General features: G+C 34.5%; 6 protein-coding genes across 8 annotated transcripts; 5 read left to right on the forward strand and 1 right to left on the reverse strand.

Annotated features, from left to right (window-relative positions):
• Positions 1-5120: 5120 nt before the first annotated feature.
• LOC142613710 (ATP-dependent zinc metalloprotease FTSH 4, mitochondrial) lies at positions 5121-11668 on the forward strand. Of its 2 annotated transcripts, none has more exons than XM_075786179.1 (7): positions 5121-5353; positions 6360-6447; positions 6572-6853; positions 7059-7295; positions 7396-7520; positions 8389-8865; positions 10211-11668. In XM_075786179.1, the coding sequence occupies exons 1-7, from the start codon at positions 5327-5329 to the stop codon at positions 11138-11140; spliced, it is 2166 nt and encodes a 721-aa protein (XP_075642294.1). In that variant the 5' UTR covers positions 5121-5326; the 3' UTR covers positions 11141-11668. The 2 variants fall into 2 exon arrangements, with proteins under 2 accessions (XP_075642294.1, XP_075642301.1); XM_075786186.1 differs by having other exon boundaries at positions 6572-6835.
• Positions 11669-22746: 11078 nt separating this feature from the next.
• LOC142627834 (putative uncharacterized protein YDL057W) lies at positions 22747-34439 on the forward strand. 2 transcript variants are annotated; one of them, XM_075801732.1, is made up of 7 exons: positions 22747-23241; positions 23912-24030; positions 24813-24895; positions 32063-32184; positions 32788-32952; positions 33237-33330; positions 33761-34439. In XM_075801732.1, the coding sequence occupies exons 1-7, from the start codon at positions 23199-23201 to the stop codon at positions 34008-34010; spliced, it is 876 nt and encodes a 291-aa protein (XP_075657847.1). In that variant the 5' UTR covers positions 22747-23198; the 3' UTR covers positions 34011-34439. The 2 variants fall into 2 exon arrangements, with proteins under 2 accessions (XP_075657847.1, XP_075657852.1); XM_075801737.1 differs by lacking the exon at positions 23912-24030 and having other exon boundaries at positions 23111-23241.
• A 981-nt stretch (positions 34440-35420) lies between these two features.
• Positions 35421-39235, reverse strand: LOC142621747 (UDP-sulfoquinovose synthase, chloroplastic). Its single transcript, XM_075795099.1, has 3 exons — positions 39050-39235; positions 36808-37887; positions 35421-36022 (listed from the first exon to the last, which is right to left on the reverse strand). The coding sequence occupies exons 2-3, from the start codon at positions 37852-37854 to the stop codon at positions 35621-35623; spliced, it is 1449 nt and encodes a 482-aa protein (XP_075651214.1). The 5' UTR covers positions 37855-37887; positions 39050-39235; the 3' UTR covers positions 35421-35620.
• Positions 39236-50978: 11743 nt separating this feature from the next.
• Positions 50979-53150, forward strand: LOC142621529 (acyl-lipid (9-3)-desaturase-like). Its single transcript, XM_075794806.1, has one exon. The coding sequence runs from the start codon at positions 51311-51313 to the stop codon at positions 52652-52654; it is 1344 nt and encodes a 447-aa protein (XP_075650921.1). The 5' UTR covers positions 50979-51310; the 3' UTR covers positions 52655-53150.
• A 5504-nt stretch (positions 53151-58654) lies between these two features.
• Positions 58655-59425, forward strand: LOC142620056 (LOB domain-containing protein 25-like). The gene is made up of 2 exons (XM_075793496.1): positions 58655-59265; positions 59356-59425. The coding sequence occupies exons 1-2, from the start codon at positions 58655-58657 to the stop codon at positions 59423-59425; spliced, it is 681 nt and encodes a 226-aa protein (XP_075649611.1).
• Positions 59426-68859: 9434 nt separating this feature from the next.
• On the forward strand, positions 68860-70016 carry LOC142639131 (uncharacterized). Its single transcript, XM_075813244.1, has 2 exons — positions 68860-69282; positions 69445-70016. Exons 1-2 carry the CDS (start codon positions 68938-68940, stop codon positions 69964-69966), a joined length of 867 nt encoding a protein of 288 aa, XP_075669359.1. The 5' UTR covers positions 68860-68937; the 3' UTR covers positions 69967-70016.
• The last annotated feature ends 2073 nt before the right edge of the window (positions 70017-72089 follow it).

Here is a 72089-nt window from a genome sequence, read left to right on the forward strand (position 1 = left end):
AGGTTGCTATATCTGACTATAACACGACCAAACATTACATATCCAGTCCACAAGCTAAGTTAGTTCATGGCCAAGCCTAGAAAACCACATCTTGATGCAGCCTACAAAGTATTGCAGTACATTAAAGGGTGTCTTGGTCAAGGCATTCTCCTATCATCAAAATCAGACTTGCATTTAAAGGCTTACATAGATGCAAATTGGGCATCTTGTGTAGACACTAGAAGATCAACTACAGGGTTTTGTGTGTTCTTAAGAGATTCTTTGGTCTCATGGAAGTCTAAGAAACAGTCTATGGTTTCTAGATCCTAAGTTGAAGCTGAGTATAGAGCAATGGCTTTAACTATTTGTGAGATGACTTGGTTACTAGCTCTATTGAAAGATTTAGAAGTTCATCACCCACAACCAGGTATGCTTTTTTATGACAATCAAGTAGCAATTTATATTGGTGAGAATCCTGTCATTCATGAAAGGACAAAGCAAATTGAAGTGGACTGTCATTTGATTAGAGATAAGGTGTAAGAAAAGGTGATACGTTTGTTCTTTACTCCTACACATACACAACTAGTAGACCTGTTTACCAAAGCACTTAGTAGTCAACAGTTGAGATCCTTACTTTCCAAGATGGGTATATTGAACATACACAACACTGAATCTCATCTTGAGGGGGAGTATCAGACACTCAAGGATCAGAGAACAGGGAATAGGAAGAAAGGCAAGAAGGATAAAACGACACAAGGATAGTTGAAGCTCCAAGAGGATTAGATCAGTAGCTAAAACTACAAGTAGTTTAGGTGTTAATTTTATTCAGTGGTATCGCACGTGTTGTAACTAATCTTTGCACATGTAGTAACTGCTTCCCTTATAATTTGGTATAATCATTATGCTCTATTTTGGGGTTTTGGTTCCTAGCTTAGATATAATTGTATAAAGCTCTAATTCTATTCAGATTCATTCATTGTATCAATTGGAGAAAGTTATTCATCTTTTCTCTCTCAATTTCACTCTCTCTATGTTCATACTTCTTCTTCTTCCTTCATCTTTACTTTTTTACAAAAAATAATAATTCCATTGAAAATGGAAACTCAAAAAAAAAAAAAAAAAAAAAAAAAAAGGAGGAGGATATGTTTGTTAAATTCTTCTTCTTCATCTTTTTTAATAAAAAAAGTGGACAAGTTCTCTTCTATTTTTTCTTCTATTTTATTTTATTTTATTTTTAAAAAAATTTGGGTTGGTTAACAAATGCCAACTAAGTTCCTTTTCATGGTTGCTCTCATGGTACATCATTGCTAATAAAGTATTTTCATTTATTATTTTAAGGGTCATGCCTCGAATCCAACTATATGAACAAGGCATTTATAATTCACTTTATTTTCCATAAAAAAATTGAAAATAATTCACTTTATAAGGATTAATCATTGAAAGTCCATACCTATTCCCCAAAAATAACTCAATAGCTAATAATTTATCAGTGGTCATCATCAATAGTTAAAATCTCATGATAAAGTCATTTTACAATTGAAAAGAAAATCCACAATTTTTTTTTATTTTAAAAAGCAAGTTACTAGAATGTTTAACATTTAATGATTCAATCCTAAATTCTACTCACTCACCATCCCAACGAGATTACAATATGCTTGTTATTCCTCCTAAGGAGAAATTAAACAAGAAAAAGTGAGCTTAGCAGTCCAAAAAATAACAGTAACCTTAACTAGTTGGATCAAATATATTTAAAATTAAATAATAATAAAAAGAAATTTTTTATTTTTCTATTTAAACAACCTATTAAACCCATTCAAAAAATATGTTGGGTTAAGATAGCTTGACCCCAGTTAATTAATTCAATTACCCAAATAAAAAATTACGTTAAATTACATGTAAATTGTAGAAGCACCAACAAATCACTAATTAACTAATATGCAACGGAAAATAAATAACTCAGTAATTTGTTGACGAATGGAGAAAACCTCTCACAAAGCAAAACTCCCACTAGGTGAATTTAAGATTACCACTCACAAGAATCTACTAATCAACAATTAAATAATTACAAGTATAAGAAATCTTACCAACTACCTTGGCCTATCCCAAAATACTAACTTACAGTTGAACCTTCGTTCCAATACTCAATTAGACTTGATCTTATAGTCATCTTCTTTCCTTTGATGCACAAATCTCCAATCTATGAATAACCCTTTGTACGAATCCTAGTACGTGACTAATTTCAGCAACTTGAACGATATTGTTGACTGCAAAATTCTTTACTTTATCAACAATGAAGATCATGAAGCACTTGGTTACAAAACCTTATGGCGTACATACGTAGTTTCGTCTCACAGAGAAAATAAATCTCATGGTCTCTGTATCTGTATGTGACAGCTCTTAAAATGCCTTTTATATGTCTAGGGTTGTGAGAAATGAGACCCTAAATAAATACATAAATCTAGGTTGAAAAGAAACCCTAAACAAATACATAAACCTAGGCTAAAATTCAGATCTGGAAAATTGAAAATCGTAGTTCTCGATAGATCAAGCTGCTGTCAAGTTATCTATCGAGCTTCACATTAAATCTCGATAGCAAGTATTTGTTGAGCTATCTGTCGAGACTTAAAGAACAGCTTTTCTCCACTTATTTCTTGGACCAATCTTCATAACTTTTAATACAAACACTTGATATGCTTTGAACAACATATTTCTTAATGTATGAAACCCATCTTAGATCTACCTAATTACAAATAAAGTGTATTTTGTCAAATGATTAACCAATTACCTAAAATATGATCCTAACAAAATAGATTTCATAATGATAAATAAAAATTTATTTCATTCAAATATCCAAATACGAGTTATTTTTATGAGATTATAATGGTAAGATTAAGTTTATGTCTAATTTTGTTACTAATCCCTTCCAAAACTCACATTATTAATATTCTAAAGTCAATCTAACCCTAAAACCCAAAATTAATTAAATTAAGAAATTATTCACACTCAATTGACTTTAATAGTTTAATCTTAATTTCTACACATGAAAATTTCTCAAACTCCAAAACTCTAGAGTATCAAAATATGATATATATTAGAAGTGATTTCTTACCTAAAGGATGCCTTGAATATTAATCTTGGCTTCAAAGTTTCAAATTTAATTTTCTCCCGTTTGCAAAGTTTGTTTTTGTTGAATGTGCAACTTCTAAGGAGGATCATCTCAAGAATTAAATAATCTTATATTTTAAGGTTTTCAAAAGTTTAAAATTTATTCCTTGACTCCAATTGAACAACTAATGAAAATTTTAACCCAAATTAATTAACGTTTTTGTTGGGTATACATTAAGCTTTCAACAAGAGTATTAAGCCCCTAGCTTCCGAACTATTAGAAAACAATAAAAACTAGAAAGTGCTGTATATTAGTATGCCAATAGCTGTATAGCGTACAGTATATTATAGATACCCTTAACCTAGTAAGAATTGGCTAAACTTAGTTAGAACACAAGAAAATGCAGTAAGAAAAAGTTGTAAAACACCTATACCACCTAGTATTCTAATTAACATGCACATAACATAGATAGTTCAGTCTTGGGTAAGACAAGATAGTTGGTCTACTGGATTGGTCATATGTAACCTCGAACTTTGGACACGGTTAATTATATACTGGCACTGAGACATAGCCAGGGACCTTGGGTTGCGCTGGCAAGAGGCTTGAGAGACCAAAAACTGTAGCTTGGATATTTTGATGCCTTAAGTTGTCTTCTTCTTCTAAGCTTACAATAAAACAGAATATCACAACACATTGATCCCACTCATCCACACACAGATTTCGTCAAATATAGAAAGTTTTCTAAGAAGTAATTCATCTTGTATGGACTATTGCTAGATCCATATTTTATGTATAGTTTCTTATGATGAAATTATTTACTACTATGAAATGAGTCATTTCTCCTCTTACATGAGTGTAAATCTCACGAAAGGTCCCATATAAAGACTCATACTTGTTGTGAGAAGAGGGAATACTCTTCCCGTAAGAGTGAAAAATGTCTTATTTAGTAATTATCATATAAGCAAATTATTCCAACATTTTTCATACATAAAACACAAGACAATCTCAGGCTTATTTGGCATTTCATGTTTGGAGTGAGGTTTGGAATGCATGCAAATATAGCCTTTAGGTGTGTTCTATTCTTTCCAGGATGAGTTGGTGCGTTCTAATTTGGAATCACATTTCTTGACAAGATGGACCAGACTTAAACATCAGGCTTGGTCACAATTTTGTTTCAAACCTAAGTTGGTGCTTCAAAGCTCATCAAAAATATATAAAGGGTTATGACTTGTGAACTAAAAAATTGATGAGATAAGCAAAAGTTAATTTGGTTGAGCTTGTATCAATTAACTCAATTCATAAAATCTCTTGTTAAATAAGGGACTAAGGTTTGAGATTCCCACCTATACTAAAAAAAAAACTTTATTAATGTTTTGGCTTGATGATGAGCACAATCATTACGAAGATAGTGTTATAGATCCTTCTTATACCAAAAAAAAAAAAAAAAACTTTATTTATAACTTAACCTAATGATAAAACATAATTATTACAAAAACAATGTCGTAGCTAGGTTCAAATCATATCGTAGTTATAAAATAAAAAAGTTGCTAAATAGGGTCAAGTTCTAGCCCGATTGGCACCAACCCTTTCATTAAGAAAGAGAGGTTAATTGGGCCAGATAGAGTCAAATTTGTTTTCAAAGGCTTGAACCCTAGTTGGGCCGGACAATTTACCCAAATATATTTTTTAAAATTTTTAAGAAGTACATGCAAAATTCCGATTTCCTAGTACCCTTACCAAAAAAAGGAAGTAGGAAATAAACAAGCCTCAAGAAGCCCATAAACGCCCTAGCCCTAAACAAGTAAAAGGAGATCCATTAAAAGCATTTGACTCGATGATAATTTTTTTTTTTTGTCTTGTAAAATATATAAGCTTCATGGCCACGAAAGGGCATGATTGGTTGATGGAAATGGGTCCAAATCCAAGTCAAAACATAAACATATATGTTACAAATCCATATAGCCACCAGGGGCAATATTGACATTTCACAAATTCCCACAACCTTTGTCACAACACATGTTTCAATTTGGAACTCAGAACACAGCATCGCACGGTCGGTCTCCACTCTTCCCACATCGTTCGGTTAATCCTCATACCTCTCTCTCTCTCTCTCTCTCTCTCTCATCTCATTCTCATTTTCTTTCTAACCAAACAGAAAAAAATTACACACCTCAGAGAAACCTTTATAGAGAGAGAGAGAAAAAAAAAAATAGTAAGACCCTTTTGGTCTCTGAATAAGATATGGCTTGGAGGAGCCTCCTCACTCAGGTTGGTTGAATTATTTCACTCAAAATTTTTATTTTTTATTATTTTTTAAAATATTTGTAAGGCTTTTTGTTTTGGGTTGAATTTCTTTTTTCTTTTCTGGATTTTGGAAACCCTAATTTCAATAGTGGGTTGTTCATACTTGTCTAATATTTATATAATATTTAATGTTTCTGGATCTATTACTGTTTTTGTGATTGCACCAATGGAACATAAATCAAATACACTGGGAATCGATTCAGGAGGTCTGTTGTCTGTTTTGATAGCTTGGAATATGTAGAAAATTTGAATTTTTGAGTGTTATATATATTATAAAATATGATGAACGAAGAGAAGGAAGGCCTTTTTGTTCTGATATCACAACTGGGTTTTGTTCAAAATTTCCAAAGGTGAAGTCTTTTTTGGGGGTGGGCATCTTTTTGTTAAATTGCACTATTTTGAGTTTTTTTTTTTTTTTTTCTCAGCTACAGTGTTCTGGGTATGGTTTATTTGGCTTTACAGTTAATGGTTGTGTTCTGAATTACATTTATGAAGAGTTATGAGCTTGTTGCAGTAGTTTTTAATTGAATTCTTTTAAGTTTTGTTGCTAGTTTTGTGCTCGAGTAGATTTCTCAGTTCACTTTCAGCTTGCTTATTTTTTACAAAGCAATGGCACTGTGTGGTTAGCTTCTTACAAGTACTCTCTTGTCACATCTAGTATTGATATATATATATATATACACACACAGACACACACACACACACACACACGTATACATATATAAAGTATTGATGTAAAAGTGATGGGGCGAGAGGAGAACTTTGATATAATTCTGCACTATTAGCTAAATGAAGGTGACCTTTTTTCTTTTTTTCTCTTTTTCAAATCTCCATTTATGTGTTGGACATGGGTTGAAACGATTTCCATTCTCAATCCCTTGAAATTCCAAGTTCTCAACAGTAGTGCGTTACAAGTTACAACTCGTTGGTATCACTTGGTCTATTAAACTTAATGTTCTTTATGCTACAGGTTTCAAGGCATCAAGGGGAGTTTGGACAATTCAAAAATTTGTTTGTCAGGACTTATATACCTGTCAGTAAGCTTGGAGGTGGTGTAGGTATGTGTAATTTGGGATTAAGGCTTTGTTTGTCATTGTTGTTGTTATAATGTAATTTTTAATACAAGTCAAGTGTATTCTCTTTGGTTATGTTTCAAGTACTTGATGTTTACCTTTTGTGCAGGGAATAGACTTTTATGTACTCAAGAGAGGTTCCAATCGAGCTATGTTGGCAGTTTGGCTCGCAGAGTACGTGATGTAGATGAAGCTAGCGAAGTTGCTCATCTTAAAGAACTTTACCATCGAAATGATCCCGAAGCAGTAATAAGACTATTTGAAAGCCAACCATCACTACATTCTAACTCTACAGCTCTTTCAGAATATGTTAAAGCATTAGTCAAGGTTGACCGGCTGGATGAAAGCGAGTTACTCAAGACGTTGCAGAGAGGTAGGTATAGGAGCCGAGGTGTGCATTCCATTCACTCAAATATTAGATGCTTGAGTTTTGAAAGTTGTTCACTCTTTTAGAGGAATCTTTAAAATAGTTTGTAAATTGATTTTCTTCTGTATCGCCAATAAGCTGTTATTGGTTCTGTTTATTTAACACTCTCACTCTCTGTTTTAATCGTATCATTTTCAACTGATGATAAAATGTGTCTTCAAAATTGCAGGTATTGTAAACTCAGGAAGGGAAGAAGAAAGTATTGGTGGCCTTTCTGCTTTAAGGAACGTGGGAAAAGCTACTAAAGATGGTGCTCTTGGTACTGCAAGTGCTCCTATTCATATGGTAGCTTCAGAAGGAGGGCATTTCAAAGAGCAGTTGTGGCGTACGATTCGCACTATTGCACTTGCCTTTCTCCTGATATCTGGTGTAGGAGCACTCATTGAGGATAGAGGAATTAGTAAAGGTATTACTATGTATTGATACTTCAGGTGCTCCATTATTTTGTTTTAAATATGTTGAGAATATTATGGAAAGCTTTTCCTATGTTTGTTTCCACTTTTCAGGACTTGGTCTGCATGAAGAAGTGCAACCTAGCATGGAATCTAGCACAAAATTCAATGATGTAAAAGGTGTTGATGAGGCAAAGTCAGAGCTAGAAGAAATTGTTCACTATCTTCGAGATCCTAAGGTAAATGCATTTTTGAAATATGGATACATGTTTTATGTCTCTTCCCTTTGCACACCTGTTTTGTGACATAAATACTTAAAAATATGTGCATCTATATGTTTAAGACAGACTTCATGTAAGTATGGGTATGATATATGTGTTGGACCTGCAAATTGTTCATTATCTAACCATCAGGCTTTTCCAACTTAGGAAGAGATAAAAACTTTTTTTTTTTTTGTACTGAAGTCTTCCCAACTTTATTATTTGATTGCTTTTCTGTTTCATTTTTTGGTGTGATTGAAATACTATTGGTGTGTAATCAGTGTTAAATTTGCATTCAAGTCCATGTGATATAGTTATTGTTCCTTTGCATGCTTACTTGAATATGTCTTAAGGTTTCAAAACTAGTTAGGGCTTATTTGGAAATGGTCTTTGAGAAGTTAGGGAAAAAAAATCCTGAGTTCTCTGTTTGGGTAGGTGTTCTTTGTATTCAGATTTTTGAACTGTAACTCAAAATGGTTGTTTTTAGGAACACCGAAATTGTTTTTCCTATAAACATTTTCTGTTTTTAGTCAAGGGGGAAAAAAAACCATTGAAAACATCGTAAAACACAACCAAAATAGCTCTTAATTGCTTCCTTTTTCATCTCTTATTCCAATAAGGTGACTCTGTTGTTTTCTTGGAAATAAATGTACTGAATGACATGGAACCTGACTCTGTTCTTGTCCATGATTTTTATTCTTGATCCACAATGGTCAATGCATTAAATTTTCCCATGATTGATTATCTCGTTTCCTTTCTTTCCATCCCCAATGTACTTTTATATTTAATTATATAGAGGTTGATTTTAACTTTTCTTCTTCTTTTAATTGGCTTTCCCTTGTTGCAGCGCTTCACTCGTCTAGGTGGCAAGCTTCCAAAAGGTGTTTTGCTTGTTGGTCCACCTGGAACTGGCAAAACAATGTTAGCTAGAGCTATTGCTGGAGAAGCTGGGGTACCTTTCTTCTCATGCAGTGGCAGTGAGTTTGAAGAGATGTTTGTTGGTGTTGGAGCCCGGAGGGTGAGAGATCTTTTTGCTGCTGCAAAGAAGCGGTCACCTTGTATAATATTCATTGATGAAATAGACGCCATAGGAGGAAGCCGTAACCCAAAGGACCAACAGTACATGAAAATGACTTTGAATCAGTTGCTTGTTGAGCTAGATGGCTTCAAACAGAATGAAGGAATTATTGTTATAGCTGCTACCAATTTCCCCGAATCATTAGACAAGGCATTGGTGAGACCTGGACGGTTTGATCGCCATATTGTCGTTCCTAATCCAGATGTTGAAGGACGAAGGCAGATTATGGATTCCCACATGTCAAAGGTATTCTTTTTTTTTCTTTTTTTCTTTTTTTTCACTCTTGAAGAAACTTAAGTTCCAGTATCTGCAAGACTAAGATTGGGATGGTGGTGACTGACTGTCCTTTTTTCATAAAGCCTTTGTTGTGACTTTGTGCATGGAAAACCCTGACCAATGATCTCTTTGAGTGGCGGGAGTGGAGTGGGAGCAAAAGGAAATGAAGGAATGAGAACTTCTATCCTTAGAAGTCTAGAGCTTCAATTTACCCACATGTCAGCAGATAGGAGGAGTGAGGAAACATGTTTAGTAAATTTTCTTGTAATGATCAAATTGCCCTTTAATCCGTAAATGTGATTGTTAAGATAGATAAGTGGAAATACACATAAAGATAAGATTTGAAATGAGGAAATCTCCTTAAAGATGGGGGGAACCCTTATTGATGGAAAGATGAGGAAAAGTTGATTGAGATGGTTTGGTCTTGTTCAGAGGATAGCAAACGATGCTCCTCTTTAAAAGAGTGAGTTGATTCAAATTGGGGAAACCTTAAAAAGTAGACGAAGAGCCAAAGACCAAAAATAACAGAACTAGTAGTTAAAAACTACATGTCAATTAAGGAAGTAGCAAACACTATGACTTCAGATTGAATAGAATGAAGGAAAAGAAACTATATGTTTATGCTAATAGGTAACCCACTTATATCTAGGCAGTACCTTGGAAAAAAAAGTTAACCAATAAGAATCTTCTGAGCAGGTTTGTGATCATCATCTTCAGTCACTACAAGAAGATAGTTTCCATAATAATTATATTAACCCACAAAAAAAGAATAGTAAATTATCCTACTTATAGAAAACACACTATGTTATCATATATAGGTGGGGCTCATGTGATAGCCTCACAGTAATGGCATCCTTTGTGGGGTTCCCATAACAGTGGTTTGAACCCCACCTCCCCCTTCCCCTCTCTACCTATCAAAAACAAGCATCATATATGGGCAAAACTTAGGTACAATTTCTTAGGTGCAGTACATTAGATTTTCCAATTGAATCTAGACAAATGGTTGCATTATCTTTCCCAAGGATAATTAAATTCAAATAGTTAGTGTGTTTGAATTCAATTGAGGAACCTAATGTACTGCACCTATGGAATTGTACCTAAGTTCTATGCATCATATATTATCAGATCTATGATATAAAAGGGTATGCGTTCAATCTTTGTTGATGCCAATATAGAGGCATATATGTTTGCTGGTGTTACCTTAAACAAGTATTTAATTCAAAACCTAACCTTTTTTAGAAGAAATTATTAAAATAATAACAATAAAATAAAATTCTTAACACTAATTTTGCTGTACAATTTCCGTTTTTTACAGGTTTTGAAGGCAGATGATGTTGATTTGATGATTATTGCTAGAGGGACTCCTGGATTCTCTGGTGCTGATTTGGCCAACTTGATCAACATTGCTGCTTTAAAGGCTGCCATGGATGGTGCTAAAGCAGTGAGCATGGAGGATCTGGAGTATGCAAAGGACAAGATTATGATGGGAAGTGAACGCAAGTCTGCTGTTATATCTGATGAATCACGAAAGCTGACCGCTTTCCATGAGGGTGGCCATGCCCTTGTGGCTATCCATACTGATGGAGCTCTTCCAGTTCACAAGGCAACAATAGTTCCTCGTGGGATGTCTCTTGGCATGGTTGCTCAATTGCCTGACAAGGATGAGACAAGCATCTCTCGCAAGCAGATGCTTGCCCGGCTTGATGTTTGTATGGGGGGGCGAGTAGCAGAAGAACTCATCTTTGGAGAAAATGAAGTTACTTCAGGTGCATCTTCCGACCTTCAGCAAGCAACTTCTCTTGCAAGAGCAATGGTTACAAAGTATGGTATGAGCAAAGAAGTAGGGGTTGTCACTCACAATTATGATGACAATGGGAAGAGCATGAGCACAGAAACTAGGCTTCTTATTGAGAAAGAAGTGAAGTACTTCTTGGAAAGGGCTTATAACAATGCAAAAACCATTCTAACCACTCATAGTAAGGAGCTTCATGCACTTGCTAATGCTTTGCTTGAGCATGAGACTCTTTCAGGAAACCAAATTAAGGCTCTGCTTGCCCAAGTTGATTCTCCGCAGAAGCAACAGCAACCACAGAAAATAATTACAACTCAGAGTACCTCACAGTCCAATCCAGTGCCTCCTTCAACACCCAATCCTGCTGCATCTGCTGCTGCAGCAGCGGCTGCAGCAGCTGCTGCTGCAACTGCTGCAGCTAAGACTAAGGGCATTGCTCCTGTTGGATCATAGCAGTACACAGGTTGGTGAGACCCTTGCCAAGTGCCTTATTATCAGATTCAATGTGCATATAGTAATACTTACCAGCCTACTGTGTTTTGAGTACTGTGGACTGAATGCTGCCCCATGAGGTTTCATTCATGTATCACCATGAGTCGAATTGACTGAATACTATAGAGGAATTGAATGGCAGTGAGTGTAGCAGTTATAATTACATTGAAAGATATTTATTGTTTCTTTTTTCTTTTTGTTTTTAGTGTCATTGCTCATACAGTTGGCAATAATGTTCATCTTGAATCTAGCTTCCCTTGAGACTAATTTGTAGAGCACTTAAATAAAGTTGTTCCTATATTGCCTTCCCTTTTCTGGTCATATTTGTAGTCGTTACCGGATTTTGGGTTAGCACCGATGTAATTCTCAAGATGGCATTAAAATATTTTGTGGCCTGAGTTGGAACTTAAAGGTAGATTGTATTCAGAAGAGCTTATGTTGTCAATGGTCTATATCTGACATCAATTCCATCACAATTTATGGTGTTCACTGTCGTGTCCCCAGTTACTGGATACACTTTTATCTGTTGAATGCTTGTCCCATATTCTTATTGCAATGGTTTCTTTTGTTTTTTGTTTTTTTTTTTTGAGGAAATAAATCTCCTAGTAACCTGTTTTTTGAAAGTTTCCAAATTGAGCTGTACTCACGGACCTATGAGTTGGTACAGACCCAACTGAATTGGCCACGAAAGGGATGTTCTCTCTTAACAGAAGAACAGATGGTGAGGGAATGACTTATCCATTTAGACCCCATGAAGAACTCAGTGTAAAATCATGCACCAGAAAAAAATTGTATATTTGTTTGGAAAATCTGTTTCTCAATATAAGCAAATGAGAAGTATGAGAGCCGGGGAATGATTGAGGTAAATGATTGATAGTTTTTTTTATACGGATATTGCTATTACTATAAATTATTGCTTGGTTCAGCTTGACTGTCAAGCATCTGGTATACGTATTTTCTTGCTCATACGTGCGTTTTACACGATTGGGGCCTACAATTGAGAGGGTAGATGCATATGACCCCATGTCAACATGAGACTTTCTAGTTTGGTGCTAATGGGTCGGTTGGACTCGATTTGGTGGTCAAACCGCCACTCCACCCAATGCATTGCATGAAAAACTAACCCACTAGTTGATCGGCAAATTAGATTGTTTCACACCACTTTAGATTGGGCTTGAGCCCATTGTCTTCCTCTAATTCTCAACAACTACCTTGGAAAAAAATAAAAGAATTTAAAGATTTAATAGATTGTAATCCATTTGATCAATCTAATACATTCTTACTACCAAAATATGAACCAAAATTTTTGGTCCTTGGATATGAAGAGGATAGAAACTAGGTTTTATGTATCGTCTCCTATTTATATATTTAATTTTAAAAAATTTGAGCGTAACATTTATTGTTACTACACTCTTGTTAAGCCACAACATCCACTCATTTTCAATATTCTCTCTCTTATTTTTAATTCTTTTTTTCTTATTAATTTTCTCTACTTATTGTTATACTTTTTCTAACTTTTCCTCTTGCTTTTTACATTTTCATCTCCTCACTACTATTTACCTTAATATTACTTTACTTTAATCCATTAATCTTCCTCTATTTTTTGCTTTTCTTATTCCCCTTCTCTTACTATAAACAAGGCTACAACTAACTCATATCTTTTTCTTCTCCCACTTTCCCTCTTTTCATTTTTTTCCCAGATTAAAGACCCCAATCTACAATATATATGTGTGTGTGTGTGTGTGTGTGTGTGTGTGTGGACAAGTTAAAGGATGTTTTAAGAACATTGATTTAAGAATATATTAAAAAAAATTATGGGAAAATAATAAAAAGTAACTAACTTCTTCTTTTTTTTACAGATTTTTATATTGTCCATAAAAGTTGTATAAAAAATTATCTAAAACGGTTTATTAACAAATGCCCCAAAAGCAAATAATATAAGTAATAAAATAAGAGAACAATATGGAAATAAAGTGATAAACTGATGGATAACATTTTCAAATGGAAAAACCACTATGAGATAATGTAAATGGAGTCCATACAATGCCGAACGCTATTTCGATTTGATTAATTAGTAAGAAGAAATATTTTGATACCGGTTGATACCGAGATGTACTGTTTCATATTTACCGCTAATTTTATATATTTAAATATATATATATATATATTTATTTGTATATTCATTAGTCAAAATTTATAGCATTTATTAAAAATATTTAATTTTTTTTTGAGAAGAAGTTCATATCTCATTTAATATGCTAATTTCTAACTAAAATGTCAATTTATTGATAATAGTAGACAATTGATATTCATATACTTAAATGATACTCTAATAATAATAAATTAAAAAAAGAAAAGCAAACCTGAGGCTTTCTAAATAATAATAATAACAATAAAGAAGAAGAAGAAGAAGAAGAATTATTTGTAGGTAAAATTATTATTTGTAGCAAATTTCTGTTGAGTAGTGCTTTTGTTTTCTCATTTTTAGCCTCCATCTTTACTGCCACACTCACCATCATCGATATGATGCTACTACCATAGTGGTTATCAATAACATGGTAGTGGCAATAGCTAGAAACTATAATTACTATTTGTACTTAAAGTGAAGGCCTAGGGAATGAGTAATTCTTAGGTACTCTCGGAACATGGAGAATGGTGCTCCCTCCTCTCACATTCATGGTGGGGTCCGCTCATTAAATTCATGGTGGGGTCCACCATGAATGTGAGAGGAGGGAGCACAATTTCATTATACTCCGGGACTACCTAAGAATTTTCCCTAAGGAACAAAAATAAAAATGTCGCATTCATAAATATTAGCCAAACAACATTAACTTCAGCTTGAGAGATTGGTTGAGTACATAAATTATTTGTAGGTAAAATTAGAGTAGTTGTGTTACAGCCAAGGAATTATAACAAATAAGACTTTGCAAGTTGTGCGGACTGGGAAGAGGAGAGCTGAGATTGAAAAGAAAGTAGTTTAGAATTCAAGATGCTTTGCAAAAACATGAGAGGGATGAAGTAGATGCAGTAGGTTTCAATGAAATAATACCCGAAATATATAGACAGTCTTTGTAGTTAGTACAAAACGAAGGTACCACACTGAAAATATTGTGAAGAAGAAACCTCAATGAGCGGCAGATTTCAATTGTGAACAGCTTATTCAAAATTTTGTTGAAAGTGAATTAAAGTATATTTGTAATTTACAAAAAGTTAAAAAAAAAAATTGTCATACTAATAGTTTATAGAAATATTGGTAAGTAAAAAAGTAACGCAAGTTTAGTTGGATTTAACACCATAAGCATGTGGAGGAAAATCTTCTATTCACACCATTAAATCATTAATATGTCTTGCATGTTTATTTAGATTATAAGTTACAAAATGTTCCAATCGATGATATGTAAGAAAATAACATCGCTAAAGGTATCTATAAGGGACTTTGCAAAAGTGAGCAAATGTTTAGAAGGCTAAATATTCATCCTCACTTCACGAGGCTTTGATGAGTTCGATAGATTTGTTGAGTCAATTGGCATCAATGTTTAATCGAAAATGCTAGAGCTACAATTTTTTTTTTCCCAAATAGTTGATATTGTGAGTGATTATTAGTAAGTTAAAAAAAAGAAAAAAAAAAGATATAAGTAATGAGCTTAAATGGGAATCAATAAAAATTTGTCACATCAGCTTTGTGTAAAAATTTTGTGTTTATAGCATTACTCATGCTTAATATATGTTAATCATTTAACTTATTTAGAAAAATGATAGGTTAGCAAAAAAAATATATATTTAGAAAAATGCTAGTGGCTGGCCATAAAAACCAATAAAAATTTTGGTCACAACAATAACTTATAATAAAACATTTGTGAGGTTCAGCCTAAAATTTTCATTTATTTTACTTCATCTTTCTCTTCTATAAATAGATCACATTGTCACTTTAGAAATGCACCATTACTCACCCTTCTTCCTCAACTTCCTCTTTTCTCTCTTTCATTTTTTTTTTCTCTCCTTTCTTGTTCCCTTCCTCAACCCTCACCTTCTCCTCTAGTGAGGTCCTCAGCCAAAGCATTATTCTTTGTACTCCATGGCCTATTTTTCATGGCCAAGCCTCTCTCTCCAATCTTTGCTCAAAACACTCGAGGAGGATATAGAAAACGATGTTCTTGCCTTTGCGGTATTGGTGTTGTTGTTGCTTTCGTTCAGACACTAAAGAGATTTTTTTTTTCAACACCTTAATTTTTTTTTCAAAGCCAGTTTTTGTTAATTCTTACCCTTTTTTGTTATTTTTGAGATTGGCCAGTTTTTAGCCAATCACAATCACTTCGGTTTTAAATTTCCTCTCAACTTCCCTCACCATATTGTCTAGCTACTTGACAGCAACATATATGTTTTGACTTGATGCTAATACCCCTTTATTGTGAAAAAAAAAATTACCCAATACTTTTTTTTTATAGGATTTACCTAGTACTTAAATTCTTGAAAGTAAAATACCATACAAAAAAAAGGATAAAAATAAATTACTCCACAGTCAATCCACACTCTAAATAATAATTTTTATCTTAAATATTTATAATCCACTTAATAATATAAATTTTAAAAAAAAATGAAAAAAAAAATTACTCAGTACTTGATTTCTTAAAAGTAAAGTACCATATAAAAAGAAAAAGAAAGATAAAGATAAATTACTTCACAGTTCACACTTTAAATATTAACTACTATCTTAAATATTTATAATCCACTTAATAATATACAATTTACAAAAGAAAAAAAAAAGTGAAAAAAAAATTTACCCAGTATTTTATTTCTTGAAAATAAAGTATTATACAAAAAGAAAAAGAAAAAAAAAAAGATAAAGTTAAATCACTCCACAGTCCTGTTAGAATCATTGTGTAATTGTTGTAATTCATTGTAATTCAATTGTAACTCAGTATAGTTAGTAAGGGAGGGTTAGTTAGAACCATGGTTTAGTCAAGGGAGGTCAAAGGGAGTTAATTGGTAGTTAGAGGGAGTTAAGTGGTAGTTAGTTTGTTAAAGGCAACAGATCAGATATAAGAGTACGGGTGAGACATAAGGGTCATTCAAGCAATTGGTTAATAAATCTCTCATTCTTTTGTATCTTCTACACTCTCTCTCTCTCTCTCCTACCTACTCTTGGTAACTTCTCCCTTATTCTGGAGACCTAGCTGTTCTCTAATTCTGCTAATCCCTAATCCAAATCACTTTAAGTCCTTGCAAGTCCAAACTCTAAATACTAATAACTATCTTAAATATTTATTATCTACTTAATAATATAAAATTTACAAAATAAAAAAAATCTACCCAGTACTTTATTTCTTGAAAGTAAAGTACCATAAAAAATAAAAAAAATAAAGATAAATCACTCCATGGTTCACACTCTAAATACTAATTACTATCTTAAATATTTATAATCCACTTAATAATATAAAATTTACAAAACAAAAAAAAAGTGAAAAAAATCAATAATTTACTATATACTTAATTTCTTGAAAGTAAAGTACCATATGTGGGGGGCAAAAAGATCCTGATGAGAATGTGGGCCTTTTGGGCCGTGTTAAGGAAGGCCGACCTGCTACTGGGTTTAGAATTTGTTGGTACTATGGGTCGGCCCATACGCCGAGGGTCCGAGGATCCAGCCGAGGGTGAACTTATCCTCGGACGGACACCGAAGAATTCGGGGTTTCGCAATAAAGATTAGGGGATGACACGGTTAAGACCAATGGTTAAAAGGGGTAAACCCTAGAATGCCCCAGAAGCACTGGTGTTGAAGAAATGTCAAAGATAAAGGCTGCTACCTCCACATTAAAGACCCTGCACCTACCACCCTGGCCGCATTGATGGGGAAGTGACACCTGAACAGTGGAAGAGAAACTTCTGGTTACTATTCAAAGGCACTGGGAAAAGAAATATCTAGGTTAAAGGGGAGGTAAAGCAACACGTGTAAAAGGTATTCAAGAGAGTAGTATTTAAGGAGGAATCTAAAACAGAAAGGGGGATCTCCCTCTTTGTAACCTAAAAGAAAGAGAAAAAGAAAGAGAGAGAAATTATATAAGAACAGTTCTCGGCTTACGTCCGAGCAGATTGATTCATAGCATTCTTTGTTGTTTTTAAGTGTTTATAATCTTTAGCTTGCTATTTAATCCTCAAACACTTCTAACCTGGGTTTCAAGCCCACACTCTATAAATTACATTGTTTAAGGCTCGTTGGGCCTGAGCCCGTAACTGTTCTTGGGGCCAGGTGCAATTGTGCACTTACACCATACAAAAAGAAAAAGAAAACAAAAAGATAAGTTAAATCACTCCACGGTCCACACTTCAAAAACTAATTACTATCTTAAATATTTATAATCTACTTAATAATATAAAATTTGCAAACAAAAAAAAAAGTTAAAAAAAAGTTTACCCAGTAATTGATTTCTTGAAAGTAAAGTACCATACAAAAAGAAAAAATATTAAAAAAAATAAAGATAAAGACAAATCACTCTACAGTCCAAACTCTAAATACTAATTACTATCTTAAATATTTATAATCCACTTAATAATATAAAATTTACAAAATAAAAAAAGTTGAAAAAAAAATTGACCCAATACTTGATTCCTCAAAAGTAAAGTACTGTACAAAAAGAAAAAAAAAAGATAAATTATTCCACAATCCATACTCTAAATACTAATAACTATCTTAAATATTTATAATCCACTTAATAATATAATATTTACAAAATAAAAAAATGAAGAAAAAAAATTACCTAGTACTTAATTTCTTAAAAGCTAAAGTACCATACAAAAGGAAAAGAAAAAAAAAGATAAAGATAAATCATTTCACAGTCTATACTCTAAATACTAATAATTATCTTAAATATTTATAATCCACTTAATAATATAAAATCTATAAAAGAAAAAAAAATTCCCAATACTTTATTTATTGAAAGTAAAGTACCATATAAAAAGAAAAAAAAAAGAATAAAGAAAAATCACTCCACAGTCCACAGTTCACAATCCACACTCTAGACACTAATTACTATTTTAAATACTTATAATCCACTTAATAATCTAAAATTTACAAAAGAAAAAAAAATTGAAATTTATTTTTTACCCAATACTTGATTTCTTAAAAGTAAAGTACCATACAAAAAGAAAAGGGAAAAAAAATCACTCCACAGTTAACACTTTAAATACTAATTAATATCTTAAATATTTATAATCCACTTAATAATATAAAATTTACAAAATAAAAAAAAAAGTAAAAAAAAATACCCTGTATTTGATTTCTTCAAAGTAAAGTATCATACAAAAAGAAAAAGAAAGAAAAAATGATAAAAATAAATCTGTGGGGGGTAAAAAGACCTTGATAGGAATATGGGCCGTTGGGTCATGCTGAGGAAGGCCGACCTGCTCTTGGGTTTAGGACTTGTTAGTACTACGGGTCGGCCCATATGCCGAGGGTCCGAGGGTCTAGCCGAGGATGATTTTTCCCTTCGGACTGACATCGAAGAACCCGGGACTTCATGGTAAAGGTTAGTAAAGGACACGGATAAGACCAATGGTAAAAGGGGGTGAACCCTAGAACGCCCCAGAAGCACCAGTGTTGAAGAAATGTCAAAGATAAAGGCTGCTACCTCCACATTAAAGACCCTGCACCTACCACCCTGGCCGCATTTATGGGGAAGTGACACCTGAACAGTAGAAGAGAAACTTCTGGTTACTATTCAAAGGCACTGAAAAGGGAAATATCTAGGCTAAGGGGGAGGTGGGGCAACACGTGTACAAAGTGTTCAAAAGAAGAGTATTTAAGGAGGAACCTAGAAGAGAAAGGGGGACGGACTTTTTGTAATCTAAAAAAGAAGACAGACAAGGAGAAAGATATAATATAAGAACAGCTCTCGGCTTACGTCCGAGGAAGCAGATTTATAATATTCCTTATTGTTTCCAAGTGTTTGCAATCTTTAAGCTGTCATTTAATCCCCACACACTTCTAACCTGGGTTTGAAGCCCACCCTCTACAAATTCATATTGTTTAAGGCTCATTGGGCCTGGGCCCATAACTGTTCTTGGGGCCAGGTGCATTTGTGCACTTACAAAATCATTTCATAGTCTTGAAAGTAAAGTACTATACAAAAAGAAAGAAAAAAAGATAAACATAAATCACTCCGCAGTCTACACTCTAAATACTAATTATTATCTTAAATATTTATAATTCACTTAATAATATAAAATTTACAAAAGAAAAAAAAAAGTGAAAAAAATTGACCCGGTACTTGATTTCTTGAAATTAAAGTACCATACAAAAAGAAAAAAAAAAGATAAAGATAAATCACTTTACAGTCCACACTTTAAATATTAATTTCTATCTTAAATATTTATAATTCACTTAATAATATAAAATTTACAAAAGAAAAAAAATGTGAAAATAAAATTCCCTTCTCTTACTATAAAATTACAATTTTTTTTCCATTCTATTCATAATTTTTTCACACAAAAAATGTTATTTCTCTCTCTCTTTTTCTTTTTCATTTCCACACACAAAATGCTATTTCTCTTTTTCATTTCCACACACAAAATGCTATTTCTCTCTCTCTCTCTCTCTCATTTTTTTTTTCATTTTTGGTGGATTTGTTTTATATTTTTCTTACATCTCTACTTTAGGTTGATGAATTTTGATATTATTGGGAATTCTACTTTGGGTTGAAGTGATTAAGTTTTGTGTTTTTAAGTTGTTATCTTTTTTATTCTTTTTAATTTCATAGATATTATCATATTACATTATAAGATAGTGCACACAATATAATGTTATTTTAATACATAACACAACTTCGATAATTTGGTGTTTATTACTATATTTTTTATTTTTACTTTTTTCTTCTCATATTATTTTATATAAAATTCTTATTATTACTCTCACATTCTCTCTTAAAAAAGTGATTATTCTCTTTCTCTTGATTTTTCATTCTTTCTTGCAACTCTATCTTATAATGTTGAATCATTATGATTTTAAAAACTCTAATTTGGGTTCATACGTTTTAGTGTTGTATTTTTTAGTTTCTTATCTCAAGTAGTCTCTCTCTCTCTCTCTCTGCAATAAAATTTAGACAACAAATTATACATATTCAATATAAGTTTGATATGAGTTTTGATTATTATGATAATCTCTTTTAAGAGATTTCATAATATGAATAATTTATTTAAATAAAAATTATACATACATGCATATGTGTATATAATTATTTATTTTGCTTAAATATATAATCAACCTCATGCAATTCATTTAAAAGTAACTGCGTTAAAACAAATAAATAATTTCTTTAAAGATTACATTTGTATATTCATAGCCTTTATATTTGGAAAAACTTTCACTTAAATTTAGCCGTACCGAAGTGGTCTAAAATACTATATTAATATGACTCAACAAATGCATAGTAACAACAAGTGCTATGCTTAAAACTTTAGATATTACACATTTGAGGTTTATATTTATTTTTTTTTAATAAAATTGGTTTTAGATTAGGTTCTTTCAACTCAAACATGCCTTTTTCCATTATGTAAGTGCACAAAAATATATCAAAGTGAACCAAAATGAACTGAAGTGATCTAATTGGACCGAATTGGACCAAATGAAACAAAGTGGACCAATTGGACTTAATAGGATCAAATGGACCGAATAGGAACAAGGTAGACCGAATAAGAACGAATAGACCAAATAGGACCGAAGTAGATAAAATGGACTGAATAGGATTGAACTAGACAAACTGGAAAAAAGTAGACTAAACAGGACCAATGTAAACTGAATAGGACTAAAGTAGACATAATTGATTTAATAGAACCAAAGTGGAAAAAATGGACTGAATGACCTAAATAGGATAGAAGTGGATCAAAGTGGAAAGAATTGACGGAATAGGAACAAATAGAACCAAAGTAAATAGAATGGACCAAACAAGACTAAAGTGGATAAAATGGACTAAATAAGACTGAAGTGGACATTTTAGGACCAATGTAAACCGAATGGAGCCAATATGACTGAATGGACCAAATTGGATCGATATGGACTGAATAAGACCGAATAGGCCAAATTCGACTAAATAGAACTTTAGTGGACAAAATGGACTAAATAAGACCGAATAGGACCCAATGGACCAAAGAGGACAAAAGGGATCGAATAGAACCACTGTGGACCGAATAAGACTTTTGAATATTTATCATTTTTATTACATTTTTAGGGCTCATATTTCTGATTTCTAAAGTCCATTTTAGTATTTTATTTGTATTTTTTTTAACTAAACTAAAGAGTTTAGTCTAAATATAATAAAATTTCGTACTTTTCAACACAAATATGAAGGAAACTTTTTTTTTTTTGAGCTAAACTTGAAAAGAAAATCTACAAAAAGACCAAGTGGAACAAATTGGACCGAATTAGACCGAATGGGATTGAAGTAAATCTAATTAGTCCGAATGGAAATTGTTTAATTTTTAGAGAGAAAAAATTATCTTAAAAAAAATTAGAGAAAAAATTATACATTATATTACAATACAAAATAATTATTCATTTTCACACATTACGTGAGTTTGCGGCTAGTTTATATAAAACACACAGCCTTCTAACTAATTTTTCACTTTTCAATCATCCCTACCAAATAAAAATCTAGAAAATAACAATTGTTCTTTCCTTTATTTTACAATCCTTTCTTTTATCTCCCTCCTAAATTTCAATCCTTTACCAAATAGAATCTCTAAGGGCATGTCTGAATTGAGGGGGAAAGGAGGGTCACTTCCTTATATAGTCCTCTCCATTACATCTTAGCCTTCCATCTATACAATTTCTAGGAAACCCTTTGGATACTTGTTCCATCAAGACCCATTTGGAGGTGGTAAGAGAGGTTGTGAGCTATGAAAACACTGTTTAAGTGTCATTTCTTCATAAATGTGGCTAGTTTAGTTGGTGTAGTACATTAAATGTGGAGGTGACAATCATCTTCCTAGATATTTTTTTTTTCCATTACTTACACGGCTTTGTTACTTCCCTAGAGCTCTACTTTTTGGTATGGTTGACTACCTAAAGTATTTCCAAGGTACCTCTGCTCCTCGAGATCCTCGGTCCACGCGTCGGTTTCCCTTTTTTCCTTAGACTTCTTGTTTATGTGCATATAAATCTTTAATCATACTCAGGTCTTCAATCATTCTTAGATAGGACCCAAAGCCCAAAAATGTGCTCGGATCACCTGCTCCCAAAATAGTCTTTTTCATGATTTATTATATGATAAATTGTGATTAGCAAATGAAAAAATGACGGTAACAATGAATTTATGTTCTCACCGATCATAAAAAGCTATTATAAAAAATAAAAAAAATAAAAAATTGATAATAAAGAGCTATTATATTTGGACTACGCCATAAATTAAAACTTTCTTTAAAAAAAAATTTCTCACCGATCATGGCTTACCATCTTAACAATAATGAATATGAGTCTATCAATTCATTTGTGCTAAGCAGGTTTGGAAAACATGAGAAAGTATGTGATGCATACGATATATATATTATAGGGAGTGGCTCACCACCGGTTCATTTTGAAGAAATTTTAGCAAAACAAACAAACAAACAAATCCAGCGAATGACTGCATCGCCTCTTCAATCCCCTTAAATCACAGCCCTATTGGCCTCCTTAGTGCAAAAGCGTCGGTCTTGGGTTGATCTGGGTTTGGGATTTCAATATGGTGGGTTTTGGTTTGAGTTTTCAGTTTATGCTGTGCAATATTTTTCAGTTTGGCGAGAGACAGTGACGTGGAGAGGCAGAGATGACAAAATAAGAGAAGTTTTTTACTTTTTTTTGCTAACCGTTGGATAACATAGTTTACACGTGTCGATCATCTATTTTTTATTTAAAAATGGAGATGAACGAACATAGATGATTGCTCATCAAAAAAAAAAAAAAAAACATAGATGATTGCTGCTTCAGTGGCACATCAATCAATCAAACGTTGTAAGGACACTTGAATCCCTCTGCACAGAGAGAGGCCAACCCATGTCGACAACTCTGACTCAAGAAGAACGAGCCCAACACCCTGGTGAGCCATATTTCTCTCCCCAGAATTCTAAATATGATAAAAATTAGAAATTAAAAATTTTGATTTTGTCAATCACAATTGAGAAAGCATTTGAAGAATTTCCTAAATTCAAGGTCTTTTAGATGACCAAAGGGCTTGCATGTATGTTATCTTACATGGGCATTCAGGGAAATTTTTTTTTTTTTTTTATTAAAAATTCATTTCATGATGGACAATGTTTGATTTCATGGGTTGGAGAATTTGGCATTGCAATTACTTGGGTCATGACTGATTACATGTAAATTACTGATCAAGTTTGGTTCTTTACACAGATTTTGGTGATGGGTCCTTGTTATTGTGGGTAGTGGGCAATAGCTCTAGCTTTTTCAAATTCTACTGTGAGCCCATTTGGGGTGAATAAGATTAAGATTTTTATTTGTATATATTAGTTTGTGCCCCTATAAATAATTCGTCAGGGAAAAAGGTGTATCAGGTTGACATGTTTGCTGTTTTGATATAATTGTTCTTATGTAAGTTATGTTTGCTGAAACAAGAATGTGCAATAATAATGTGATTGATTGACACTTAATTTGGCATGCAAGTTGCTTTTTTTTTTAGGTGTCTGCATTTTATTCTAATAATTCTACTTGGTAATTAAAACTTGCTCTTGTTTTTTTTTATCTCCATACAGTGACTCATCAGCAGAGAGTTATAATAGAAAACTTCCATGGTGAAAAACTTGTGGGAATATTGCATGATACAGGTTCAAAGGAGCTTGTTATAGTGTGCCATGGATTTCAGTCCTGGAAGGTTGTTAACTGTGACATACTAAACTTGAGAGCCTTTCATTTTCAATATATTACCAATGGTGATGCTTTGTTTGTTCTCGTAATATTTCATTTTGTTCATTATGAGAAATATAGCCCTTTGTTCTACTTTTGATTAGTGATGATGAAAGTGGCTCTATCTTCTCTTTTGGGAGTTTACTGGCAAAACTGCATAGCTATAGAACTTTTCACTTTGAAACATTTTGCCTAATATATATTGGTATTTGATATGATGTAATTTTGTTTAATCAACTTTATACATGAAAAACTCAGAAGATACATCAACAAACTCCCAGAACTTTCAAAAGCCCTTTCTTGGGCTTATGAAATGTGCTTCAACTCTTTTTTTTTTCCCCTTTCAGTGATAGAGTTGTTGGTAGAGTTATTCTTTTAAATTTCTTTACCTGCCAAGTCTCACATGCCTTATACTTTCTTTTCAACTGACACCAACATGGCCATAGCTGTGAGATCCTTTCTAATGATTTCATTACAATTCATCTCATCTTATACTTAAATGAATGTAGTTTGTAAAATTCAATATTATGAGTGTCCTTTGAAAAGAAAAAAGGAAAGTCCTTCAATAAAACAAGTTTTCAATTGTGGAACTCAATTCAATTATTAATGATGCAATATAAAATTCTGTTGTTATAAATACATTTTAAAAATATATGCTGTCTTACATAATTTTCATATTATTGTATATATAATATCTGTCAAAAACTTGGGTGCATTTATCTGAGACATTAGTTGATTGTTGATTTCTAGGAACGCATTCCAATGGTAAACCTTGCTGCTGCTCTAGAAAAAGAAGGAATCAGTGCCTTTCGCTTTGACTTTGCTGGCAATGGGTAAGCTGCCTGCAGTAAACAGATAATAAAAAGCTGTTGAGTGAAATGTTTACAATAAAAGAACATAAAATATATGTTTGTGGGTTCTTCTTTGTATTTTTATATACCACTATTTACTTGGAAGTTTAGGGATGAACATTTGAAACTATATATTGGCCTGACTTGGGCAACTGGCATTCTCTCTACCTAAGAATTTGTTGTTGTTTTCCGAAATTATTTGGTCTAAATCTACAGTGTGCAATAACCATTGAGTATGTTGAACTAATCTTTTTCTATGCTCTCAATTTTTTGAGTTAGCCCAAGTAAATAATCTTTTTGTGTCTGCATATTTTGCCTTCAAAATGTTTTTTTTTTTTTTTGTGGTAATTACTTTATTGAAATTGTTAAATTAAATAATTTAGGCTTGTAGTAGCTTAGTTTTTGAAGTGCTCTTTTCCCCTCGTTCACATTTTTGTTAATTTTTCTTCATGTGGGGCCTGTCTCCTAAAATGTTGGTGTAGTTGTAAATGCTGTAAGGAAGAAAGGCCTCTGCTGGCCACATACAATTTTATTGGCCCCTTTTAGATGCCCTCAATTGACAGATCTGAAGTGAAGGTGAAAACACCCTGCAAGGCTTTAACTTTAGACCGATTATATTTGTTTTTTTTTCTTTGATAATTTGATAGTTGAGGGTGGGGGAACTTGAACCTTTTTTTTTTTGATAAGTAACGAAAATTTTATTAAAAAATGAAGAACAGCCAACCCGAGTACATTGGGAATGTACTATGGGGGCATAAATCAATAACCAAGATTACAACGATCAAGTAAAACAGGAAGGGAAGAACAAGAAAAATGACAAAAAACCACACTCCAATCGAGGAGAGTGTGTAGGAATAAAGACTTAATCTCTAATATAGAGCGTTCACAGCCCTCGAAGCATCTCTCATTCCTTTCGCGCCAAATACACCACAACAAGCAATGAGGCACAATTCTCCACAACTCTATATTTCTATGTCTTCCAAACTTACCCTGCCAAGACTCAAACAACTCAATAACCTTCTGAGGCATAACCCAATGAATTCCAAATAGGCAAAACACCAACGACCACAACTCACAAGCAATGGGGCAGTGAAGAAGAAGATGATCCACCGACTCCCCACAATTCTTACACATATAGCACCAATCCAGGACTATCACTCGTCGTTTGCGAAGATTATCTGTTGTTAAAATCTTACCTAAAGAAGCAGACCATGAAAAGAAAGCTACCCTTGGAGGAACCTTCGATTTCCAAACCAACTTCCAAGGGAATGGTAAGGTGATAGGAGGGTAGAAAGAACGATAGAAATCTCTAACCTCAAAACCTCTACTCCTTGCTGGCTTCCAACACAACCGATCCGGACCCAAACCCCGTACCGTCGAAGAGTAGACCATATCCATAAACCGATCAAAGGATTCTTGTTCCCAATCCTGTGGAGGACGACGAAATTTAGCATCCCAATGAATCCTCCCACCAGACCAACACATAACCTCCGCTACTGAAGAATCCTTTGTCCTACTAATACTATAGAGCTCCGGAAAAGCCTCTTGGAAAGTACGATCACCACACCATACATGCTTCCAAAACTTCACTCGAGTACCATCACCCACATCATACATAAGGAGTTTAGAAAAACATGTCCAACCACTCCTAATATGTCTCCACAAACTAACACCATAAGCAACGGTCACCTTTTTCGTGCACCAACCACCCCGATCATTCCCATATTTCAACCGCAATAACCCTCCTCCATAGAGCATCGGTCTCCGTACCATACCTCCATAACCATTTTCCTAGTAAGGCGGCATTAAAACTCCTCAATCTTCTAATACCTAACCCTCCAACCTTTGACGGCTTACAAACTGAGCCCAATTGACCAAGTGTAATTTAGAGTCACCATTAAGACCACTCCACAAAAAATCTCGCCGTAACTTCTCCATACGATTCGCCACCTTCCCGGGAAGAGGCGAGAGAAAGGAAGTAAGTAGGTAAGGAGGAAAGAGTACTTTTAATAAGAGTTACCTTACCCCCTTAGATAGATACAACCTCTTCCACCACCTTAATCTCCTTTCCATCTTCTCCAAAATAGGATTCCAAATAGACGACTCCTTAAATTTAGCTCCTAACGGAAGCCCCAAATATCTCAAAGGAAGAGAGGATAGCCTACAACCCGGCATCCCCACCGGCACATCCATATTGTAGACCTCCCCCATAGGAACCAACTCGGATTTCCCCAAATTAATCCTTAAGCACGAGACCTCCTCAAATCTAGCTAGGATCGCTCTCAAACAAGCTATATGCGAAGAATCGGCATCACAAAAAATAAGAGTGTCATCGGCAAACAAAAGATGAGACACCCTCACCGAGTTTACCGAATTTGAATTACCTACGAGAGAACCGACCGAAGTAACGACCACATCCAACAAACGACTCAACCCCTCCATAACAATGTCAAATAGCAACGGAGACAAGGGGTCCCCTTGTCGAATCCCCCTAGAACTACCAAAAAAATCAGAAGGACTACCATTGATCAGGATGGAGAATTTAACAGTAGATATGCAACACATTATCCACTTTCTCCATTTCTCTGAAAACCCACAACGCTGAAGCATATACATTAAAAAACCCCAGCTTACATGGTCATAAGCCTTCTCCACATCCAACTTACACAACACTCCCGGAACACCTGACTTCAATCTACTATCAATACATTCTGAAGCAATCAAGAAAGAGTCCAATATCTGTCTACCTTTCACAAATGCATTCTGAGAATTCGAAATAAGCCCATGTGCCACTCTTCTGAGACGATTAGCCAACACTTTAGAAATGATCTTATAGATCCCACCCACTAAACTAATAGGCCGAAAATCCTTGATCTCCACAGCATCCACCTTTTTGGGAATAAGAGCAAGGAAAGAAGCATTAAGGCTCTTCTCAAACACAGCCTGAGTATGAAAGTTTTGGAACACTGCCATAATTTCAGCCTTCAACAAAGACCAGCAAGACTGAAAGAACGCCATAGAAAAGCCATCCGGGCCAGGAGCCTTATCACCCTTAAAATCACTAATCACCCCAAACACCTCTTCCTCGTCAAAAGGCCTATCTATCCACACTGCATCATCCTCTGAGATACAAGAGAACTCCACATCATCTAGTAAAGGTCTATGAGCCTCAGTTTCAGCATATAGCTGCCTATAAAAATGAGATATACAACCAGCTATAGCTTCCGGATCTGAAGACAATTCACCATCTACCATAAGCCTATCAATGGAATTAACTCTTCTGTGAGAATTAGCTATACGATGAAAGAATTTGGTATTCCTGTCTCATTCTCTAATACAAAGGACTCTAGACTTCTGCCTCCAACAGATTTCCTCCATCAAAGTAACTTTTTCTAATTCACCTCGAATTCTCTCCAACTCCAGCCTTTCCTCCACAACTAAAGTTCGACTATCCTCAACCATCTCTAAATCACGAAGCTCTTGCCACAATTTTCTCACCCGATCTTCAACATTTCCAAAAACCTCCACATTCCATTTCTTCAAATCATTTTTCAAAAGCTTCAATTTATAGGCCAACACAAAACTCGGAGCTCCTGGGACATTATAAGATGCCCACCAGGATCGCACCCTCTCCACGAAACCCTCATCTTTCGACCACATATTCTCAAATCTAAATGGCCTCCTACCGCTCCGAAAGGAACCACCCTCAAGAACAATCGGGAAGTGATCGAGATAACAAACCCCTAGGCAAGCGTTGTTGAGAAACGGACGGAAACTTATCATCCCAATCTACGTAAAACAAAAACATCCCGGCCCTAGCCTTCGAAGCAACTTCACGAGTATTAGACCAAGTGAAAGATCCCCCTTGAAGCGGAATATCAATGAGACCTAGCTCAGAAATAAAGTTGGAGAACTCCTGCATGGCATTAGTAAAAGAGGTTGAACCAGATCGCTCAGAAGGAAACCTAATCACGTTAAAGTCACCACCCACACACCATGGAACATTCCACCAACTATTCAAGCCAAATAATTCTTCCCATAAGAATCTTCTATCTCTCACAGAATTAGGACCATAGATACTAGTAAACGCCCAAACAAACTGATCTGACATACTAGTAAATCTACAAGAAACTGAAAATCGCCCCACAGCCTCCTCCTCTTTATTCACAACCCGTGTATCCCACATCAGTAACACCCCTCCAGAAGCTCCGCAAGAGCCTAGATAAGACCAATCGACATGTTGGCCCCTCCATAAACTGTGAATCACATCTCTAGTTATCAACTCCATATTAGTTTCTTGAATACAAATAATATCTGGCTTCCATCTCCTTACCAAATTACGAATCCGAAGCCTTTTATCCCTATCATTCAGCCCTCTAACATTCCAAGAAATAATCTTCAAATTCATTGATGAACCACCACAGCCCTCTCCTTACTTATATTCCTCGGTTTCGTTGAATCAACCTCAACATTCGAAGATGTCAATAAATTTTTCAACTCCTCCTCGACCTTTACGCACGACTTACCGTGCTTCATAAGATCATCTACGTTGCCTTAAGCTTATTATTCTTTTTCTTGGCCTCTATAGCCGGCGGCAATCCGTAATCGCTCCTCGAAACCTTCCAACGAGGTGCCCACTTGATTTTCTAAAAGCCTTAATCCGATTTGTTACCCATATTGATAAATTATTACCATCACCCGACTCCAAACACCCAACCCCCGCTCGAACTACACTCCAAATCCAAAGGAACTTCGTGGCCAAAGGTACCACCTCTAACGGCTTGCCACTACACTCCCAAGACATCAACCTCTCATCAAAATCCCCGTCTCCTCCTCTGCCTCCTTAACAACGAGACCTGAACTCAACTAACCCATCACGAGTCCTGCGCCCAACTAATTAGGCGACCGTCAATGATGATAACGAGTGTCATCGTACAATTACGGCCTCTACATCGATGGCGAGCAATCCGACACACTTTCTGGAGATCGATATAGAGCTAACGGAATCACTACTTGTCGACCATCTCGCAATTGTAGCATCCATTCTTTGGAATTACCCCATGATTTATCCAAGTCACTGACCAATTCCCTAATAGTGGGAGGATGTTTAAATACCATCTTACCATCAGAGGCCTCGTGCTCCGTCGCCCTTACCTCCGGACCCAACAACTCATCATCCTCCTCCATCGTCTTCGTCGGAGATGACGACATCTCCACCACCTCTTCAACCAAAACCCCTGAAGACATCACCTTCATCACTTTGCGCCGGCTCAACCGAAGTACATATCGGAGCTGCGGTTGACGAACCCACCTCGCAAACATCACCGCACCACTTCCGACGTCAATATCGGCCGTAGGAGGTGGGTAAGGCAGCTCGAACTCACCGGATCGCAAGACCCACTCCCGCCGAAACTTCCGGTGCCGATATGGGAGGAGTCGAGCCTATGGAATCCACCGGAGCCTTCGTCGTCCTCCTTGGTGGTAGAGAACCGAGCACGAGCTGGCCGAGACGATCGCACCCTTCGAGAATGTGCTCGGACCCGACGTGCTTGACTCTAACTTATCATCCTCGGCAATGGGCTGTAAGACTGGTACTGGGTATAAGTTGTCTGGAACGAGCCCCTGCCTCAAAAACAAAAGGGCTAGTCAACAAAGTGGGCTCAGGCAACACTTAAGCTGCATGGGCTTCAAAAGGCCCATTGTCCATTCCCTCCTTCACAACCAGGGCAGAAATTTCCTCACGTGCCACCCACTTAACAAGCTTGCTTATCTCCCCCATAACGTTGCCAAGACACCCGCCTCTTACCAAATTCATCTACGCCACGACCAAACCTTTCCTTAACCACCATAACTCCTAAATTGACGCTCCCCTGCCCGAGAATCAACGGCTTTCAAATTCAAATTAGTGAATGCGGAATATATTACGTTCCGGATTTTCTCCTTAAGCCTAGCCGGCACCATTAATACTACGGTGGCTCCCCACCACACCACCCACGGCAAACGGTAAAGCATAATCAGCCGGAGCTTCAAGAGCCACCACACGAATCCCCACTTCGTCTCTCGGAGGCTGCGTTGTATTCTCCACAACCGAAACTTCTCGTTTCTCTAATGAAGGGCTGGTGCAAAGGCTTCCTTACTTGCACGGCGCTTTTACCGTTTCGACAAATGACCGGGAAGGATGAATCACTGAACCCAACTTAGCCTTATACGGTATGGCTTTTGAACCCAACGCATAATGAGAAGGTTCCAACATTCTCCGCAATTCAATTCCAAAGGCCCTCCAACCTTGTTGTGCCCTGCCCGCCGGAATAATGATCGATCTTCTCATCCCGCCAACTTTTAACTCTGTTACTAAAATAAAAAGCCCAAACGGGTTAGAACCCCGTTGCACTGTGTATGCAGAATCTCCATCCCTGAGCGTGAAGAAATGTTTGGGGTTGACCCCAAGCACCATTTGTTCCAAGCTCTGCATTAACCAACTTGCTGCAATCCTACCCATAAACACTGAGTGCATGAAATACTTCCCTCGTTCAAAAATCTTAAGGGAGAAAAAGTTCCCCCCTTCCTCAACCACCAATTGAAACAACTTCGATTCAATAAAAAAACTGCGAGATCCACCCATATCAATCCAAAACAGAAAAAAAACAAAGAAACGGAAAAAGAATTTCTGACTAATTTGGGGTAGCCGGGCCTCACCTAAACTAAAACAAGATCATCCTGATGACAATATGATCAATTCACATCTCCATTCCCAAGCTCAACTTGAGGTTCACGAGAGAGAGAATGTCTCAAAATGTACATGTATAACATCCACCATGCCTAGCAAAGTGTCCATAAAACCATAAGTGCAAGAAAAAAATATTATATATATGGAGTCATTATTAAGATGTAATTAGAATATTTGATGAATACGAGTTTGTAAGTTCTCTCCCAGAGGTATTGATGATCTATTAGCTATGAAGACTCATGTATATGCTTATTTGAAATTATATGGAATCATACATAAATCTTTATAGAAAGGATCTAATTCATTATTGTACTAGAAAATTTAATGTAGAAGCAATTCCTCCCTGCCTTTACTCTAAATGTTGAAATATTGGAAGATATGAACAATTCAATGCTGATTAGATGATGCTGTATCTTTTCCAGGGAAAGTGAAGGTTCTTTCCGTTATGGTAACTATCGTAGAGAAGCTGATGATTTACGTGCAGTAATCCAACACTTCCGTGTGGAGAAACGTGTAATAACTGCAATTACTGGGCACAGTAAAGGTCTTTTAATAGTTCCTGCTTTTTATAAAATCAAACTTATAACTGCTGAATGAAGAGTGCAATTTTGTAAATTATATCCGAAGATTGGTGAAATTTTGAAAGAAATGCATTGTAGTAGAGTGTAGCTCTTATCTTTCTCCAACCTAATCTTTTTACATATTTAGGTGATACCAGGATACTTGTAGATTTTTTCCCTAGGTGAAACCAGTACTGTTTTGTCATTGCTAATGTTTCAGCCTTTTTTTTTTTTCTTTTTGTCTACCTATGAATATTTCCTTAAATTAAATATTGAAATAAACTTGGTTACTACCATATTTTACTATTGAAACTCTTAAATTTGGAGCTCAGATTTCTTCTTGAGTAATGACCATGCCCTCCAAAGAAGTCCCTTGTCATTCAATATTGATTTAAGGGCAATACGCTTTAAAGAGTGAGTCTAGAGAACAACTTTTTCTGAACAGCAAAGGAAAAATAATAACTTTTTGTTGCGTTTCTCTTATTTTTCATTGGTTTTTGATAGTTGTGCAAATCTATTCAAATAATCAAATTATTCATCTATTAGTTCCTTCACTATATGCTTGAAAGGGTCCTTAATTCTTATAGGGGGAAATGTGGTGCTCTTGTATGCTTCAAAGTTTAATGATGTTCCTATAGTTGTCAATATGTCTGGCCGTTTCAATCTGGAGAGAGGCATTGAAGGCCGCCTGGGTAAAGATTTTTTACAAAGAATCAAGGAAACTGGATTCATTGATGTTTGGAATAAAAGAGGTAAGCAATCAAATGTTATTAGTCTAATTATTTTATTGTTGACATTATTTGTTTTGTCATTTGGTGGTGTTTTCAGTTCTACTTTATCTTCATTTTCTCTAACATAGAGTGGAAGTTTTTATTATTACCTTGGATTTCAAAATTGAGTGCTGATCAATAACTTATAAACACATATTCTTTGTAATTAAAATGGCTGATGTCTTCGGCAGTTCTTTGGAATTTACTAAGTGCCCATAATATATTTGATTTAGATTGACCAGTACCTCACTTTTTTTTGTTCACAGGGAAGTTTGAGTATCGTGTTACTGAAGAAAGTTTGATGGACCGACTAAGTACTGATACTCATGCAGCCTGCCTTCTGATTCATCCAGACTGCAGGTCAGTAATTCCTATTTCTTTAATTACAGCATCTGCAATGTTTGTGATGTTGCATAATCATCTCCATCAGGTTCCACCATATATGTCAGACACAATGTTTTCATATTGTAATTTATAATCTATATGTGCCTTCTTTGTTTCAATTTGTACTGGTCTGTTTATTGGTAAAGCAACCATCTTTTACTTCAGGCTACAAAGCATAAATCCTAGCTAGAAAAAAAGGATGTTCTTTCAAGATGCTTCAGGAATGTCAGTCCTTGACTCAGGCCCACTAAAATATGTTACTTTTTTCATCTGTTAAAATTACTCTGGTATTCTACTGATGGAATAACCTTCTGACATTTGAGTGCAAAACTAGTTCTAGATTTTCTTCTTCCACCACCTTTAGTGGAAAATGCTGCTTCATTTCTGATGATGCTGTTATTTACAGGGTGTTGACAGTTCATGGATCCATGGACAGAATTGTACCAGTTGAAGATGCTATGGAGTTTGCCAAGTTCATACCTAATCATAAACTACACATTTTAGAAGGAGCTGATCATGAATACACTTCATGTCAAGATGAGTTGGCTTCAGTAGTGGTCGATTTTGTTAGGACACATTCTCATCAGGATAGAGATACGTCTGAGCAGTTATCTTCATGCACAAGAGTGGATGGATCCATACAATCTCGATTGTGATAGATTTTTCATCACTATAATCAGACTCAATAACGACAGAAAAATAGCAGAAATTGGTTGGAATACATTGTGCCAGTGCCCTGATGTTGAATAAGTTGACTTATTCTACTTATGTCCTAATTCCTGACCTAAAGTTCATCACTAGAGATGGAAGTTGTCAATCCACAGAGACAAAGCTTAAGGCTTTCCTGCTTGGGCATCATGCAATTTTATCCATTTGGGAGTTGAAGGATTTGGAATTCAAATTGTATTATAAGCATGATCCTTGTGCTACGGTTTAGAGCCCAATGTAACAACTTCTATAGTTATAGATTAGTGGGTACATTTGCATTATTCCGTATATTTTAATCTCACTGAACTTACCAGAAAATTTCCCTTTTGTCAAAGAAAACTTTTCTGCTCTACATTTGCACATACTGCTTTGCTTTCCATGATTGTGTATCATCTGAAAAGTCATAATTTGCAACATTTTCGTAAAGCAAATTTATTGGAGTGTACAATTTTAAAGAGCTGAAAGAAAAAGGGTAAGAACCACAAGTTTGTAGTTCAAAGTTCAATTGGCTCCTCTTGATGTTTCCAACGAAAATGTTCAAGATTCAAATCTCTCCTCCCTTATTGTTGTAATTATTGAATTATCTCCTTCCTTATTGTTGTAATTATTGAATTATGAGAGAGAGAGAGAGAGAGAGAGAGAGAGAGAGAGAAGAGGGGCATCATATATGGTCAACATGCTTTTATATGTTTTTCCCAAAATTTCAACATGACACAGACTAGATCCAAGTAAATAACCGTCGGGAAAATATGAAACAAATTCACACTGTTTTAAAAACCGGACCGGACCGGCCGGTCCGACCGGTTCAACCGGAAAAACCGGTGCAGTCCGGTCCGGTTATGTCTCAAAACCGGTCAATAACCGGTTAAAACCCGGAAAACCGGTCAAAACCGAAAATTTTGAAAAAAAACGGTTTTATTTACGGTTCGGTTTTTAAAACCATGCAAATTCACTGAACTTCATATTAAGACTCTTCACATGCGGATTAATCTCGATGGAATTAATAATTATCTCATGTATTGAATATATACATGGATCCTTCCTCTCACAATGAGTGGACCTCATACACCCATCCAACCGTGAGAGGGATAATGTGGGGATAATGCGTAAATATAATGCATGAGGCACCTCCAATTAAGCACTTTTGAGATGTTGAGTAACACATTTTTTCTTGTCAAAAGCAGCTGTTTAAGTTGCTATCATTGGATTAAATGAGTGAGGCAATAAATTTAACTTTGAAGTCTATGCTTATCTGTTGAAGATATCCACTTTATTGTATTGTAAAATATGAGCACACAGTATTGGATTCTAAATTTAATCAAACACTTCCAAACAAATACAAAAAAAACTCAGAAATATGGAAGTATGATATCTAGTTATACTGTGATTAGCCATTTTTTAGATTGCAACTAAGCAATCATAGATTAATGTTCGAAGTTCATAAAGGTGCAACAAAACCTACCAAAAGAGAAAGAAAACAAAGAGGCAGATACAAGATTGTCATGTCCAAATTTATCAATGGAACAGATCATGTCTATAGCTATAAATTAGATCTAAATTATGCTATAATGGTCCTTGGCTTGACCCCAATTTTTCTCCAAGAAACACTCGGCATTATCTGTTTTGTGTCAACACGATCCTTATGCTTGATAGTATAGTTGAGTAATGAATCCAGAAGAGAGTCAGAAAGAAGGTGTGGTTCAAGTCCCAACTCAACAAGTTTAGTGTGCTTGGCATTGTAGTAATGTTCCTCTGCCTCTACTCTTGGGTTTGGCACATGAATGGTCTGAACATTAAGCCCAAGCTTCTCTCCCGCGTTTGTAACAAGTGTGGCAAGTTCATTGACAGAAAATTGCTCAGTGAATTGATTGAAAACCCGAAACTCACCAGGCTGTGCAGGTTTTGCAATCGCAAGCTCAACACACTGAACAGTGTCTCTTATGTCAAGATATCCCCTGGTCTGAAAACATTAACAAATAAATTAACATAAAACAGGTAAAACACATTAACAAACTTGTGCATAATGAACGACAAGAAAATTGCCAGTGGATGGTTTGTTCTTATTGACTTAAGCATGTTTTGCTTTTACCGCATCAAAATAAACAGGGAAACATTAACCTTTTCCAGTTCCTATTACCCAATTTCTATAGAAAAGCTTTCCATAAAAGTGCATGTGTAGAAATGATCAATCACGACAATTTTACATTAACCTTCTTCCAAAGAAATTCCTAATTTTTTTAATTGCTAAGTTACACAAGCACCAAGTGAGTCTTGAAGAACAACCTTAGGTCCCTAGCCTCATCCCATTAATATGGAAGGAAGAAATGTCATTTGAGCTTTTGCTCATTGGCAAAGAAATCCAATTATTTGATGAAAGAACTTAAATGGGACAATTCGAAACATTGCAAAAGAGGCATCGAGTAAAACTGCAGGGCCAGGGCTGCAAATAAAAATGTAAGAGAGTTTTCTTATAGCATCAAATACACAAGGAACTGAAAATTGTCCTACAACCATAAGAAGTCATTTCTCCTCATAACTGCTTCCAAGCATTCACTTTTATATTAGAGCAATGCAGCAATGGGTTTCTATATATATATTATTAGTAAGTTATGCACCCAGTGGGTCTTGAACCCATGACCTCACCCTCTATCCCATTATTATGGGAGGAGGAAGTGCAAGTTGAGTTATAGCTCATTGGCAGCAACGCAGCAATGTTACGGTGATTATTGAGTAGATGGTTCTTACCTGGCCCCCTTTGCCATACACAGTAAGCGGATGACCAACAGCAGCCTGAACACAGAACCGATTCAATGCAGTTCCAAACACTCCATCGTAATCAAATCTGTTACAAAGCTCTTCATGCATCTCAGTCTCATCTGTCCTCATCCCATAAACCACTCCTTGATTCAGATCAGTGGCTCTAATCCCCCAAGCCTTGCAAGTGAAGGCTATGTTATTTGAATCATGAACCTTGCTCAGATGATAGAATGAGCTGGCTTGTTTGGGATAAGGCAGGGTATCTGTTCTTCCATTATGAGTAATTGTAATGTAACCCTCCTCAATATCGATATTTGGAGTCCCATATTCTCCCATGGTTCCAAGCTTCACTAGATGGCACTGTTCTCTAAACTCTTTTATAGCAAATAGCACATTGAGTGTTCCGATCACATTGTTGTTCTGTGTAAAAACAGCTCTTGACCGATCAATCATAGAGTAAGGAGCAGATCGCTGCTCCCCAAAATGGACAACAGCATCAGGCTCAAACGACTGGAAGGTTTCTGATAAGAACTCAAAGTCACAAATGTCGCCAATGTAGAGTTCAATGCTTTTTCCAGTGAGAGATTTCCAACAGCGGAGGCGGTTTTGGATTGAGGAGATTGGAGTCAGGGAGTCAATGCCAAGCTGGTGGTCAAAAAGACGACGTATAAGACTGTCAACAATGGCAACCTCGTACCCTCTGTTGGATAGGTGGAGGGCAGTGGCCCAACCACAGTAGCCATCTCCACCAATGACCATGACCCGCTGTGGCTTGGATGGTTCATTGGAGGTCTGAAGGGTGCCAAAACTGGGTTGAGGTGGGGCTTCCTTACTTATAGGAAGCGTGGTTGCACGGACAGTATAATTTCTTAGTGGCTTCTGCCCTTGTGAGACAAGGCTTCTAAATGGATATTTGGAAGCTTGCAAGGTAAAAGAGGTAGGAAATGCCTCTAAGCCTTGGTTCAATGGCTTAGAGTAACATTTGCAGCCAGAGGACAATTTTATCGAGCATGAAGTTGAAAGTAAATGTGCCATCTCAATTGCTTCCTTCCACCAATATACACAAACCTGCAAAGGAAAAATGCAAACGATCAAGTAGTGTAGTTCCAATTGGAAAAAAAAATGCATATAACATTAGTAGAAGTAGTAAAAATGACATATTAATTAAGGAGGCGACAATGGTGGAAAAAATACATGTAGCCAACCCTAATTAGTCTATTGAGGATCCATAGTTGATCCCAAAGTTTTGGAACTAAAGTTTATTTTTTGTTGTTGTTGTCAAGTAATACAGTTTCGATTTCTTGGAAACTTCAGAAGAAAAAGGAGTTCAGATCACACCAAGTTCTGGTACATGGCAGAAACTTGAGAGAGAGAGATTATTATAAGTTTATAGCAAAAGATGGTTATATATGTCAACATTTGTCCAATACGTTTTACCAAGCAGACAAGAACAGAAAGGTAAAGCAATGCTTCCAAGTGCTGAAACAAACCACGTAAGGTGATAATCATAAAACTATACCAACCCAAACAGGAAGAAGGGGAAAAATACACTTGTGGATGTTACGATGCCAATGAGAAAAGAACAGAAGGATTATATCTCCCAACAACACCATTTAACATCAAAGGCATTCCCAATCACTGTTCATCTCACGTGCATGCCAGTCCAACCAAATGTGCATTCAAGCATCTTAATTTTAGCTCCAACAAACATGAAAGTTTTCCTTTATATCCCCAACTCAAAAGTTCAAGAGGGACTCAAAATTCATCAAACACACCTAACATATGTTACTTTCAAGTTTCACTGCAAGTGCACACAAATGCTGACACATTCACCTATGTACCCACTTGTATTACAGCCCAACAATCTGAATACAAACATGCATACACCTGCACCTCCTAAAAATCCACGATTTCCTCAGATTGAAAATGTAGCCATAACAGATAAAATTTGTAAATGTCAGAAGTCTTAATCAATAACAAACCAAAGAATCACACAAAATAACCAAACTTTACTTGAGTTATGGCTCGTAGCAATAATGGGTTTCGCATATTACTCCATTTGGAACAGCATAACAAGCAAGTAAACACATAAATTTTAAAATACCCAATTCATTTCTAAACGCTTTGAAGCTCATTTCGCTCTTTCCCAGAAAAAAGAAAAAGAAAAAAAGACATAAAACTATTGAAGAACAATAAAATAAGCAGGAAGTAGTTGAAAGAAAATTAGTACCTTAATGGGATTGCTGGGAGCTCAGTAGAGTTTGTTGATAAAAATGGCGGAGTGGGTCTGTCTGAGTGAGTATGAGATCGAATAAAAAAGGTTTTTTTGTATGTGAGGTTTTGGGTTATCAAGTGTGCGACTGTATAGGAAGAATAGGAGGCATATTCGTTTTATCTGTAAAAGAGAATCTCTTTAAGAGATAATATACTCCTAATAATTATGGTAATAGTCAATTTGCAAAGACTATAAACAATGTAAATACGTGTCTAGATATGTGTCCGAATCATAGAGTGTTTAATTAGTGCAAAAATGCACTAGACAGACTATAAATTGGATCCAAACAATGCATTTGAAATTAGACAAATCGAACCTCCAAGCTCCAAGTCTTGATGGACACACCAAAGAAGGAAAAAACAAAAAGAAATCATAGTGTTATCGGTGTGCTACATCCTCCCCTCACATGAGAACAAAATTTACTTATGAGTCTCTTATATAACACTCTATCTTTATGTGAGATTGATATAATTGAAAACTTTTTGCTATAAGTATTGTAGATAAAAGTAAAAGTTAACTGAAGAAATATAATTGGACTCATGAATAGTACAAAAAGTGTAGTGAAACCTATAAATAGTAGCAAAAATAAGTTGAATAGTAAAATAAATTGGCAAAATTAAGTCATGTCAAATGCACACACAGTATATCATAATTATGGTAAAAAATAAAATAAAAAATTCTTGAGGTTTTCTATTTTTTAGTCTACAACATTTTTATTAAAGAAAAAGAGTTGGCTGAGTTAATTTGATGAAAAAAACTAGGATGTAAAATTTGCAAAGTAGAAATGTAATACTCAAAGATCTAAGCAACTGTAAATTTGTTAATGAGACACCAACGAAGAAAAAAAAAATTATTTGATAATTTTGTATGAATTTAATTATCTTCCAAATTGATTTAGAGAATAATTCATCAATTTCACCATATGGTCATTCAGAAGACTGTCCACATGTTTTTACATGAATAAAATGTTAATTGGGTCACATGATTATAGTGCAGGAGAAAGATCATCTAAAACATCATGATAGTGAGTTTTAAAAAATCCCTCCAAATTGATTTGCAGCTGATTTAGAGGAAAACCATTTTAAGTTTCATATTATTATAAAAACTCTTTATAGCATTCTCTCAACTGGTATTTTTCTCCCATCTCAAGTCACATTGAGCTCATTGCAAATGATAGTTTTTTTTTTTTTTTGGTTGGAAATTTTAATACTAGGGGTGAGGAGATTTGACCCTAAATATTTCCATTAAAATTATCAAGTGATGTTAAGCAACTGAACTACAAGTTTTTTGGTGTAAATGCTAGAAATTAGGAACTTACAATGAACTCTTGTGTGTGGTAGTTTAGGTAGCTTCTAAGAGCATCCATATTGATGATGCTAAAGTTGCTAAGAAGTTATTTTAGCACCTCATATATGAAAAAACCCTCCTACATCAATGTTGTTTATAGCTAAATTTTTTTGACTCATTGCTATAGTAAACTGTTACTTATAACAGTTACTGTAACTAGTTGTCAAACATTAAAACTTCAAAATCTTCGGATGAGAGAGAGACATATAGGAAGAGAGAGAGAGAGCCATGCGTAGAAAATGAATAAAGAATTAATAAAAAAATAATATTTAAATGAATTGGTAAAAAATGGACAAAGTTTAGGTACAAAATTAGTTGAAGCCTTAGGTTACAATTTTACTCAATATCTTTTTATTGGAGTTGAATTTTGACAAATTCACCATTAGATTACATTTTCTTCTTATATCCTCCATGCTTGCAAAATTTTTAGAAAATTAAAGATTAATAGCTATGTCATCAATAAATTGTTTAAATTACATGTTTTGTGGTTTAAAATTATGCATAAAATATAATCTTATAGATCATATAGTAAATAATACCCAATTGACACAAAAGTTGACATGTGTTTTAAGAGCCTAAAGAACATACAATCCAACAGTTAGATTTTTGAAATATGTAAAATTTTTAATGATATTAAGTAAAGTTGTAGTTTTAAGCTATAATCAATTTTGTAACTAAACTTTTTCCATAGAAAATATAGAACATTTGATGTTAAATATATTGTAAAGTGGGTATTAAAATAGATAAAGTAGCTTAGTTTTTTTTTTTTTTTGGTTTGGGAGAAAGCTAAGCAGTATAACTTATAAGCTAATTTAGGTAGTTTCTTACTTTCTTTAGGACAAAGTTTAGCCATTAAATTGGTTGTAACCTTAGGCTACAATCTTACTCAATATTTTTTTATTGGGGGAGAATTTTGACAAATCTACTATTGGATGAAATTTTCTTCTTCTATTTTCCATACTTGCAAAATTTCTAAGAAATTAAAAATCAATAGTTATATCATCAATAAATTTTTTAAATTGCAAATTTTTGTAATTTAAAATTATGCATAGAAAATAAACGTATAGATCATATAGTAAATAATGTCTTATTAACATAGAATTTGATATGTGTATTAAGAGCGTAAAGAACATGAAATTCAATGGTTAAAATTTTAAAATATGTAGTAATGTTTATTTTATTGAGTAAGGTTGTAACCTTATACTACAACTAATTTTGTAACTAAATTTTGTTCGTAGAAAATATAGAACATTTGATGTTGAATGTATTGCAAAGTGGGTATTAAAATAGATAAAGAAGCTTAGTTTTTTTTTTGGTTTGGGAGAAAGCTAAGCAGTATAACTTATAAGCTAATTTAGGTAGTTTCTTATTTTCTTTATGACAAAGTTTAGGTATAAAATTGACTGTAGCCTTAAGTTACAATCTTACTCAATATCTTTTTATTGGAGGAGAATTTTGACAAATCCACTATTGTAGCCTACGTAGAAAATATAGAACATTTAATGTTGAATGTATTGTAAAGTAGGTTTTAAAATAAGTAAAGTAACATAGTTTTTTTTTTTTGGTTTGGGAGAAAGCTAAGCAGTATAACTTATAAGCTAATTTAGGTAGTTTCTTACTTTCTTTAAGACAAAATTTAGCTATAAAATTAGTTGTAGCCTTAAGTTACAATCTTACTCAATATCTTTTTATTGGAGGATAATTTTGACAAATCCACCATTGTAGCCTATGTAGAAAATATAAAACATTTAATGTTAAATGTATTGTAAAGTAGGTATTAAAATAGATAAAGTAGCTTAGTTTTTTTTTTTTTTGGGTTTGAGAGAAAGCTAAGTAGTATAACTTATAAGCTAATTTAGGTAGTTTCTTACTTTCTTTAGGACAAGTTTAGCTATAAAATTGGTTGTAGCCTTAAGTTACAATCTTACTCAATATCTTCTTATTGGAGGAGAATTTTGATAAATTCACCATTGGATGACATCTTCTTCTTCTATTCCCCATACTTGCAAAAAATTTTAGAAAATTAAAAATCAATAGCTATATCATCAATAAGTTTTGTAAATTGCAAGTTTTTATAGTTTAAAATTATGCATAAAAAAATAAATGTATAGAATCCACCATTAGATGACATCTTCTTCTTCTATTCCCCATACTTGCAAAAAATTTAGAAAATTAAAAATCAATAGCTATATCATCAATAAATTTTTTAAATTGTAAGTTTTTGTAGTTTAAAATTATGCATAAAAAATAAACGTATAGATCATATAGTAAATAATATCTAATTGACACAAAATTTAACATGTGTATTAAGAGCGTAAAGAACATGAAATTCCATTGTTAGATTTTCAAAATATATAGTAGTGCTTATTTTATTGAGTAAAATTATAGCCTTAGGATACAACCAATTTTATAGTTAAATTTTGTTCATTTCTTTATAGGGCATTACTTTATTTATTTATTTAAAGTAGAACCCTTTTTTTTTAGTGAGAGAAGGTGTATTTTACTTAGGTTTTTATTTGAATAAAATAAACCAATAAAAATAACTAATTACACAAATATATATTCTGAATCACAAATTAACTTTGTTGAACTAGTTTGGGGTTATCGTTACTTGAAAAATAGAAACCCTATTTTGGGGTTATCCTAGGACTCTAGCATGAACCTCAATAGGTTCAAAGATCTCGGCCCATAACTTAAGTCAAACTTGTGTGACTTTTTGAATGATTAAAAAAGGAAAAAAATTTAAGTTTTAATTGGAAGTGCTATGACCATGATTTTTTCTATAATTTTTGCAACAACTTGCTCACTTAATAAGTCATGAGTAATGAAGTTAAAGTGATGGAATCACAACTTTACCATTCACGACTTGTCGTGTAAGCAAGTTGGAGCAAAAATTGTAAAAAAAGTTACGACATAGCATTACTTAGATCCTGTTTGGTTTAGGCCTGTTTTGAGTGATATCACTGGAAACTCATAACTCAGTGATGAAAAAACATGAGACCCACCTAATATTTTTTGTTTGGCTTGATTTCCTAATCTTGTTTTCATCACTCAAACTCAAAAATTTTGAGTGAGAGTGATGAAAACCGAAAACACCAAATTGGTGTTTTCAAAAACTAAGATACAAAACTCAGTGGCACAATAGTAAATTTTTAGACTTTGTGGGGCCCATTTCTTATGTGTTGTCATGTCCGTTCAGTGGTTGTTTTACATTACCGTTGCAAGCACCACCACAACAAACCCAGCGCCGCCAACAACCATAGTGAAATTGAAACTCAGTCACTGCCAAAACACCAAAATCAACCCACGAAACCAATCGCCGATTCACACCACCGAAACACAAAACCAGCCCCAACCGATTTAACCTAGCCCCAACCGATTTAACCTAGCCCCAACCAATTCAACCCACCATCACCAATCCGAACATAGCAACCACTGAAACAACCCACCACTTTAAACCCAATAACCATCGATTCAAACCAACCAAAAACAGTTAAGAAAGCAACAGAGAAGAGAGAAAAAAAAATCAAATACAGATTGAAAATAGGAGAGATAGAGAAACCACCACGAGCAACCACCGTCACCATCATGAGCAACCACCACGAGCCACTGTGAGATCAATTCAAGCTCAGCCCAAATAAGTTCATCTCTGTGTCTAATTTCGTGATTTGGGTCTCCGATCTAAGGATTTTGAGTTTGGGTTTGCTATGCTTTCTTTTAGATTTTTTTGTGCGGCATTAGAGAGAGAGCAAGACTAGATCGTCACCATCAGAGAGAGAGCAAGACTAGTTTGGGTTTGCTATGTTGTGCTTCTGTGTTGATGTGGGAGGTGAGGAAAGAATAGAAAAAAAAAAGGGGGGTTTCTGATGGGATGAAATGATGGAGAGGAAAAAAAGAAAAAAAGAAAAGAACCTGGACGCGCGGGTAGGAAATGGCTTCACCACTGTGTATAGTCAGTGGGCGGGGTACACAACTTTAGAAAAAAGTTGACTTAAAAAGATGAGTTATGTGATTGCATTTTTAAACCAAACAAGAGTTTTGGGATTTTTCAATAAAGGTGGGATTTGAGAACTAAGTGATGAGTTTTGAGTTTTAGTTATGAGTTTTGGAAACTGAGTTAAGAAAATTAAGGGCTTGTTTGGTTTAGGCTTGTTTTGAGTGATATCACTCATAACTCATAACTCAGTGAGGAAAAAAAGTGGGACCCACACCAGTTTGGTTGTTTGGCTTGATTTCCTAATCTTGTTTTCTATCACTCAAACTCAAAAATTTTGAGTAAGAGTGATGAAAACTGAAAACACTAAATTGGTGTTTTCAAAAACTGAGATACAAAACTCAGTGGCACAATGGTAAATTTTTAGACTTTGTGGGGCCTATTTCTTTTGTGTTGTCATGTCCGTTCAAAGGCTGTTTTACATTACCGTTGCAATCACCACCACAACAAACCCAGTGCCACCAACAACCACCGTGAAATTGAAACTCAGCCACCGCCAAAACACCAAAATCAACCCACAAAACCAACTGCCGATCCACACCACCGAAACACAAAACCAGCCCCAACCGATTCAACCCACCCCAGAGCTTCTGTGTTGCAAGCACCACCACAACAAACCCAACACCACCACAATAAACCCAGCGTTGCCACAGCACCACCACAACAAACCCAGCGCTACCACGTCACCACCACAACAAACCCAGTGCCGATCCACACCATTGAAACACTAACCGATCTCCATCATAACCCAACCCCAACCGATTCAAGCAATGTCGTGACCCATAACCCGATCCACACCACCGAAACACCAACCAATCTCCACCATAACCTAGCCCCATCCGATTCAAGCCACACCGTGACCCATAACCCGATCCACACCACCAAAACACCAACCGATCTCCACCGTAACCCAGCCCCAAAAACCTAATCTCAAACTCGATCTCCACCGTAACCCAGCCCTAAAAACCCGATCAACCCACCATCACCAATCCAAACCCACCACTGAAACAACCCACCACTTTAAACCCAATTACCACCGGTTCAAACCAACCAAAAATAGTTGAGAAAGGAACAGAGGAGAGAAAAAAACAGAGAAGAGTGGAAAAAAAAAAAATCAAATATAGAGGGAAGAGGGGAGAGACAGAGAAAGAGAAATAGATCAAAAAAATTTGATAGGAAAGAGGGAGAGTTAGAGAAATGTAGGTGAGAGGATGGGAGAAGTAAGGGAGGAAGATATTTTTTTGTTAAAGGCGGGTAGTAACAGTAGTATCGCTGGGTTATGTCCAGTGGCGGAGCTAGAAGGGGGCGAGGGGGGGCACCTGCCCCCTTTAACTCCACATCAAATTTCCTTGTATATGCAATTGTAATCTTAAGAGACTGACAATCTGACATAGGAAAAAGAAAGGAAAAAATGACTCTTGGTTGAAACTTAGTGATTCCAACACAAGAAAAAGAAAGTAAAAAAAAAAAAAAAAGGTTTTCTCAAACATCAAATCATATCCCCCTTTCACCTATTTTACCGTTCTTGTAAGCTTTTGTCTTGTCCCACGTTTGACACCTATTTCACAATTTTTTTCTTTTTTAATTTCTATCATTATTTTTACTATTAATAAGTATTTTATTGTTAAATGATGTTAGAGATATTGCAAATTTTACTATTTATATTTTACAAATTGGCGTGTCACCAATCACAAAAAATAATCACAAACATCTATTCATTATATTGTTTAAATAACACTAATCACATTTTTACCACATCAGTTTATAAACTTTTTGTTATAGATTTTGTAGTAACTATGAATTTGTTATTTTTGTTTATTTTTTTTAATGATATGAAATATATTTATTTTCTTATAATTTATTTATTTATTTTGTTATTATTATCGATCAATATTTTTTAGATTTATTTCACTTTAAATGTTGTCTTTTAATTTTGCCCCCTCTGAACCAAAATCTTGGTTTCGCCACTGGTTATGTCAGTGTGTGGGTCCCATAGTTTTGAAGTTGAAAACTGGTATGAGTGAAGGTGCCAAACGGTGTGTTTGAAAAATTGAGGTATTTTAAGTAATGAGTAATGAGTGATGAGAATTGCGAATTGAGTGATGAAAATTAAGTGATAAAAATTGAGTGATGATAAATTTTAAATCAAACGGGTCCTAAGTGATGGGAAAACCAAACAGACCCTTAGTTTCAATATATCACGGTGTCTTGAGCTACACATGAAAATTGTAGATACAAGCACGCATTTATCATTATTCTAAACTTGTCATATAAGCAAGTTGGGCAGAAATTATGAAAAAAGTTGCGACTTTGCATTACTTTGTTTCAATATATCACGGAGGCTTGAGCTTTAACACGTGAAACTGTAGATACGAGTACGCAACTGAAGCTTGTCAGACTGAAATGTTCTTAACTACTGTTCGAATAAGCTATATATATATATATATATATATATATATATATATATATTAAAATTTGGGTTTGCTTTGAAGTCATCGTATTGAATTTAAAAATAGAAGAGGTAGATTATGTTGATCACTAAGAGCACTTGCAGCAGTGGAGCTAAATAGCTATATAGCTATTTTAGCTCCACCAAAACACCAAAAAGAAGACAAAGAAATGAGCTAAATCTATATTTTTTTAAATTATTTATACACATCTATGCATGTGCACTATTCATGAGAGCTAAAAAAAATTTAATTTTTTATTTTGTGTTCACATTACCTTTTTATTGTGCTTTTATCAGTGAGATGTATTATTTTATCGCTATAGATATATTATTTTATCGCGATGTTTATATTATTTTATTCGCTGTTGAAAGTTTAAAATAGATCCACTCACAAAGACGTACAGAGAAAATGTATAAAAGAACTTTTGAATGAAATTGCTAAATTTTTAGCTCCACTGCTGTGAATGCTCTAATGATGCAGAGATAGCCCTCTAACGTGGGAACAAACCTAGACAATAAAATGCGCCATGATGATTGATGCTACCCTCTTTTCATTTGACCACCCCAACAACTTAACATGTGCAGGCTGCACCTGCACTGCACGAGAATGGATAAAACCAAAGTGATCTCTGACTATAAATGGTAATAAGCAGGAGCAGCTAGTGGGAAGCTTGATATTTTTGGTTATAGCATATCCATCGAGCATATTCTTCAAATTCTTTCTTCTTTTGGCGTTTTAATGTGTACAAACTCAAGTGGGTCTTGCAAATAATTATTATATTGAGAGTAGCTAGCGTTTCAAAATTCAATATACTATAGTTTGCATCAACATATGATTCTCCTCCACAAGGATACAAATGTACTGGAAAGGATAATGGAGCGTGCGTTTGGATTGGGCGTTTTGCCCAATCTTTGCGTTCTGCGTTTTGTTTGGGGTTCTATGAATACTGTTCATGAACTTACAAAAGTCATCCAAACACAAATCTCAATATAAATTTAAGTCCCACATCATTATTCGTATATTTAAAAATTATTTTACTATAGTGTTTTCAATAATAAATTTTCAATTTTTAGCAAATAAGCGGTATCCCTTTTTGCCTCCCTCACCTAACATTCCAATGCTCCTTAATTTGCTAACTACCAGTATTCATTCAATAACCCACCACTCTGTCTCTCTTCCTCAGATATTGGTTTTTTATTTTGTAAACAATACGAAAGTATTTTGAATTTATAACTTCCATTTTAGATCATCTTTATTATCATACCGAGATATTAATTGATTTTTGATGCGGATAAGATTCAAATTCAGATAACAGTTATTAACAAGATAGTTTGATAAACAAGTAATCCAAAGATAAATGTTATTCAGCTAAAGGATGTAGCCATTATTAGAGTGTCATTCTTTAGAGGAGTGATAAAATCATTAATTATAATCCCTTAAGCCCATTTGATAGATTCTGTTCACCTAGAGGGTGTAGCCATTTATTTATTCATGAAATTCTTTTCTTTTTTCTTTTTCCTTGTCCATTCCTATATCTAATGAAAAAACATATCAATTTTTTTAAATGAATGCTCTTGTGATGGTTTCTTTTTTAAACAACGTTAAAGTTGACACTGATTTGAGTTCTTGTGATTATAGGTATCTCTTAAGATAAGACCATCCCTTTCATAGAAGCTAAGCATGTTTACAGGGAAGAGAATAGATTTGCCAATAATTTGACAGCTTTGGAGAGAGATCAAGCTGAGGATTTACTTTTGTTTTCTTCTTCCCCATCTGCAATTTCGTGTTTTGTTGCTTTTCTAACTTTGTGGATGTTAGGTCCCCCACGGGTACTCGTTACTTTTTAGTTTCTTTCTTACCTCAATAATAGATGAAAAAAAAAACAATCAAAAAGACATCCCAATTATTATGTAACTTTATTTTTAAATTTCAAATTAACCTATGCGGCTATGCCTATTGATCCACTTGCCAAACATTCTTTTCCATCTCATGTGAAAATATCACATCCTTCTTTTCAAGTACATTACAACCTATTCAGCAAAAAAAAGAAAGTACATTACAACCTAAAATTGCTACAAACATAACTCCTGCCCATTAATTCATTTGCCAACTTGACAAGCATGCTAATTAAAGGTCCAAGCTACAATTTTGGTCTTTTAACTATTCATTAGTTTCAAGTTTGCTCCTCCTCAAATTTTTTTTCTTCAATTTTGCTCATAAACCATTGGTTGCATCATCACAATGTTATCTGTGCGCACCAAATACAGTTAGTGTGCCTAAGAGTTATTTGAGCTCATAATCTATTTGTATGGTGGGCTTTTGGATTTCCTTTTATGGGTAATGTTGTGCTCGGCTTGCCCACTCCTGTAACTGACCTCTTACTCTGATACTTTCCTTTCTTTTCCTAAGTGATGACTCTTTGGTTCTGCCACTTTTTTTCCATAATTGTCAACCCTTTCAACTGAGTTCCCCTTGCCTATTTATAGCGAAAATTAGTGGGGTGATCATCATCATTCCCCTGTTGGGTGGAATGAAAGGTCCAATACCTTCTCCCCTAGGTGGAGGTTTAATGGTGAGTGGGGAAGGTGGCAGTGACATTGGAACTGGCACCACCGCTGGATTTGATGCTCGGCAGGGGCATTCCCTAAGCAATGGAAGGGAGGTCCAATACCGTTTCGCCTAAGTGGATGTTTGGTGACGGGAGGGAGAAAATGATAGTGGCGTTGGGACCAGCCCCGCCCGTAAGTTATGTGCTCGGCAGGAGCATGCCACAGGCTACTCCGAGCACTCTGAGCTCAAAACCGCTCAAACGACATGTGCGTTACCATGTGTGATCAGTGCAGGGCTTTTATACGTGTTAGTCTTCATGGGCCTCAGAGTGATTGGGCTTGACGGGGGGTGAGGCCCGTACATTATCCTTAGTATTCTACCACGATTGTGCCAATAACAATTACTAATGTGACATTCAGGATACTTTTTTCATATATGTAATATGTCTTCTAAGTTCTACTTCTAACACTTATGTAATATGTTTCGTTACATATTAAAACAACTAATAATTCATCCATAAAATGAATTTATAACTCCTAGTTTAAGGTCCAAACTTGTATTTTGACCTAATTAAAGATGATGTGATCTCATCCTTGAGAAAATATACAGTATAAGAGAAATGCTACATTTACAATATTTTCATAATAAATTATAAATGGTAATTTATTATTAAACCTACCACTAGAATTTTTTTTTACACACTAATAAATATTTTTAAGAGATAAATATGTTACAAATATAGGTTTTATGTGTGTGTGAAAGAGACATTTTATTTGTATTATATAGAAATAAAGTCAATACCAAACTAAAAATACCAACATTTTTAAGAGATAAATATGTTACAAATATAGGTTTTATGTGTGTGTGAAAGAGACATTTTATTTGTATTATATAGAAATAAAGTCAATACCAAACTAAATTTAGAGGTTTACCTTTTCGTCTAAAAACAAAATTAGAGGTTTACTAACAAAATTTTCTCTCTACAGTATCTTTTTGGAATAGATTGATTAGATTCCACTTACAAATATGCATAATGTAATTTTTTATCAACTTGCACACATCAATAACTTTTTATATTAAAAATTACTCTTTAAAACCCCACTCTTTGAATTACATATATATATATATATATATATATATATATATATATATTGCTAGGTCTTTGAATTAAAAGTGATTTTTTAATTTAAAATTTATCTCATGATAAAAAGTAATCATCATAAAATGAACTACATAAATTCAAATTACACCGTATCTATAAAGAAAAACTATTTTTTACCCTTTTGAGTTTTGACCAAACATTTTCATTTTCCACTTCCATATTTGAATTTTTTTTTCTTAGAAGACAGTGTTAAAAGGTTTTTTTTTTTTTTTTGGGTGAAATACCATATTAAAAAGTTAAAAGTAAAGAAATTCTATAAAGTATAAACACAACAAATTCAGGTAACATTGTTGTTTTAAATTTTAAATGGACTCATTTTGACCTACAGAGTAACTGTTGTGAATATACCGTGAAAATTTGTTGTACCATAGCAATTGAGCACTACTCTTGAAACTATTGGCGCTTCTTCAAATTGTGCTTGGCTGTGGTACTTCCAACTCCACCCTTGGTTCGTTAAATATCATCCCTCTCTGACCTCTCAAAAAGATATCCCCCAATCGCCAAAAATCAAAACTCTATGGCAGAAATATAATCACAGAGATAAGGATCCCCAAAAAAAAATCAAAAACCCATCTCTTATCTCTCATGTTATAAACCATTTCTTAAAAAAAAAGTCTCTTCCTTTCACAACCCAGAGAGGAAGAGAAGCATAGAAAGAGAGAAAAGGTCTGACCTTTATTCTTAGATCTCTGTTTTTCTGTGTTTTCCTTTCAATGGCAGAGTCAAGGAGGTACATTTCACAGGAAGAACTTGGAAAGCACAACAAACGGGGAGATCTATGGGTCTCTATCCAGGGAAAGATCTACGATGTGTCTGATTGGGCTAAAGACCACCCAGGTGGTGAGCCTCCTTTGTTGAATCTCTCTGGCCAAGAAGCCACTGATGCTTTTGTTGCATACCATCCAGGCACTGCTTATCAATATCTAGACAAATTCTTTACTGGGTATTATCTCCAAGACTATTCTGTTTCAGAGGTTTCCAAAGATTATAGGAAGCTTGTGTCTGAGTTTACTCAGATGGGTTTGTTTGATAAAAAGGGACACGTGACGTTGTATACACTTACAGCGATAGTAATGTTGTTTGTTGTGAGTGTTTATGGTATTTTGTGCTCTGATAGCATGTGGGTGCATCTTGGTTGTGGAGCGTTAATGGGGGTTCTTTGGATTCAAAGTGGTTGGATTGGACATGACTCTGGGCATTACAAGGTTATGAGCAGCACTGGATTCAATCGCTTTGCTCAAGTTCTTAGTGGGAATTGTCTTGCAGGGATTAGTATTGCTTGGTGGAAGTGGAACCACAATGCACATCACATTGCTTGTAACAGCTTGGATTTCGATCCAGATCTTCAGCACATGCCTTTCTTTGTGGTATCTTCGAAATTCTTCAATTCACTTACTTCTTATTTTTATGATAGGAAGTTGAATTTTGATTCTGCTACTAGGTTCTTGGTTAGTTATCAGCATTGGTCATTTTATCCTGTGATGTGTTTCGCTAGGATTAACTTATTTGCACAATCATTCATGTTGTTGTTGTCTAAGAGAAGGGTGGCCAATAGGGGCCAGGAGGTCTTGGGGATTCTTGTGTTTTGGATTTGGTACCCCTTTCTTGTTTCTTGCCTGCCTAATTGCAGTGAGAGAATCATGTTTGTTATTATAAGTTTTTCGGTCACTGGAATTCAACATGTTCAGTTCTGTTTGAACCATTTCTCTTCTAATGTTTATGTTGGCCACCCTAGTGGGAATGAGTGGTGTGACAAGCAGACTAAGGGAACATTGGATATAACCTGCCCCTCTTGGATGGATTGGTTTCATGGTGGGCTGCAGTTTCAGATTGAGCACCATTTGTTTCCCCGTTTGCCTCGATGCCAGCTGAGGAAAGTCTCACCAATGGTTCAGGAACTATGCAAGAAGCACAATTTGCCTTACAACAGTGCTTCATTCTGGAAGGCCAATGAAATGACAATTGGGACACTCAGGACAGCAGCCTTGCAGGCTCGTGATCTTGCCAATCCAGTTCCAAAGAATATGGTTTGGGAAGCTTTCAACACTCATGGATGAGATAGGCATTTCCGAAGCTTGCTAAGATTTTGGTGTTGCAGTTATTTCTGTCTATCTGATGTTAAGTCGGCATAAGGACTGCATTTCAATTGATATCTGAGGGTGGTCATCCTTGGTTTCAATGGAGCAATAATAACCATCTTTATCATTGCTTGAAGGCTTCAATCACTCATTACTGATTCCCATGTTTGTGGGATCGGCTTATGTCATTTTTGGAATAAGTGACAAACAATTCGTACTGATTATCTGCAGGCTGATATAGTTCCTTTTCCTCCTGTTTGTGCTCAACACCTCAATTAGGCATTAGTGTATGTAAAGGATTGTGATTCCATTCAATGTTTGTTTTTGATAGCTCAGTATGTGCTTAGAAGACTTTGAGTCTCTCTCTATATATGTATTTATTTGTGTTGCGTTTTGAACTTCTTTGCCTTTGAGAATACTGGTAACATTTGATAGTGTTGGTTTAATCAATGCCGAAGCTAGTTTGAACTTTCAAGATTTGGTCTTTCTTTATTGTTTTATAGGATTGCTTTACTTGGTACTATATTTCCCTTTTCCAGCTTTATTATAATATCAGTTTAGTTTCATTGCACTAGCTTGTTTTTACGAGCAGAGGTTGTAGATTCCTTCTAGATTGTAACACTGTTGTCAGTGGCATACCAATTTGTTATCTTCATGTTTCTGATGATTTGTCTTTCCTATTTAGCATCTCAAATTGATTTGAATTAAGAAGCAATTCAAATAAACTTATTGAGGGACTTATTTGGTTGAGTCTAGTAGGAATCTGATCCTGCAATTTTGCCAATTACAATAGAGCTATTCTGTTTAATCTTCACAAACCTACTATAATAAATACATTCCTGTAGGTGTCTATTCTCAGCTAATTAAGTTTGAATTGACTGGAATTTTCAGCTGAAGAAATTCATTCACTTGATGCGTGTTGGTAATTATAATTAAATGTGCAGAATATAGCACCCAGAATCCCATGCTTCATTTTCAGAGTTGTGATATTATCCCAACCGCTCTTTCTTTAGACTGGGGTTATGTTGTATGAGGTCCAAGGTCCAATCTTGTTGATTGCTCAGATACAAGAGGTGTCATTTCATTCAAACAATGATGAAACTTTTCTCTCATTACCCAAACAAAAAAGAACAAAAAAATGATGAAGCTTTTCATTACCAAAGTTCTAATTTTGCAGATACCCATCGGATTAGTTTCATTTAGACTAGAGTTCTAAAATTAATTCTGTCATGCAGTTCCTAAAATTTTGTTCATTCATTTTGAAATAAGTGAACTGGATTCTAAGAACTATACATTGGAGTTTTCATAAGAACTATATATAGAGGACCTTGATCCATACAGGATAATCATCTTATTTCTCCTTGTGCTCTTGGTGCTGTCCTTTGAACACTAAGATTTTAAAATTGATAGTAGTTGCAGTGCTACACATTCACATCACAGGGTGTGTTGGCTCCTTGTCCTAGTACAAACATTGAACCTTCAACGCAACTTCCGAACAAGAGAGTACAAAGGGCATGCCTTGAGTTCACCGTAGAATGATATGTTTGCTTGATGAAATGATAGTTTTCCCTGATGTGATGCCATGCAGTAACCACTAGATAGTAGGTAACTCTGTCCTAGGGATGGCAATTTAGATCCGGCCCGCGGATACCCGGCCCGGCCCGACCCTAATGGGCCGGATTTTACCCGGCCCGATAAAGAATAGGGTCGGGTTTGGGTTTTTAAAAAAAAACCCGAAGCGGGTTCGGGTCGGGTCCGGGTTTTATAAAAAAATCCGAAACCCGACCCGAAACCCGCCCCGGATAAAAACCCGGTTATGGAGGATAAGACATTTTGTAAGAATTTCTTAGTCTTTTTCATTTGTTAGTTGGAGGATAAGACATTTTGTAATTTCCTAGACTTGTGTGATTTATTTTGTAGCTTTTAAAGTGATTTGTTGATTTAAAATCTTAGTTGTGATTTGTTGATTTATGACTAACTTATAATTTGGTTTGATTTGGTTGCCCTATAATGTGGCCTAAATGCCAAATTTTGGCATTTGGGCCATGTTAAATGGCTTGAATAGGCTTGAATTTAGGGAAAATATTTTAATGGGCTTCAAAATTTTTTTTTTTTTTGTGAGGCTAGATTTGGGCCCAAGAAGATAAACGGGGCCCGCGGGGCTCGTGGGGCCCGACGGGGCGGGTATGGGCCCCGGGGAAAAAACCCGATTAATAATCGGGCCGGGTCCGGGTTCCGGGTCTTGACCCGCGGGTCGGGTCCGGGTATGCAAAAACCCGGCCCGAACCCGACCCGTTGCCATTCCTACTCTGTCCTGGATTTTATTTTTATTTTTTAAAACAAGTCTATTGACGCTTTTTTCCACAAACTCATTGAAATGATGTGTGAGCGGTGAAAAATTGAAAAGGTATGAAAAATTGAAAAGGTATTAGAGCGGTTCACTAAAAATGATTGTTCACTACTCACAACTTACCATTTCAACAAAAATTATTTTAAAATCTTGTTGTGTATCTAGCCAGAGTTATTTTAAAATACTAACTATGGTTAGATAAATGGTTAAAATTTAAGATTTAACCACGTCATTGTGTATTTTAAATGGAAACTAGAAATAGTACTGTCATGATCAACTCTAGTACAAGTTTTTGTGGAGTGGAGTAGGGGTGGAGAGCTTCACACATACTTAGATTATGATAGAGTAGAATTTCTATCTTAGATAAACAAAAAACACAAAAAAAAAATATTAATGACATGACAAAATCTAAACTATTTATTTAACCATGATTACCAGTTTAAGAACTTCATGTTAGAGTTATAAAAGGTAAAGTGAGAAGCAAAAACCCTGCATAAATTCCCTGTTCATGAAAGTATCTGTTATAAAGTCCCACTAAATAATTCATGTAACAATGGTGACAAGAAGATGTTATTATGGACCACAATGACAAATAGACTATAATGGAGGGCTCACAAACAACAAGATTGTTAAGGACCACAATGGCAAATGGATTACAGCTCCGTGGATTCTTCATACAGCTGTGATCGACGGTTTTGAGTTGGCTTTTGAATGCAATCTAAGCCTAGTTCAAGATCAACATAGTTAAACTTTTATAGATAATATCATAATAGGTATAGAAGTTTAGCATTAAATGTCTATTTATATAGGACTGCTCAACCATTAGGCCATTTTTTTTAACAAATTATTAGGGCATTTAAGTAATGACCTAATGCCCCTAAAATAGAATATATTATGTCTATTTATCTTGTAGTACTGCGCAAAAATTATAATTATAAAAAAGTAGAGCTCTCACTTAGAATAAAAAAAAAAATTTATTGGCCTATAGAATGTCATGTAAAAAGTTTTAATCTTCTAAAAATTTTACTCTGCCTTTCTTTCTATATCCAAATTAAAATTAAAATTAATATTAACATTTTTCTAGACAAATTCATTACTGAAATACATTGTTAAGAACTAAAGTCTAATAATGCCAAACGAGACAATGAATATATATATATATGTGTGTGTGTGTGTGATATTTATTTTGATATTGATTGTTTCGATAATTTTAGAATTAAAAGTTTTAAATTACATTTTTATAAATATATGAAAATAGTCCAATTAATGTATTAAATTATATATATAAAAAAGGATAGATTTTTTTAAAATTCATGTATCTTATGGGGGATCTAGGGACTGAGGAGCCCAATTCGAGGATGAATTTTTTTGATCTTAGCAAAGTAGGGTAAGCAAATCCAAAGGATTGCGCCTACCCGAGGAGAGCAAGAAAGCCAAAGGATGACTAGCACCCCTTGTGAATCCTAGGGATGAGAGAAAGGACATCGACGTGAGAAAAGAGACTTGCGAGGGTGGAAAAAGGAAGCTTCCTGAAGAAGACATCTCCCACCTCTGCATTTACTGTTCTGCACCAACGCAATCAGCTGTATTAATGTGGAAATGAATTCTAAACAACAACATCACAACTAACAGCTCTCTCCCTACCACCTCCAAAAGGGTCCTGATGGGACAAGTTTCCTGAGGGATCACTTGAAATGTACAGGTGGAGGGCTGGGATGCTAAGAAATAGGTTATAAAAGAAAGGGAACCCCCCAGAAAAAGGGGATAGACAATCTTTCTAAGAAAAGGAACCAAAGAAAAAAGCTAAGAATTACCTTGTATAGAACTAGACCTAAACTTATTCATAGGAAAGTGATCCTCAGACCTGCCCAACGAGGATATTATCTCTGATTATTGTTCTAAGTGCATTCTTTCATTACTTTCAAATGTTAAAAGTGATCCTTAGACTTGACTTCTTTTTGTATCACACTTGAGCTAAAAAACCCACTCTCTTAAAAATTCTATTGTCTGGGCTTGATTTGAAGAACAAGGTACTACTACTCTAGGTGGGCTTGGGCCCTTCTTTTTAGTGTCCTTACATATCTCTTATAAAATATTAAGTATCAATATATTTTACATTTGCATATGGCCTCAAATGTGTTGAGTTGGCCCTAGATTAGGACTATTTTTGTTGACCGTGGAAGGCATTTAACATGCCAATAACATGGTTAATATTTCATGATTTTGGCATGGTAATATTGGTATTTGCTCTAAAAAAAAAAAGAAGAATTAAATCGAGGCTAAAATTGTTTTTAAAAAATCAAATTGATGGTTTTTACCACCATTGATATATTAGAATAAACTTATAATTTTTCATAAAATTTCTCAATTTAAATTGTCATCACAGCTCACAAAATGTGTTGAGACAACCTAACTTTATATGTAAACATCACTAGCCAAGATGGGTGAAAATATGGTTTATAAAGATGTCTGCATGGTTGATTGATGATGGGAGAATAAGAAATTGAAATAATGAAAGTTAGTACTTAGTCAAATTTGTACTTTTTTATGATAATATGGTGGGTTGAACTTGTAACCTTGGTGTTTTGCCCCAAATCAATGGGCCCATCGGATTTTGTTAAGTTTATAGTTTTGATCATAAATAAATCATAATTATCTCAAAATACGTTCTAGGTTATCCTTATGTTTTATGAAATAGATTATACTAAATTTACTCTAATCTATTTTATCAGTATATCATTAGATTTTTTTTTTTTTTGAAAGGGTATATCATTAGTATATCCTTTGTTATTGTCATAATTATCTCAAAATAAATGCCCTTCTATATTTTCCATTCTATCATAATTATCTCAAAATGAATCCTCTACTCCTCTCTTTTCCATTGTATAATATGTTATTAAATAAATTAAGTATGCTATCATTTTTTTCTTAAATTGCACTGAAAAAAAATATTCCTTTCTACAAGATTGCTCTTTCTTTTCAAAGAAGGATTTTTAAATTAGTTTTTTGATAATTAGATAGTAGATTGGAGTGGGAGATTTTTAGAGACAATTTAGACTACAAAAATTCTTGGGCACAATACTTTTTAGTTTTAACTTTAAATTTTAGATAACGTACCAGTTTATAAAAAATTGTAAAACTTTTCAGGGAAGGTTTTTTTAAAAAAAATTAAATAGATAAAGAGAGAGATTTGACATTAACGTGTCTACCAAAAACATTAAGATGCTAGTTAGTTTTTAGACACATTATTTTTGTCCTCAAGTAAAATAGACAGAGCCCATTTTATATACGTATAAATTTTATTTTAAATTTTAAATAATCGTACGCTTAAAAATTTTCTAAAATTTAATCCGATCCGCTATAATTTACCAAAAGACAGATAGACTCAAAACAAACCATGTCTTTTGATTTATCAAAAAAAAAAAACATGCCTTTCGAATTTGCACGAAGTGTTACGTGTCCTCAATTTTCTGCCAACAACACATATCCATGTCTAGCACAAACTCTAAATTCAGTTTCCATTTCTCTATCTCTCGTTCTTTCCTTTATTTTCTCCCCTCATTTCTCACGCAGATCCCTAACACCGGCACCAAAATCTGCTAGATTTGCTTCATGTTTTTCAGAAAATAATGAGCGACAAGGCTGGCAACAGTCATAGTGGATCACAAGCTTGTGCCGCGTGTAGGTACCAACGTAGAAAATGTGCTAAAGATTGCCCTCTAGCCCCATTTTTCCCTCCTCATCGTCAAAAAGACTTTCTGAATGCCCACAAACTCTTTGGCGTCAGTAACATTGTGAAAACCATAAGGGACTTGAACTCTGACCAGAAAAAGATAGCCATGAACTCCATTGTTTTTGAAGCTAATGCTCGTGCAAATGACCCTGTTTATGGATGCTGCCCTATTATGTGGGAGCTTCAGCGCCAGTATATGTATTTCAAGGCTGAGTACGATCTAGTGCTTAAACAACTCTCCATTTTGCATGCCCAAATGGCAGGTCCTTCAACTTTTGCTAGCAATATTGATGTGAACACATCCGACTTATCTTATTCTCAACTACAACACAAACAGCAACTATCTGCTGTAGATGTGGCTCCTTTCCTTGAATTTGGTGATGAAAAAGAGGCGGTTGGTTTTGTTGCCAATGATTCAACTCATGGTAAACAACCATTGGAAGATGTGTCAGAGGATATCAAACCACTTCTGATATTCGATGATGTTAATGATTCAACTCAATGCAGGTAATTCTATAATATTAGTTATTTTTAAAAAATTCTAATATATTAATACATTTATTAAATCAGGACATACATTTTTTTTTTTTTTTACAGTAAAAAGGTGGAAGATTTTGGCTCAATTCAAGATGAACTGCAAGAATCAACAATCCATGCCAGCAATTAGCCATAATAATTTTTTTCTTTTTTTCATTAAAGCATTTTTTAAAATTTTAGAATAGCGACATTTTTTTATTTTTTGTTTAATGATGTAGGATGTATTGTACCATTCATTATAAACATTTGAAATTTGCTTTATTTCTTAGTGTTATTATTGAAAGTTTGAAGTTGAAAATTGTTTAAAGTTGCAATTATTTCTTAGTGTTATTATTGAAAGTTTGAAGTTGCAAATTGTTTAAAGTTGCAAGATACAATTGATTCTATCATGTCTGTTGGAGATATCAGTGTCCATATGCATATGTGGCCATGGCTTTATAGTTTATAGCTTTGCCTGCTAGTAACCATATTGATCATACTCATGGATATTCCTATTTTAATTGTTAGCTATCTACCATAACTATATATATATTGAATGAAGTTTATGGTGTAATTTTGTATTAGAACTCCATTCTTTTTCTCTTTTGTGTGCATGTTTCTAAAAAAAAAAATCATATCTCTTATATTTGTGTACATTCTTATTTGCTTAGGTACATCTATACTTCTATTTCACAGTTTTTTTCCTGCATTTATTTTATTTTACATATATTTTGTATATATCTAACTTCATTGAAAATAATTATAAAAAATTTATATATTTTATTAATGTTTTTTAATGTTAAATAGTTATAAGAAAACAAGGAAAAAATAAATAAAGAAGCAAGAAATTTTAATTGATGATTAAAAAAAATGTTACTTTTAAAAGGGTTTACATTTAAGAGCTTAAATTGGTATATAAGTAATAAATTTTAAAAATAATTATATAATAAACTCCATAATTTGATATATATTGTAAAACTAAACTCTAAAGTTATAGATGCACAAATGATTAATTTAGAGCTTTAATTTTTTTTATAGTTTAATCATTTTATAAGTTTAACCCATAAGTTGCACTTGAATTTTATCTAATTTCTAAAAATCATTACATGAAAACTATAAGTGCAACTTTTGATAATGAAAAAAAATAATTTATAATACTGTTTATTCATTTATATATATTAAAAAAAAATCTCCATAATTTGACACACCAAACACCAAAAAAATATCTCATGAAATGTTCTAAATGCCAAAATATTTGATATTGATGAATAGTACACTCTCAAATTTGAAAGCGTAGAAAAGTAAAATTTTAATGATTTTTTTATTCCCTTTTCTCTCTCATCTCTCATCTCTCTGTCAAATCTCTTCCTTCTCTTTTTTCTCAAACCCTGATCCTCTCCTCTCTCAACCTCTCATCTTTTCTTCCCTCACCCTCACTGCTCTTCCTCTTTTTTTTTTTTGGCTGTGATTTGATGGATGGGTTTAGACGATGATGTGTGGGTTCAAATGATGTTGGTTGGGTTCGGATCCGACAATGGTGGTGGGTTAGGCTGTAGGTGGATTTGTGTGGGTTAGGTTGTGGGTTCCGATGAATGGACCAACGGTGGGTGGGTTTTGGTGGGTCTCCGACGAAACTTAGGTCGGAGCATCAAGCCAGGCCAATCTCTATCGCATTGGTTTCTTTTCTTTTCTTTTTTGTTGTGATTTGATGGTGGATTCGGCAGTAGTTGTGTGGGTTTTGGATCAGCGTTCTCTGTGTGGGTTATGGGAGGATTCTGGCGGTGGTGGTTGTGAGTTTGTGGCGTTGGTGGCTACGGGTCTATGCCGGTGGTGGTTGTGGGTCTGTGGCTTTGTGCGGGGGTGGCTGTGGATTTGTTATGGGTATAAGTTTGGTAATGGGTTTGTGCTAGCGGTAGCTGTCGATGTTGTTATTACGACAGTGGTTGTTGTTGGTGGCCGTTGTTGCGGCAGTGGTGGTTGTGCCATTATTGTTGTCGTTGTTGTTGTTGAGAAGTTAATATATTATTTTAAAGTGTTATAAATATTATTTTAATGTATAAAATTGAAGAATAAAACATGTGATGTAGGGGATATTGTAAAATTATGTGGTAAAATAATAAAGTAGGATTTTGGTGTGTCAAAATGACATTTTTTATAGAACAACTGATAGGATTGCTCTGACATGAGTGTTATTCTACTGTTCAAATTTGTCTTAAGTGTTGTATATATAATATGTTTGTGTAGGAGACATATCTAAGTTAGTTAAAAAATTTCCCCCTACCCCCTTTATATTATCAAATAAGCACTCAACACTGTATGATTTGGCTTTTTTATTTACTTGAAAATGAGACAATTACTTTAGCAAAATACGAGTGTCACAAACACACCCACAAACAGCAAATAAGCACTCAACATTGTATGATTTTGGCTTATTTATATATTTAAAAATGAGACAAAAAGTAACTTTAAGCAAATAAGTTAAGAGTGTCTCACACACGCATACATAGCAAATAAGCCCTCAACATTGTATAATTTTTTCATGTTTATGTACTTAAAGATGAGACAAAAGGTAACTTTAAAGTAATATAAACGCGCGCAAGCACACACATACAAAGAAAAATAGTAAGTAGGAATAATTTGTTACTATGAACCTAGTGATGTATCTTCCTCACCGTTCAAGCCATTTCGCTTGAAAATGTGTCTCTCTCTCTCTCACACACACACATAAAGACAGCTAGCAGTAAGAGATTTTATTCAATGAATTGTGCAAATTGCCAATTTGCCACTTTTAAATGACCAAGTTGACTCAAGACAATTTGAGACCTAAAGCGAAAAATCTATGTAAGGTCTTTTTATATTTTGATATCAATTATATAATATTTATTTAAAATTTTATATTATGATTTTGGGAAAAGCACACAAGTCCCCATTTGGTTTCTTTGTAAAACACGAAACCCCCTCACCCAACCCAAATTTTTAGTGTAACACTTAACCCATTTGTAATACTATCTTATATATGTTTAACGTTAGTGATATGATAATATATGTCCATTTTTAAAACTGCATTTTCGCATAAAATAGTACCATGAGGTTTTGTGTTTAAACTCAAAAACTCTGAGGGATTTTGCATTACACAACTAACATTTACACATAAAACAATACAACAAGCAGCTAAGCGCTATACTTAAAACCTTTAGTAGGTTTTGTGCATTTTTCCCATAATTTTTAATTTAAAAACCATTATTCTTACTTTTTTAAGATGTAAAAAATTTTGTATTCAGGTTTTGAGCTACCCACTTATGTTTTTTTTAACATATTATTTTCAGATAATTTTGAGGTCTTTTTGTAATTTGTTAAGAATAAGGCTATCCAACCAGTTGGATGACCCGACCAACTCAACTAAACCCACCCGACCCGAAGCCAAACAGTCGATTCCAGATACCTAAGTTTGTTGTATGCGGGTCTAACTATTAAAAAAACCAAAGTTTCGATTCGAGTGACAGTTTAAAAGTTTGAAAACAGTCGCAACCGACTTGACCGAAACTACTACTCCATCTGCATAATTAAAAAAAATGGTCACTCATCACTCATCACTTAGTTTTCATCACCCATCACTCATTACTTATCACTTAAAATTCTCAAATTTCCTAATCCACCCGTTTGGCACATATTCTCAACTTTTCATCACTCAAATTTTTTTACCATTTGTGGGACCCACACCTAAGCAATAGTCAGAGACTGTTGTTAGCTACCTACCTCATCCTCATCTCCCACCATTTTCTTCACTGCACATTTCATTTTGCCACCACCACAATCACAGATTAACACAAAAAGTCCATTCACAATTTTAAAAACTGTGATACACCATTCATACACAAAAACTCAAACCTTCATTCATACTTATTTATGAAACACCACCAAACAAAGAAAAAAAAATGAGCTTCCAGATAAAAAACGAGCTTCCAGATCGGAGGTCGAAGATCGAAGATTGGAGGTCGAAGATCAGAGATCGGAGGTCGAAGATCAGAGATCGAAGATCGGATATCGGCGAGGAGCTTTTCGGCATATGATAGAAGATCGACGCCGATGATCTCTCAGCTTGGGTCGATGTGTGAGTGACCGGTGGGAGAAGAACAAAAAAGAAAGAACAAAAAGAAGAAGGGAGAAAGAAAGAAAAGTGGAGAAAGAAAGGAAAAAAAAAAAAGAACAGAGAGAGTGATCAGTGGGATGTGACTGGCTTTTGGGGCCCACAATCTCCTCCTATTTATGAACATGCCATTGAAAATCAAATTTTGAGTGATGAAAACAGGTGAAACTTGTTTTCATTTTCCATGACCATGATCCAGTTTTTTGAGTGACTGAGTCATGAAAACAATGACTGGAAACTCATTTAAACAACTACTCCTCTGTGGGACCCACTTGTTTTGGATGATGAATCATGAAAACTGAGTGATATCACTCAGTTTTCATCCAATCGAAACAAGCTCTAAGTTTCTCCATGATAGAATAGACTTTTTTGTTTTGTCGTGTCACAGTAGCTAGGGGTGTTTCGGTTCAGTTTCGATCAGTTTTTTTTTAACTGGCCAACCGAAACCGAAATTTTCGGTTTCCAAAGTTGTCAACCGAAACCGACCGAAATAGTTGAAACACCGTCGGTTTCGGTTTGTTTCGGTTTCAGTCAACATCATAGATTCACAATCACAAAAAGAAAAAAAACAACTCAACATCACATGAGGTTATCGATTTTTCAATAAGAAAATAACAACTCAAAATCACAATCATAGATTCACAGAAAATATCATTGATTTAGTATTGAATAAAACCCAAAATACAAAAAAGAGAGAGGGTTCAAAGCATATAAAATCACACTCAGAATCGATAAATAACAGTATAAACAAAACAAATCAAACACAGCCTAAAGTGTAAAAAAAAAAACTCACCGATTATATGAGAATCTCAGATATTCGAAAGAAAAGGGAAGTAGAGATCTCATCTTCATCAATCTGAAGCGAAGAGATGAAACTCGGAGAGAGAGAGAGAGAGAGTCAGAGAGACCGAAGAATTTGAGTGAAGAAAGCTTGAGAAAGCTTCTTCTTCCATTTTGCTGTGTGTGTGTGTGTCAACTGAAGCGAGAACGAGAGAGAAAGGTAGAAAGAGATAGAAAAAATTGAGAAATAGAGTTGGTGAAGGGGGCGGCTGAAGAAAAGAAAAGGGAAGAAAATAATAGGGGTTATTTCCGCCATTATACAGTCTAAGGTTTTAAAGAATTAAATAGCTAAAAAAGAACCCACGTCCCGCGCGAAGGCTTGAACCTGGGATCAGCAAGGCAAACCATAAGGAGTATACCACTAAGCCACTGACCAGTTATTTTCTAAAATTACATATATATATATATATATATATTTCAATCCGTTTGATTCGGTTTCGAGGTAAAAAAATCCAACACCGAGATCGAAACTGAAAATTTCAGTTTTTTAAAAATGAAATCGAACCAAACCGCACCGCACCGAAATCGAACTGAAATTTTGACATCGATTCGGTCGGTTTCGACTAATTTTTTCGGTTCGTCGGTTTTTTGCACACTCCTAATATAGCTATTCACCACAAATTAACTATAAATTTTTTCTGGTTATGTCAGTAGCTATTCAACGCCAATAGCTTTTCACCACAAAATTAACTATAAAAAAATGGTTTGAATCAATGTTAGTAGGCAGTAGCTATTCACGTCACTTTGAACTTTGAATCAATGTTAGGCAATAGCTATTCACATGAGCATTAATGGCTGTCCTATTTTAGTTGTTGGGTTTAATGCAAAATCATCTTACGCTCTGTTTGTTTCGCTGGAAAACTATCTATATAGATAGTTTTTCACATTTTCCAGTGTTTGGTAGCATAAAAAAAATTTAGTCAACGGAAAACTATCTTTAGTCAATGAAAAACCCTAATAAAAATAAGGTTTATTTTCTATGGAATGTTTTCCAATTTTTTTTTTCGGAAAACGATCTCTCTCTTAGCCATCACATCTCTCCTATAAATATTTTCTTTTTCTTTACTCTCTCTAGCCGCGGGAAACAACTATTTTTGGCGCCTACTCTGTATCACAGTCTCAAGGTAGGCTTTCAATTTTCTCATTCTCTTTGCTTTTTCTCTCCTTTCTTATTCTCACTGTCTCTCCCACTCTGGTCTCTCCTCTTTTCACAGGTCTCTCTCTATCTATCTCTCACGGTCAGCAACTCTTCCTTGCACTGGTAATATTTCGTTCTTCTGTACAAAACCCCCAATTTTATAGTTTGCTTCGGTATTTGTTGTGGGGTGTGGGTAGTTTGAGTTGAAAACTTATGGGCAAACTTTTGCTTTGATCTAGTAGATACGCTTATGGGCAAAGAACTGTCATACTATTTTTATATTATTAAATGATAAAAACAGAAGAAGATTGAGCATTCTTTCTGGTATGTGACATTGGCCATATAGGTCTTAATAATTGGAGGTCAAAGTCCATGTTTGGTTCTTGTTAGTGGTGAGAAACTGGCCAGTTGGAAGCATCAGAGTTAATCTTGGTTCCTTTTTTTATCACTTTGATACTACTTTCTTGGGATATGACAGTTCTTTCGAGTCCTATGTTTCTGAGTTCTCTGTGGGTCATGCAGAAGTACAAGCAAATCACTTTCAAATTGAGCAATTGATTTGCAATAACGGCTTTCTCGTGGGTCATTGTCCAGCATACATTATGGTTTAACACTCTGTTTGTTGAGCAATTGATTTCAACATGGCGTTAAACCATAATGTTTGCATACTCTAATTTTGAAGCGTTAAACCATAATTCAATTTGCTCCAGCGTTAATTCAGAGCGTTAAACCATAATGTTTGCTGGAATTATTAGCCTTTATTGAAGCAAATCACTTTCAAATTGAGCAATTGATTTGCAATAACGGCTTTATCACTTTGATTATTTGATCTAACTAGTTTAACTTCCTTTACATACTCTGCTGCCTCCTTGACTAATGAAGTCACTCTACAGAGAAGGATTTTTTTTCAAGATTTTATCAATGAGTTGTTTAGATGATTCTTTGGATGAGGGAACCACCTCTAAATTAACTTTACCTTTTAACCAACTAAAATTTTCTGCTTGGTCTGCAGCATTTTGAGCTTGCTTTTTATTTTTTATTGATGTGAATTATGCAGATTGTGAAGTGCTTTATTAGTAATATTAGAATCCTCTCTCAATGTTTGGGGAATTAAAATTATTAAAGAGTTATTTTTTGTTGTTGTTGTCCTTCTTGTATTGAGAAAGTTCCTCATTTGCCAATTGGAAATTGAGCATCTCAGGTAGAACATTTATAATTGTATTATCTGTGAACTAAGTTTTACTACACACTTTATAATATTATTTTTAGCTCTGATTTTTTTTAATTAATATTATTTTTATCTCTGATTTTTTTTTTTTTTTACTCTACTAACATAATACACAAGAAAAGACTTGATTGTCATCTTAGAAAGTAGCTAGAGCTTATATGGCATTGCCACCAGAGCCTTATAACATTGGCTTTATGATTTTATTTGAACTTGACTTCAATTAACAAAGGTATGCATGATGAACCTATTCTGACCCTGAAAATCACTATTGGAAGTTAGAACAAATTAAGATTTCTAGTCTGCCTCTCGCAGAAATAGAACTTGTCACCCCATGCCTCTTGTGAACTGACTTGGGCATGTCAAACTAAGGTAATACTTGTTTAGTATCTCAGGTAGAACATCATTAGTAGAATTAGTTTGCTAGATAAAGCAGAACTAGTTTGGTAGAACATCTTTATTCTCTACTCCTCTACCATTCGTACTCTTGTTCTCACCCAAGTGAAAAAAATTTAAAAAAAAACAAGTAAGAGCAAATGTCCCTCCTTCACCATTTATTACCTTGTCAATTTTTAGCCTCTAATAACAGACTCAAAAGTTATTGTTTCTAGTACTCATGGAGTGATGATGTTGTTACCTTATAGTTTAGTCTCATCAAACTTAAAGTGGTCATTTTTTATGAATTGTTTTCTTTAAGTACCTGTGTATATGAATGCTTTCTTTAAGTACACATTTAATTTATACTCATCATTTTTTTTTTTTGTGGAAATATAGATGGATAACCCATCACTTCCTGCTGCCATAATGGGGGCAGCTACATCTGTTATTGCTGTGGGTGTTGTTATTTTGAAAGGACTAAGATCTAGGAGAGTTATGCCTAGAGAACCTCATGTCAATCGAGAGTATGAAAGAGAGACGTATATGAATGATATTCTTTGTAGAGGTGATGCGCATTGTCTCCATAATATAAGGATGAGACCCATTGCTTTTTATGCGCTATGTAAAATTTTGAGCGAGAATAATCTACTTCAAGAGACCATTCATATGTCCATTAAAGAACAAGTATTAATTTTTTTACACATTATTGGGCATGATGTGAGGTTTCAAGTTGTTGGTGGGAGGTTTTATAGATCAGTTGAGACAGTGCACCGATACTTTAGACATGTCCTTAGAGCAGTTTTGCAATTATACAAACACATGATTAGAGAGCCTGACAAAGATACACCCTTGGAGATAAGAAATAGCAACAGGTTTAGTTCCTATTTCAAGGTAAATTACAAAGGCTTTCATTTTCCTTATTTTTTTATATACATATAAAGATATTAGATAAATGTAACTTATATTTATCGTAATTAGGATTGTGTGGGAGCTATTGATGGAACTCATGTTCGTGCATCTGTTCCAATTCAAATGCAAGGAAGGTTTCGCGGCCGAAAGGATGGAACAACACAAAATGTCCTTGCTGCTGCTACCTTTGACTTAAAATTCACTTATGTATTAGCTGGTTGGGAAGGAAGTGCACATGATTCACGTGTCTTAAATGACACACTCTCTAGGCCAAGGGGATTAAAAATTCCTGAAGGTATTATAGGAATAGAAAGTGATTTTAATATGGATAATAGCTTTTGGAGTGATTTCTTTTCCTTTTGACTATGGACGTGTAGGTAAATATTATCTTGGTGATGCTGGTTATGGAGTTCGGAAAGGAATTATATCCCCTTATCGTGGTGTTCGTTACCATTTGAAAGAGTTTAGTGATAACCTGACAAGTAATGACAAAGAATTATTCAATCTTCGCCATTCTTCTTTACGCACTAGCATTGAGCGTTGTTTTGGGGTTTTGAAGAAACGTTTCCGTGTGTTAGATGCAGAACCTTTTTGGTCATTCCCAACACAAGTGAATGTAGTCTTAGCTTGTTGCATAATTCACAATCATATAATAGGAGTTGACCCTTTAGACTCAATTATGAGCAACGGGCTTCGTGGTAGTCCACTTGCAAATGACAGTACAAGTAGAAGAGTCCAACAATCACAAAGGGAAGTCCAAGAAGAAAATAGAGAATGGGTTCAAAAACGGGATGATATTTGTCGTAAAATGTGGGAGGATTATAATGCTATGGAGTGATTTCACACTCTTTATATTAGTTGGTTGTGTAATGGATTTTTTTGGTTTCATATTATCAAAACTTTTATGTTACAATTATTTTTGTTTCTCAGGATACCCTCAAGTCATATTTTGTATTAAATATTGTTTATATTCTTCTTTCCTTTTTGTCTCATTTTTCTTGTGAATATCATTGTAATAGAATTGCAATGGGAAATACAAAGGATACTCAAAAGGTCAAGGACACCAAGACCAACTTCAGGTGGCCACAACCAATGCAGAATTTATTACTTGAGATACTTGCAGATGAGGCTCTTCATGGCAATAAGCAATCCAACACATTTAAACATGCATCATATGCTAAAGTAGCTGAAGCAATTACTGAGAAATTTATGACTGAATGTACTCCAAAGCATGTGGAACATCGCTTTAAAACACTCAAAACCAATTGGAATACAATTGCATTACTTCGTAATAAGAAAAGCGGGTTTGGATGGAATGATGATTTGAAAATGATCACCTATGATAGGACAGTGTATGATGAAGAAGTCGCGGTAAGAAACTTTTATTATTTTTATTTTATAGGTAGAAACTTTTTAGTTTATATCATTGTAAAGTTTAAAATTTTTTTCATTATTCTTATTGCTCTCATATTAGTTTTTGACTCTTTTCCTTTCTTTTTCTTTTTCATTGTTTCTTTTCCTTTCTTTACACAGGCACATCCAAATCATGCACAATTTCTAAACAAGAAAATTGAGATGTTTGATGAGATGGCTTTGGTTGTGGGTAAGGATATGGCTACAGGAGGTTTTTCCAAGGGAGTTGGTGATATAGGTGTAGAAGCATTGGATGACTCACCTCCGCTTATTGATGCTAATGTTGATGACATATCCAAAAAGAAGCAAGTTGATCCCTCACATGTGGCTTCAAATGAAACAAGGTCTCACAAGAAACGAAGTCATGCTACTATGATTGAAGATGCTATTTACCAAGATTTGTCTATACAACTTGGTACGGTTGCCTCTGCAATAGAAAAGATTTCTGAAAATCAGCTAAATTTTGGTAGTCTTTATGAAGAAGTTATGAAGATGGATGGGTTTGAAGAAAATATGCTTGCGGCTGCATTTGACCATTTGAATGGGGATGAAAAACAAGCAAGGTCATTTATGTTGAAAAATGACAAGCTTCGTAGACAATGGCTGCAGAACTTCTTTGACAACTATTTAAGCCAATTTTGATTATGTAGGTGCATTTTTGTTAGAATTTATGCTTTTCTATTTGGACAATTTGACATTTTGGTATTTATCAAACTATTTGGCGTTTAGTTTGTAGGTTTCAAGATCATTTTAATGGGCATTGGTTTTCAACTTTTAGTTCTTTTGTTTTATGGGAATGTGGATCTAGAAGCAACTTTTAGTCCTTTTGTTGGCTAAAAATTATTTTAATATGGAATGATTGGTTTGCCATTGTTACTAGTGGATATTGATTGCATAATTTTGGTGGTTAAGAGTGTAAGTGCCATGCTCAATCATCACATAAAGCTGAGAAAGTTATCTGCTACAAAGGTGTAGGATGGTAAGACTTAAGCACTTCTTGGCAATATGTGTATTTCTATTCACTTGGTATTGATGCTTAGAGTTCCAGAGCCACAAAAATTGCAGTGGTATAATTACAATGAGATAGTTTTCTAAAAAAATGAGATAGTTTTCCAAAAAATATTTGTGCATACCAAACACTAGAAATCATTCTCAAACTCATTTTCAAGATTGTTACCAAACACTGGAAAATGAGATAGTTTTCCAAAAAATATTTTATGGAAAATGACCAGTTTTTCAGAAAACATTAATGCTGAAACAAACAGAGCGTTAATAACCAAATGAAAACAATAATATTAATGGCTCCATATTCATGGTCCCAATCTCGGAATTTCTCTTTAAAGTTCAAACCGTAGCTTGACTCTTCCCTACCATCCATGACCATTGCCGACGAGTTTCACTTCCTATTTGCCGATGAGTTTCACCTCCTGTTTGTTAACATGTGTTGGGTATCCTCTCTCTCAAGTATGATTTCAAAATCTCTTTTTTCTTTTTATCTTCTCTCATTTCTCTCCTTATATCCGGTCCAAGCACATAAATATTTTGTTTTTGCTATTTTTATGTTTGATTTCTATCTCTTTCTCCCTTTCAAGTTTTTTCTTTGGTTGATTTTTCCCTCTCTTTTGTTCTTTTCCTTCAAACTGATCACCCAACGAATTCGACCTGCCAAACTGAAGAACCGAGACAAACGGTTTCATTCGATCATTCGGTCGACAACATGTGAGAAATTTGTTCACCCAACTTGAGTAGGTCGAGTGACGGTTTGACCCTAAACCCGATCCATCTGACCCGTGGACAGCCCCAGTTAAGAACTTGATATAGGAAAAGAGAAGCTTACTCCATTTATGATCTTGACAATTTGAAAAATTCTCTTCCAACTTTATCGAAAATGGCATACCAAAAACAAATTTGCTAATAATGAGTTTTTAAAATATGACACACTATGTACAGAGGAAAGAGCAAAAAAATAAAATAAATATGAATATGAATATGAAATTGATAATAAGAATATTGGTGTTTTCGTAAAATGATATTTGTTATATACCCATAAAACATGCCTATCTACATTGAACACTATATCATGCAATTTTCAAATTTGTAAACGCATATAGTATGATTGGATCATCACACCATTCCTATCATCTTTCTATTTTTTCCATTAAATATAACACTAGAGATTACAATTTATTTACAAAAAAATTATTGAGATATTAGAGGAAACTAAAAGCTTGAAGTGATATTCCTCACTCTAAAAAGTTATGAGTTTCTTTCTGCCACCCTTTGAAGCCAATTCAGACCTATTAATATCAAGTTAGAAATTAATATAATTCTCTAATATGTGATTTTTGATTTAAATTCGAATTCGGTACAAATTAGTTCGAATGACTTTGGTAGGATGTATTGAGTTCGAATTCTCTAATAAAGTTGGTTTGATTTCTATCTCTTTTTCAACTACAACACGCAGAAGAATACCATGGTAAACAACAACCATCTGCAGCAGATGTGTCTGAGAATATGAAACCCCTCCTCAAATTTGATGATGAAAAAAGGCGGTTGGTTTTGATGCTAAGATGAACTACAAGAATCAACAATCCATGCCAGCAATTAGCCATAATAATTTTTTTCATTAAAAAAATCTTTGCTAGAATAGTGACATTTTTCATTTTTTGTTTAGTTATAATGGTGTTCCTTGATGTAGGCTTGATGTATTGTATCATTGAATATGAAAGTTCCTTTATTTCTTATTGGATACTGATTATGTAGTC

Source organism: Castanea sativa, chromosome 1 (assembly GCF_040712315.1).
Source record: "Castanea sativa cultivar Marrone di Chiusa Pesio chromosome 1, ASM4071231v1".
Taxonomy (NCBI): Eukaryota; Viridiplantae; Streptophyta; class Magnoliopsida; order Fagales; family Fagaceae; genus Castanea; species Castanea sativa.

Coding starts and splice junctions, on each gene's coding strand:
- LOC142627834 (XM_075801732.1), top strand. CDS start 23,199: ATGTCGACAACTCTGACTCAAGAAGAACGAGCCCAACACCCTG. Junction 23,242..23,911: donor AGAACGAGCCCAACACCCTG/GTGAGCCATATT, acceptor ATCTCCATACAG/TGACTCATCAGCAGAGAGTT. Junction 32,185..32,787: donor AATTACTGGGCACAGTAAAG/GTCTTTTAATAG, acceptor TAATTCTTATAG/GGGGAAATGTGGTGCTCTTG.
- LOC142613710 (XM_075786179.1), top strand. CDS start 5,327: ATGGCTTGGAGGAGCCTCCTCACTCAG. Junction 6,448..6,571: donor TAAGCTTGGAGGTGGTGTAG/GTATGTGTAATT, acceptor CCTTTTGTGCAG/GGAATAGACTTTTATGTACT. Junction 8,866..10,210: donor TGGATTCCCACATGTCAAAG/GTATTCTTTTTT, acceptor CGTTTTTTACAG/GTTTTGAAGGCAGATGATGT.
- LOC142621529 (XM_075794806.1), top strand. CDS start 51,311: ATGGCAGAGTCAAGGAGGTACATTTCACAGGAAGAACTTGGAAAGCAC.
- LOC142620056 (XM_075793496.1), top strand. CDS start 58,655: ATGAGCGACAAGGCTGGCAACAGTCATAGTGGATCACAAGCTTGTGCC. Junction 59,266..59,355: donor AATGATTCAACTCAATGCAG/GTAATTCTATAA, acceptor TTTTTTTTACAG/TAAAAAGGTGGAAGATTTTG.
- LOC142621747 (XM_075795099.1), bottom strand. CDS start 37,854: ATGGCACATTTACTTTCAACTTCATGCTCGATAAAATTGTCCTCTGGC. Junction 36,023..36,807: donor TGTATGGCAAAGGGGGCCAG/GTAAGAACCATC, acceptor TAATGTTTTCAG/ACCAGGGGATATCTTGACAT.
- LOC142639131 (XM_075813244.1), top strand. CDS start 68,938: ATGGGAAATACAAAGGATACTCAAAAGGTCAAGGACACCAAGACCAAC. Junction 69,283..69,444: donor TGTATGATGAAGAAGTCGCG/GTAAGAAACTTT, acceptor TTCTTTACACAG/GCACATCCAAATCATGCACA.